The sequence below is a fragment of the Electrona antarctica genome (genome assembly GCF_951216825.1).
Source record: "Electrona antarctica genome assembly, chromosome: 9".
NCBI lineage: Eukaryota > Metazoa > Chordata > Actinopteri > Myctophiformes > Myctophidae > Electrona > Electrona antarctica.
Genome location: NC_136790.1, coordinates 20,369,382 through 20,441,354, shown reverse-complemented (window position 1 = coordinate 20,441,354; position 71,973 = coordinate 20,369,382). Strand labels below are relative to the sequence as shown.

Below are 71,973 nucleotides of genomic sequence, written 5' to 3'. Positions count from 1 at the left end.
ACAACACTGTCCTTTTACTAAATGTAATCAATCAGCCCCTCACCGATAGGACCCCCACGGCCCCACCCCCACATGATGTCATGGTGCTTAACGGCCACGGGGGTCACATGATTCACTCCTACTAATAACGTACTTACAATGCACATGATTTACTGACAACTGACCTTGAAATGGATGAGTGTGTGTGTGTGTGTGTGTGTGTGTGTGTGTACACACACACACACACACACACACTTACTTGAGCTGTAGAGTCAGAATTACGCTTCCTAACACAATGTAAAAACTACACAAACATTAGGGAGGAATTCTTTCCAAAATTCTAAATGAATTGCCCAGAATCCCGAAGTAGGCATATGACAGAAAGGGCCAGTAGGACGCAAACATATACCATGTTTTACTTACCGCAACATCTCTTTTATTTATGTAATTTCATTGATTTTATGTTGTTATGTTGTTTGTCTGTTATGTTATAATTGTAATGTGCCTTGCTTTGGCAAGAGAGAGAGAGAGAGAGAGAGGAGGCGAGAGAGATAGAGAGAGAGAGGGAGAGAGAGATAGAGGGAGAGGAGGAGGGAGAGAGGGGGAGAGAGAGATAGAGGGAGAGGAGGGAGAGAGAGATAGAGGGAGAGGAGGAGGGAGAGAGAGATAGAGGGAGAGAGGGGGAGAGAGAGAGATAGAGGGAGAGGAGGGAGAGAGAGGGAGAGAGAGAGATAGAGGGAGAGATAGAGCGAGGAGGAGAGAGAGATGGAGGGAGGGAGACGAGAGAGAGATAGAGGGAGAGGAGGGAGAGAGGGGGAGAGAGAGAGAGAGATAGATAGAGAGATAGAGCGAGGAGGAGAGAGATGGAGGGAGGGAGACGAGAGAGAGAGGCAGACAAAGGTGACAGGCAGAGTTTTGCTCCCACCATGCGTATCTGCTTACCCATTCATCTCTCCCTCCAGGACCCCTCGGTTTGACTCCATTCTCCTTTAAATGCCTCGGTTGATTTTCAGACGGGCACCGAGAATGCCACCTCCAGCTGTCAGCAGTCGAAGCATGTCAGGAGGAGCCCTAGGGATCGCCCGCAGGTCTGGCCATGCTCATTAATAGCACCAGGGTGCCACCCGCAGCAAACAGAGTGCAATGACTGAAAACAAATTGTCACAAACGTACTCTGATTTGAGGCCACTGTTACACTGTTAGGAATAGGAACAGAGCCATGACGTCAGTGACCAACAAACTAATCCTCAGATGTGTTCACTTCACGTGGAAGTGGTGCCTTCAAAGCTGTGTTCGCACGCACGCACGCACACGCACACGCGCACGCGCACACGCACACACACACACACACACACACACACACACACACACACACACACACACACACACACGAGCACTTTCGACTGATTTACAGTACAATGACAATTAATTCCCTATAGCCTCTAACCCTAGCCTTTAACCATCACCACTATACATGCCTTCAATTGGCTCATCTTCTTAACCTTAAAGGATGACTTCAGCCATTTTCAACCCATCTCCGTAGAATTGGCCCTACTAATGCTCATTATAATATGGTGCCATTTTTGTCTCACTCACAGGGCCCTATTTTATGACTTTGATCCTAAGCTAATAGACACTGACGCACACTTTATATTCCTGGAAAGTTAGCATGCTATAATGGAAGCCATTGTTCTTGCATTGATAAAAATGAGAAATGTAGTTTCATTATGAAGCCATGATGATTAGTATTAAACACACACACACACACACACACACACACACACACACACACACACACACACACACACACACACACACACACACACACACACACACACACACACACACACACACACACACACACACACACACACACACACACACACACACACACACACACACACACACACCTGTCTCTCTTCATCAATCCTGTGGTGGAATAATTTGTTTGAGCACACACTGCATGTTTGTTTGAATGATAGTGTGCACGTGAAAACATAACACACACACACACACACACACACACACACACACACACACACACACACACCACCTCATCTCATCCTCGCGGGGTCTGTCTTGCTCTTGCTTTCGCGCCACTGCCTGCCCGCCTCAGCTAATCAAGCGCTGGCACACGTATATGTAGTGGCATAACCATTCACAAGGCTAGCATGTGGTAATAGCGCTGGTGATACGTCCAGCTGGCACACACTGAGACTGAGAGCTGAGCAGATGCCACTCATTTTCGGCCGGCCCAAAGTGACCCCGGAATTCAGCTGGCCAACAATCACCCGAATATCTCAGCAAGCTCGGACCGACTAAAGCTAAACTAATGTTCTACTGGCCAACAACAGCGCAACTGGGAGCCTCGCAACATTCAACAAACATTCCTCTCTCTCTGCATCGTTTGCTCCTCACGAAAATGTCTTGGCTTTTTTCTTATTTTTTTTACCTCCTCTGTTACCCTCCATCCTTCACCTCCTTTTAGTCTTTCTCCCTCAATCTATCGTTCTGGTGTTCTCTTTCTTTATCTAGTATCAATTGCACCATCTCTCATGCAAAACACTCATTCAATATCTGTTCTGGCCCACCAAGCCCTCCCTGCCTGGGATGCGCCCTTGTGTTTGTGGTTTGTGTGTGCGTTTGTGTGTGTGCGTGTGTGCGTGTGTGCATGTGTGTGTGTGTGTGTGCGCACATGTGACTGCGTGTGGTTGCAAGCTGATGCACTGTATGACATATTGAGGTAATAAAAAGGCCCTCCTCAGGGACGAGTGTGGCCCACTAATTAAACACCTCCTATCCGACCTTATTGCAGGCGCCAGTTGCCATAGAATCCAACTACTTCTTCTGGGCCCTCCCCGTCAAAGCACATTTGCCCACTGATTCATAGGAAGGGAGCGCAGAGGAGGAGGGGAGAGGAGTTGCAAGGTCATTACCTTGAAACGCCCAACGAAGCCTAAAATAATGTCCGGCTCTCGCAAAATGTGTGCCGAGTTCCAGATGAAGAAGACGGTCTTGTTTTTTTTCCCCCCACAGTTGTGGTGGGAATGCTAATAAGAAAACGTTTGTGATAATAGCTACATCGCTTGGCTCGACCAAATTTAACAATCTAAAAACCTATTTAGCGTGTGGACTTTACAGTGCCAAGCAATTTGGTACGGACAGTGTTTTAGTAGTAGTAACCCCTAAAATCAATTTCACAGTAGCTGCCGAGACAGATTAACCCGGGTGTACCTATATTTTGGGCACGTCACAGCTGTGCATTTTCAAAAACAAATTTGAAAATAGGGCTTAGGCCTAAGTGTTTTAGTAACCCCTCGAATCAATGTCACAGTAGCATAGCTGCTATGGGACAGTGAATGCAGGACCGTTCCATGTATGAGCGCACTTCTAAACAACACGGTTCTTCTCGTGGTTAGGGTACTGTCTGTCTGTCTGTCTGTCTGTCTGTCTGTCTGTCTGTCTGTCTGTCTTACAAGGAACAAACACTTCTAAACAACACAGTTCTTCACGTGGTTAGGGTACCGTCTGTCTGTCTGTCTGTCTTACAAGGAACAAACACTTCTAAACAACAGGGTTCTTCTCGTGGTTAGGGTACTGTCTGTCTGTCTTACAAGGAACAAACACTTCTAAACAACACAGCTCTTCTCGTGGTTAGGGTACCGTCTGTCTGTCTGTCTGTCTTACAAGGAACAAACACTTCTAAACAACACGGCTCTTCTCGTGGTTAGGGTACTGTCTGTCTGTCTGTCTGTCTTACAAGGAACAAACACTTCTAAACAACACAGCTCTTCTCGTGGTTAGGGTACTGTCTGTCTGTCTGTCTGTCTGTCTGTCTGTCTTACAAGGAACAAACACTTCTAAACAACAGGGTTCTTCTCGTGGTTAGGGTACTGTCTGTCTGTCTTACAAGGAACAAACACTTCTAAACAACACAGCTCTTCTCGTGGTTAGGGTACTGTCTGTCTGTCTGTCTGTCTGTCTTACAAGGAACAAACACTTCTAAACAACAGTTCTTCTCGTGGTTAGGGTACTGTCTGTCTGTCTTACAAGGAACAAACACTTCTAAACAACACAGTTCTTCTCGTGGTTAGGGTACCGTCTGTCTGTCTTACAAGGAACAAAGAAAGAACACAAGACGGAGGATGCTTCATTATTCCTTCAGATCCAACAGTCCCAACAAAGCTGCACCAAGGAAGCAAATTTGTCTTTGTATAAGTCTCGCTCCTCTCGCTCAAATGGAATCAAAAGAAAGAGCCGCAGGCGAGGGAAAGGTTTTGTAGACCTTCCTTCCTGGACAAGTTAAGCCCCCTTCCAGGGAGCAATTTGTAGTTCCTTAGTGTGCCTCCTGTGTATATTGGTGATCAGACAGGACTGTGTCCTCAACTGGCAGTTAAAAACATTACACGCTGTAAGCAAAGACAGCAAAACAAGCTACCGTCGACTACTACTAAAACAAAGTAACTGCGTTTTTAATAGAAATTGTAACTTTTACAAAAATGATTGACCAAATCACACCAATACTTTCAGTGTAACATTTCAAATGTTATAACTTCAGAACTCATGATCTGTTAGAATAGATACACCTTCTGTCTAGCATACACATGCATACATACGGTATAAGACATAATGCATATTGGTGTATTTTGGTATATTCATACAAACTATTTAGAAAAGCTTTCAAAAGTTAGTGTCAGAAAAGGAAAATTATTATTTGCACAACACGGCCTACAGATGTTCCGTGTGTGTGCGTGTGCATGTGTGCGCACAGTGCACACGTATGTGTCTGTGTTTTGATGTGCTATTTGTGTGCGTGCGTGTGTGTGTGCGCACAGTGCACATGTATGTGTTTGTACATGTACATACATACGTATCTGTATCTGAATGTATCGTTGTATCGGGCATGTCTTACATTGCACATCGGATATACCTCTCCTAGTCCACACAATTCCCTTCATGTGTGCGCGTGTGCGTGTGTGTGTGTGTTGTGCGTGCGTGCCTGCCTGCCAGTGCGGGGGTCATGACTGTTGAATGAAGGTGTCCTCTGACGCAGCCCTTAGTGGGGGAGAGGAGGGGTCAACGTGACAGACAACTCAGCACCTGTCAGCGGCCCTGTACCAGTCATCAGTCAACGCCTCCATATGCTGCCCATTAAAGCTGGACATGTGGGCACCTGGCTGGCAACGTCCATACATCTAGTGACCCCCCTCCACATCTGTTGACAAAGCCTTAATCACATACAGCAGCATGGAGACAGAGCGAGAGAGAGAGAGAGAAAGAGAGAGAGATTTGACAGAGAGAGGGAGAGACAGCAAATAGAGCAGAAAATAAAGGACAAATCTCTCTCACACTGCACCAAAGAGATTGCTTTTGCTCGAATGTGATACCCGCGTTTGCATGCGCGTCGTCGTGACAAGCGCCTGTTCCCGGATCATGCTCATGTGTATGCATAAGCATACGTGGGTGCATGTGTGAAGTGTGTGTGTGTGCGTGCGTGCGTGCGTGCAAAGAGCTCCAAAGGGCATTCTCTTCAAACGGACAGGATTCAAAGAGCAGAGCAGGTTTCAAAAGGAGATGCCACTGAGGGCATTCCAGTTTGAACTGTGCTGGGAAGTACATGTACTCAAGTTCCTACTAGTTAGTACTCAAGTACATGTACTCAAGTACAGTACCTAAGTACAATGTAGAGGTGATTCAGTAAAGTAAATATAGCAAATTGGAAATACTGGGTCCAATTGGAAATACCCCAGTATTTCCAATTTGCTATATTTACTTTACTGAATACTCCACTACATCTCAGAGACAAATGTAGTATGCTTTACTCTGGTACAATTATTTGAAAACGTTATTTGAAAACGTTACTAGTTACTAGATTAATATTGTGCATACATTAACTACTTCAGCCCCTATTCCTGAAGTGCATAGCCTGGGTTTGGGTTTTGAGAGAGAGAGAGAGAGAGAGAGAGAGAGAGGGGGGGGGGGGGGGGGGGGGGCAGACAGCTATGAGAAGCTAGCTCAAAGTTGAAGGAAGGAGGGAGATGAGTGGTTCTGGACAGGTACACACATTCTGGGTGAAGGAAGGACAGGACCAAATGAAGTGAGGGTGAAGGGAACGGAACGACAGAAACGTTAGGGCTTGAGAGAGTGAGGGAGGGGGAGAGAGAGAGAGAGAGAGAGAGAGAGAGGGAGAGGGAGGGAGCACATGAGTGGTGCGCTGCTGCAGTACGTGACCGTGCCTCCCATCACCCTCCCTTTCTTCAGGAGACCAGAGAGGTAAAAGAAAGGAAAAGAAAAGAACGAACGAACACACACCTATGGGAGCGTGCGCTAGCCGGCGGTGGCCCACATACTGTACATACACTGGTACCAGTCTGACCCAGGTGCTGCTTGGAGTGATGGCTAGTGAATTAACGTGTCAGTGACCCACTTGCCCCTGCCATCACGGACTTACGCACGCACGCACGCACGCACACACGCACACACACACACACACAACACACACAACACACACTCCATCACCCACCGCAGCCCCGCTCCAAACACCGCCCAAAGAGAGCATATTAATTATAGATGTACGTGAAATTACTTTCATTACCTCCCCTGCTCGGTGGACGGGACAGAAGCAGGAGTGATGGATGGAAAGGGGTTTCGCTCCCTCCCTCCCCCAAAGTAGTCGACGCTCCTTAACTTACTTTTCCTCGCCTCGCCTTCATCGCCAATTTCGCTCTGCTCTCTTAATTTCACAGTTCACACCTCCTCTTCCTCCTCCTCTCTCTCGCTTACACAGTGGTGTAAGTGGTGTAAGTGCATGTACTCAAATACTGTACTTAATTAGTACAACGTTTAAGTATTTTTTTTTACTTTACTGGAGTACTTCCAATTTTAACTTCTACTCCACTACATCTCGGAGTCAAATTTTTTACTTTTTTACTCTTTGAACTTTAGTTACTAGTTACTTTACTTTGCATCCATTCATCCATCCATCTTCAACCGCTTATAGTCGGGTCGCAGGGGCAACAGCTCCACCAGAGAGCTCCAGACTTCCTTCTCCAGAGCAACATTAGTAACTTCCTCCTGGGGATCCCAAGGCGTTCCAAGGCCAGTGTGGAGATGTAATTCCTCCATCTGGTCCTTAGTCTGCCTGGGGGTCTCTTCCCAGTGAGACGTGCATCGAGGACTTCCCTAGTGAGACGCTCGAGAGGCATCCTAACCAGATGCCCGAACCACCTAAGCTGGCTCCTTTCCAGGCAAAGAAGCAGCGACTCTACTCCGAGTCTCTCTTGTGTGACTGAACTTTTCAACCTATCTCTACGGGAGATACCAGCCACCCATTTAGAAAACTCATTTCGGCCGCTTGTATCCGCGACCTTGTTCTTTCGGTCATGACCCACACTTCATGACCATAGGTGAGAGTAGGAACGAAGATTTCTCGGTAGACAGAGAGCTTTGCCTTGTGGCTCAGCTCTCGTTTCGTCACAACAGTGTGGTACAGCAACTGCAATACCGCCCCTGCCGCTCCGATTCTCTGGCGGATCTCCTTCTCCGTCCTCCCCTCACTTGTGAACAAGACCCCGAGATACTTAAACTTCTTCACCTGGGGTAATGTCTCACAATCCATCGGTTTCCTGCTGAGAACCATGGCCTCAGATTTGGAGATGCTGATACTCATCCCAGCCGCTGTATGGCCGTACACTCGACTGCGCACCGGACCGATGGTGCCATCAGGACCACATCATCTGCCGAAAGCAGTGAAGCAACTCTTAGCTCACCAAGCCATATACCCTCTCCGCCACGACTTCGCCTCGAGATCCTGTCCATGAAAATCACAAACAGTGACAATGCCCTGGTGGAGACCAACCCCCACCGGAAACGAATCAGACTTACTCCCGAGTTCATGGACACAGCTCTCGCTTTAGGTGTACAGAGATTGGATGGCACTCAACAAGGTCCCCTTCACAGCCTCACCCCATACTCCCACAGCACCTCCCACAGAACCTCCCGAGGGACCCGGTCATATGCCTTTTCCAAATCCACTAAACACACGTAGACCGGATATACATACTCCCAGGCCTTCTCCAGGATCCCTGCAAGAGTAAAGATCTGGTCACAGTTACTTTGCAGATTTTGATTATTATTATAAAACATTACCCACTTCTTTATATAGCCTACTTTGGCTATTTGAAAATAGCCAATCTACAAGCTTGCAATGTGTTGTGCCCAAACGCGTGGTGTCAGGGCATTCCACATTTTGGTGGCAGAGTAGTAGAATTAATTTTCCCATGCTTGTTCCATATTTGGGTATTACCAGATCGTTGTCGCTCCCTCTAGTATTGTGGTGTGGCTCCCACAGTCCATGCCACGCAAACTGCCGTGCAGCCAGCCTCATGTGAGCATTTTCTACCTATAGGTGCAATATGGATTGAATGAAAAACTGCCCATCTAAAGCCCATGGTGGGTACCACAAGGTTAACTGGTGAAGACTTTGCACAAGACGAAGGTACCAAGGGTGGCATTTCCAAACTGGATGTCTGTCTCCCAGCTGTAGGCTCATGATCCCGTCCGTGTAGGCCTGGACGGCAGCATGGCCAGGCAGGTGTAAGTGAAGCAGCTCTACGAGCTGTAAAGGCAAGGCTGCTCTTCATCCTTCAATCTTCAATTAGATCATGAGACTTATGTGAAAACCAATTTTGTCCCGAGGAAAAGCCACGGAATCTCCACGAAAAGCATAGGTCACTATAGAGATCATCCTCTGTGGAGCAAAACCCCCAAAAATTAATTTCATGTGATTTAATGAAAAAGGTCATACAATACCATAACGCCCCAAAATACAACATGTGACATTATATGTCACAAAGAAATGTCACGGCGGCTTGTGTGGACATGGGACAAACATGGCATGTATGCGTCTGATGATGTTACGGCCCTTTAAAGTAAACTAAACATAGATTCATAAGAAAAAGTTTCAATTTTGACCGTAAGTAACAATATGCTTATGGACTCCATTCTATGCTATGGGGGCTACTGGGGACACGGGCAATTCTGAAAATAGCCCTCGTGGCCAATAATTTGGGATACAAATTAATTAAAGTAAGAAAAGTATTTTTGCAATAAAAACAGCAGCATATTGTACTATAAAGTAAAGAATGATCAACTGGCAGTGTGTTAATTAACCCATTCAAACCGTGAAAGTTTAATATAATAGTTTAATGCTGTGTTTCACCTTTACTAACTGATAAAGGCTAACACACAAAGACACCTTGCAGGGTGAGACTGTCTGAGTGATGGAGTAGAAGTCTAATGATCAGACTCTCGGTACAGAAAATCCATGTTTAAGTCCTGTTCCTCCTACAGTTCAATGCTGGAGTACTGTGACATTTTCAAGGCGAGAATAAAAATAAAAAAAAACTGAAAACACCTTCTGAGGGCCCAAATGTGCCTTGGGATTTGAACTTGGAATCTCTGTGCTGAGAGTCTAGACTACTAATACCATCACTCAGTTTCTCTCAACTCTCATCTCTTAAGACACTCTTGAAGAAGTGTTCACTTGTATGAATAGCATTCAGTTGAAATACTGCAGAATTTAAGAACAACTCAAAAGCACTGAGATAGAAATCCGCGGTAGAACAGGAAATCTACATAATGCAGCTTTAAATGCTGAAGTATTTGTTTGGTCATACAAAGTATTATTAAGGGAACCGTTACTGATTTATACTGTCATACGTCGTAGGAAAAACGGCCGATCTGCAAGCTCACGACTCGTTGCGGACGCTGCGCGCTATGGGCGTGTAGATCTGCAATTTTTTTCCGCCACATGCCGCCGCCATAATACTGAAGACTCTAACTTTGGCATTACTTTGGCAGCTTCTGCTTGCCCCGCCGTGCACGCTCCTCCTGGCCCTATCTAATCTGTTTCTCCTGCAACATCCCGTTCAATCTCTGCTGCTGATAGATGTCGCTGCTCTTTGAGCCCTCCGGGACCGCGCTCGCCCGCCTCCGCTGTCTCCCCGGCGCTTCTCTTGTGTGCAGGACCACTCCGAATTCATCAGACCTCCCCGCTATTGTAAACAACGGAGATGTGAACTACATCTGTGATCCAAAGGTCAGGAGAAAGAGCCATGCTCAACTCATCAGACTGCTGTCCTCCTCGCGTCCTGGTTTTTACTTAACCACTAGTAGTATTACAATGGCAAATCTACAAGCTCACACCGCGGCGTGCTGTGACACGTTGAGGAGCTTGTAGATTGCAGATGACACGCAGAAATGTCATTATAAATGGTTTACTATAACGTGGTATTATTCTTAAGCATTATCAGACAGACTACATAATTATCCCTGGACACAAACACAATAAACACCCCATCTGGTCCGAATTCCTCAATTATCTTCAATCGTGATTTCATAAAGTGATTCTCCTCATCATCCATAAGCCTGATTCAATAACGCACGCACGCACGCACACGGAAATGTGTGTATTATTATAATTTTAAAATTTTGTCATTTGTCCAGTAATTTCTTTACACCAATAAAAACAAATGTAAAGCATTATCAATCATTGAGTGCTTACTCTTATGTTACGCAGATTATAATGCATTACAAGTACAGTATGTTTATAATTTATTATAGACATTGGATTCTTATAAAGTGTTATGATATGATTGTGCTTGGTGTTTGGTCTATCATGTTTGGACAAGGATTGATGTCCAATTACGTTTACGCACTTTCAATTTGTGCCAACTCTTAACAAGAGCTGACAGCAAACTGAGGACTGTCAATTAATGTTGCTAAATTGGTCATGTATTTTAATTACGGTGTTTCACATTAGGTGGAGCCACCTCACTTTATTTCACTGTGACAAGCATGGCTGTAGTTTTGCGTTTTCACCTTAATTGCAGTCGTCACTGAGTAAAATGAATATTTACTGTGGTATAAGAGGGAAACCAGGCCAATGGTAAACTAAACAGTACATCTGTAGTTCTACAACACCAGTGCATATTTATTAACTTGATCTCAAAGTTCTTCTGGAATGATGGCAAATTGTAAAACCACATGTGCAGCTTTTCCATTCAATAATCCCTGGTAAGTAGTTTGTACCCTAGAAGTAGAAAGCAATTACTGCACCTGGTCCCCTTGTGTCAGACCTACACCCCTCAACATACATTTTCTTTCATACGTCTGTCTACCGCTAATGTGCCTCTGACCATATGACATTGCAGCGACAATGAAAATACGACACAGCAAAGAGAAACATACTTCCCAAAGGCATGTTTCTGTCATTTTTCTTGTTCACCTGCACTCTCCAACTAACATTGTCTTGTCACCCAGCCGACCTCCGGACCCCCCAGAGACCTGGAGGTCTTTCTGCCACGGACAATGGAGGACAATGGCCTCAAGGCGGTACACGAGGGGAGGGGGTGGCCACTGGAACTGAAACTGGTTCTGGTGCTATTTTTTGGGTGACTATATTCGAGTGCCCAAAACGTTGCCAGAGTTTAAAAGATGCGTAAAATAACCATCAATGGCATAACAAGGTTTTTAAGATCCGTGAGGAACTTGAAGAACCATATACTAAATAAATTGGCTCTTTGGTGTAGTTGGTGGTTCTTTGTGGAACAATACAATAGCCTTTAAAAGAATCATTTTGGAACCATTATTCTTGCTGTGTAATGAGAGATTCCTGGACACAGCGGCCATCGCCTTGTCTCAAGGGTACTTTACCAGCATGGTACACCAGTAGCAACCAGACCTTGGATAGCACTTGTTTATGGGACATGAAGTGGTGTGTGTTTGTGTGTGTGTGTGTGTGTGTGTGTGTGTGTGTGTGTGTGTGTGTGTGTGTGCGTGCATGCGTGTGTGTGTGTGTGTGTGTGCAGCTGATTTGCTGAGCGCAAAGACTGCATGCAGCTCAGAGCACCATCATGGAAAATCCGATCCTTGCTTCATTAGGTACCCAAGACGCTGACATTTTCAAACTTGTTCACTTTTCTGGGTGCATGGGTGCATGGTAAATCTCGATTTGACACCACCTCTCTTGTCTTCCGAGAGTCACTTACTTGCCCCCGTTTTAATGTGGATGGAGTGTGAAGACATGCTTTTGTCTTAGCTGACTTGAAGATATCAAAGAAATTAAATTAGAGCACCTATAGGCTATTTCTTCACACCAGTGTCCTATCAAGATGAAATTACCGCCCGCATACAGCACAAGATGAATCGTCACTGCCAAGTAGAAAACTTTTATGTCCAAAACGGATTCTTTTCAGAAATGGACAAAAGTGCCAATGGATCCAATGTATTTATTGTCTCGCCCCCCTAGGGACCGGGAGGTCCGCGGCGAGACGTCTGTGCTATACTATGTTAACATTTTTAACCAATCACGTCGCTTAGTTTCCTGTCTGTTTTTGGAAGTTGGCCTTCCTCTGAAAAGTGTGGTGTTCTGCTCCGCCCATGGCGATTGTGAAGAGTTGTTGGTGATTAAACTGCATTTAACACTACAGTACATTTTACTGAAATAATAAAGCACAACAAAACTACGGTTTATGGAAAAGGTTCTTTTTTTATAGACAATCATAAGCACAATTGGTAAGCATGGGCACTTCATAACACATGTGTATCATATACCTTCGAGCCAAAAGCTCATGACAGGGTTCTTTTCTTTCTAAATAAAAACCGAAAATTAATTTAAAAAAATAAAATTAATTAAATGTTTGCGCCGTCTGTGAAGCCTCATTTATTAACCGTGTCCTCGGACTCGGACATGGCGAGGAATGCCGCCAAACAATTATACTAGCCAATCACAGACGTGCAAGTTTGCAGACACATAGGCTGAGTAACACCAAAATAACACCAAAAGTTACTCTGAGTAAGAGTAACACCAAAATATACATTTATAAACATGTACCCCAAAATCACGAGTCTTAATGTCCACTCGCATGCAACTCATAGTATTAGTTTTTAGGACAAATGTTTTTAACCCCTGTAGCACTTTGAGGTTTGTGAAAACGTAAAGTGCGTTATAAATAAAATGTATTACTATTATTATAATTATTATTATCTGAAATGTCTAGGAATCTTTAGACACAACTGCAAGACCACAGCCACCGAGTGGTGCAATTGAGTGACATTACTCAACTTGTAAAAGGCAAGGCAAGGCTTTTAAGCCATTAAGACCGATTCTACAAATGTCTCAAATTGTAACACTCCACCACTCCCATTCCTCCCATAAACCATCATTATATATATTAGGCCACAGAACCCGATCTTAAAAGGTTCTGTGCCAGGGCAAAATATATAGTTTTGCCCTATTTTAGTTACATTTGGTGGATGGTGGGACTTATTTAAAAATGCTAAATGCTAAAAAAAAAAACCTAAAAAAAACAAACAAAAAGAAAACACGATTTCTCGTGCCACGATATGAGCTTGTAGATCTGCTATTTTTGAACAGCCAAAGTATAAAATAATGGTTAAAATGTTTACACAGATGCTTTCCCGATTTTAACGGGTCAATCGAACGGAATCTTTTTTTATTGACATCAATGGCAGGACTAAGCAGAACATGTAGGCAGCTGCATTCTTGAAAATGGATGGGGGATTACCGGTACGTTTCTTTTACACAACATATACGTCATTTCCTTCATTAGGATATCGATGGGGTCAATGTGCTGGGTCATTTTAACACACCGCAATCTGGGTCAAACCAAACATCATGCTGAAATGTTGCTGTAGTGTACAATGCACGCACAGAATGAAAAGAAACAGTGCGTGTACACACAAACAAAAACCTACGGGTATGCCAAAATAAGCGATGTCTTACACCAGGGTTCCCCAATTAATTTTCCTCAAGGGCCATATTTTGACTAGGGTACCAGGCTGGGGGCCGAGTCCGCACGCACAAGGTCGAGGTCTTGCCCTGAAAATGAATTTTCAGGGCAAGACCCCATTTGAAAAGGATGCCCAGTTTGACATGCATAGGCTACTGACCCCCATTTAATGCCATTTATATCTGGGACCCCATGAAAAAAAATATATAAAAAAGAACCTTTTTAAAAAAAAAATCTTCCAGGGGCCACAAGGGGGCGCTCCGCGGGCCGCAAATGGCCCGCGGGCCGCCTATTGGGGAACCCTGTCTTACACAGTATACGTGTGTAACACCTCAAGCCGGCCCCTGAGTGTCGTCTTCCGTTGACAAAAAAGACGAGATTCACAGTGATTCATTCTTTAGCAGCTCACAATCACAGGATAAGACAATCCCAAACACTATATAAATATGCCTTTAGTAGCATAACATAATTGGCAATTACATGATTAGAAATCGTTGGCCCGTGCAAATTAGATCGTTATAAAGCCTGCAATGTACAACTGTAAAGCTAATGCCACCCTACACTGGCTGTACGTCGACATTTAACGTACTGCACATGATACTATTATTATCATTATTAGGGCATGCCTCCTGGTAGAGATGTGGCCTTTATTTATTTTAAGGTGTATTTTTGGTATTTTTTTTATGCCTTTATTGATAGTACATTAGATAGACAGGAAATGGGGAGAGAGATGGAGAGTGACAGGCAGCATAGGCTGTCAACCCTGCGAGGTGCTGTCAGGCTACATTGGAGCCTAGGTGACCAGACTGCTAGGCCAGTGGTCCGGGCCAGATGTGGCCTTTCTAGTTTTGTTTGTGTCAACTGAAGTTGATGCTAAATTAAAACAACTAGCCCTTACCCGTTGTGAGATATTGCCACACACCCCCCCCCCCCCCCCTTGTGGCCCCTGGAGGTACTGCGCCCTGGGTGCGTTTTCGCATTTTTAATTCACTAATAAATTCATTATTAATTTATAATTTGTTAAATTGGAAAAAGGGCTTCGTTAAGACCTCCATATTATTATGGTCAATGCCTGTGTGAAAAGTGGGCGCGATTGGTGCAGGCGGTGAGGAGATAACGCAGTGTTTCTGACAGACATTCAGACAGACATTGACTGAATTATAGTATGATGATGATATGATGATGATGATGATGATGATATTTGAGGTAGAAAGCATGCAAGTAAAAGGCATGGAACAAAAAAACAAAAAAAACTAGATTCCGTACCTACATGCGAATCACGGTTTGCTTGGCATTTCTGTGACCTCCGGCCTCGGGTCAACCTCGCTAGTCAGCGTCCATTCTTCGGGGACGGCGGCCTCTCCTCTGGCGTCGGGCTCCGTCTCGTCCCCGGCTGCCGTCTCCCCAGACTGTCTTTTCTCCTCGAGCTCCGAGTCCGGGGCTCTCTCTTCGACATGGAGATCTTTGGCCAGGTGGTCCTCCTGCCCCTCTTCCTCTTCCACGGTCCTTTGCTTGTCCGTCATGTGGTAGTTGTATGCGTTCATGACAAAGAGAAAGAGCCCACCGCACAGCGTCACCGAGCCACACATGATGTAGATGTATTTGTAGTCATGGAAGATGTCCACCAGCGCCCCTGTGTGGAGAGGGAGTATGGTTAGGATTTGTATAGCACGCACTTTGTCGCCGCTGTCAGGCATGAAACCTCTTATCTCCCTATTCCTCACCTTTTCTTTTGGAGGGGGGGGGGGGGGGGGGGTAAATTAACACCCCTACTTGATCATACTACAGCGTCCAACAAAAGCATCACAGTTAGCTGATATGCAAGCTCGAAACGCCGCACGGAATGAAGCTCGTTTAAAAGATGAAACGAAACACAGATTCTGAGACAGTGAAAGCAAATAGGAATGGGTGATGTTCTGCTTCTGACCATAGAGTATATATATAATAGAGACTGAACTGGCGCGAAGCTCCGCCCCCCCAGCTATTCATGTCAGTGGAAGTTGCTCAGTGGCGTTTTGAAGCACCCGGAAGACTGCCGGAAGTCCCTCCCAGGACCTCAACTTTGAGGTCCTGAGTGACGTAGGGCAACTGAGCGCTCAACGTTAAAGCCCAGCTGCACGGGGTTTCCCGGTCATGAATCCACGGGTCCGCCTGTAGTCCCTCCTCCTACCACTAGGACCCAGAGCTTCAACGTTGGAAAGTCTGCCTGCCCCCTTGCTTCTGACCCTTAGCACCTACTAACTACAAGGATCTACAACACCTACGTCTAGTCTTTGTTCTGCTGTAGAACGTTTTGGCACATTGGGTGAGTAAGCATGAGGACAAAGGACACAACAACATCAAAAGATTAATTTGGAGTTTTCAGCCCGGTCTGGGACACCGCTTAGAACCACTGTGTAGAAAGGCAGGGGAACCACTACACAATATTCCCGGTTAAGACCTTAGGACAGTTCTTTATTTCAAACCCCGACCACAAGACATTTCCAATCTGTATTTCTGTAGTGTCTATGACACGGTCAAAGGTTATACGACATGCCTTTCAAACTCAGATTTAGTCTTTGTGTGTGTGTGTGTGTGTGTATTGGGGGGAGGGGGCCATTCAAGATCCATGTAGGTAATGGCAGAGAGCCATTACACCCAAAAGAGGACCCTCTCCTCCCAGCCTCTGCAGGGAAGGCAATTTGGACAGCTGCTACTGGAACGAATCAGGGTAGACGAGGCCCAATTTCAGAGCGCCATAAATATCCAGCCCAAGTCTGCAGAAAAAGTGACAAATGTGGTTCAGATTTAAACCTCCAGCTTTTCTGAGTATTAACCCCAGCCAGCCAGCCAGCCAGCCAGCCAGCCAGCCAGCCAGCCAGCCAGCCACAGCCCCTTGCTTCCATGCAGCGATCGATTAGCAAGCCTCGCTATCTCTATCTGCACACACTCTACAGCACATGCATGAAGGTCTGCCCATCTCACTGCTGTATTACAATCTCACACAATGATACAACCCTCCGGGTCTTATTGATCCCCGTGCATCTCGTACTGATATCTGAATCATTCTGTGCACAGATTAATATGTGCACGGTACACTGCCTTTTGGTCTCCGAAAATTGCAAACAATCCTTGGTGTCTAGGGTGAGAGAGAGAACTTGTATTCCTGGTGAGACTTATTCACTGCGGAAAGAATGTCAGAAAACTGCAGCACATTTTAACCATTTGCTGCATGAAAAGTTTGAAAACCTTAAACAACAACACAATAAACACGGACTCGGATGAGTTATGCTGCTCAGCAATCTTTGCAGAAAACGTTTTAAATGTTAAGGTTCAACTAGCAGTTCCAGTTAGGACAACGTCGAAAAAGTTTAACCTGCAACACAATTTTATGCACTGTGTAGTGAGGGTCCCTACTTCATCTCTCTCTCCGCTAAAGGGGTCCTTGGCCTGAAAAACGTTGAAGACCCCTGGACTAGAGCAATGTAAAGGGGACAGACGCCCTCAATCCTCATCTGATACCAACAACACACAGCCCCAAGCTTACTTGCTTATTAGCACTTCAAGTATAAATACCCTCCGCCAACCTAGTCCCCATATATGGGGGACATGGGGAGAGCAACGGACTTGAACTCATGCTTCCTTCATGCCTTAGTGTCCAAGTTGCTCCTTTACACCTGACAGGGGGGAGTTTCCCTGGTTGGATGTAGCACGTGGAAGGAACACGTTATTCCAACCAGTTCCTTTCCCCTCCATCAGGCACCCCGGCTGGCCAGGGGGAGGCAGTTTAGAGACCAGGATTACTGCATGTTTTTGTGAGGGTACCTACCTACTCTAGGGGACACGGGGAGAACATGCAAACTCCACACAGAAAGGCCCTTTCGCCAACCCCGCCTCGGGTATGGGCACTGATGATGCGGAGGAGGAAACATGCCGCCAGCACCCACAGCGTCCCCAACGGGAATCGAACCCAGGACCTTCTAGCTGTGAGGTGACAGCACTACAAACCTTTCCACCGTGCCCCATATACTTGCACTTTTTGGTATGACTTGAAGACAAAAGGTGAGAAAACCATCGGGATTAGATAAACCCATTGAAACTTAATGATCAAGTCTTCTTTTGTGTTAATTTGTGTGTAAGCATGCACTACAGCAGGGGTCACTTTCCAAACCACCTCGATGCAGGCAACGTCAACTGATTGATGGCATTCGTCCGGTGGGCGTATATGCCAATGACCGTCACCCTCATTAACGACAGCCCTTGATTGGCCGAGCAGTAATTAAGTCCATCTGGCGGAGTCACCTCTTTTATAATGTATTCACAGCGTAATTAGGGCCCAGGTACAGGACTTTAATGGCTGGAGTGGAGTCCGAACTGAGCATCATTAAACACCCAAAGCAAAAGGCTAATTACGCCCAATTACCTCACTTCCTTCTAATTGGGATGACCCGGAGGTTCTGTGGGGCAGTAACAAGCTCGGCCGGTATAGGGGAAGACGAACAAAATGATTGTGCCCTCTGGAGGAGGGTAGGCGTGGATAGGCCCTTCTTTACCCCCATTAAATGAGGGCCCAGAACGGGGTCGCTGCAGACAAACCAGGGGGCCTATAAATTCCCACCTCATTAAAATGTAGGATGGGAGCAGTGTTGCCATGCTTATTATACGTGACTTTGGCCTTGTTTTGCTGTGAACTTTCTTGTAAATATTGCTAGTTGCAGATTGTTTTTTTAGGGGGGCTTGTTTCTAATGAGTATTTTATTATTTATGTATTTATTTTTATTATTGTTAAACCAGTGGTTCTCAAACATTGTTATGCCAAGAACCCCCATGTTCACAGACTCCCATGTGAATATATTTTTTGCCAGGAACTCCCTGGTGTATTCAGTGAAGGCACTGTGAAGGTAATGTAACCATGTACAGTAGCAGTCCTACACATTTGTTTAGACTTCATTCTTCTTAATTTCTTACTTAATTCAAGAGACATCCAACCACTTACAAATTAATACAGATTATGGTCTTGCATTGCCAGACAACTGGAGATCTCTGTCTACCGATGTCTGGGGATTAAATAAGATAGTTGCTAGAACAGCGGCATGCACAGCCGATAACCAAAAATATCTATATGAGAAGCTATGCTCAAGCAGGTCTTTTTGATTGAAAGGTGATCAGATCAGATTGGGCTACTGAGATGATCAATTGAGATTAAAAATAAAATAGCCATTCATGTTGCTATTGCTCACCGAAAAGAACGAATATTAACACTGTCCAACAAAAACAACCATTCACATTCACACGTTTGATAAAATCACACCCGTGTGAAGTGAGTGGTGCAACTCTGTGTGGGGGTCCCACTCCCTGGGGGGTCCCCGGAAGTCCCAGACCCAAAGGACCACGGCCAGGGTGCCGGCACGGTTCCGGCGAGCCGCCCCACGTCCGAAACTAGAGAGTTACCATGTGGGGGTCTCCGGGGAGTCCCCGGAACATCCAGACCCCCAGGAACACGTCCAGGGGGCCGGGATGATTCCGGGCCTTTCCGGCGAGCCCCTCTACTGTACTGTACTGTACTGTACTGTACTGTACTGTACTGTACTGTACTGTACTGTACTGTACTGTACTGTACTGTACTGTACTGTACTGGCACACTGTACTGGCACACCCAAAATCATCATATATACAGTTAATATGTGCGTGTGTGGTGAAAAACAACCATGCTATTTTCGTGCTCAGACCCAGGCACCCGCCCAGCCACCCAACCACACACATAGCTCCGTAAGGGAGTGGTTGCACCACTCAAAAAACAGACAACAGTATTGAGAATGAGTTCTAAAAGAAACGCAGAGAGACATGCCATTCCAATGCCATGATAATTAATGGAAGAAGAGAATGTTTTTTTTTCCATCACGTTGAATGGAAAATGTATCTCGTCTCATCTGCAACAATTGCTCACGGCTAGCGACGAAGGGGAACTTGATACAACACTGTCTGACAAACCATTCATAATAACTTTTCCAGTGAACTGAACTGAGAAATAAAACAGTAAAGGATGAGAAGGTTCAACTTGCAACACTGTGACAAAGCCGGTTGCTAAAATGCATGTGTTCACTGCAACCTCCAATCGTGTGTCCTGTCCTGTTCTCACGAAACTCAAGAAATCATTTAGGGGGATGGCGGCGAGTTATTCAACGAGGCATTGCTTTATCCTGCCAAGAATGTGTTGTGGACATTTTAAGAACAAGAGTCTGAAATCATGAATATGATCAACAGCCTTTAGCTGTCCAGGAGAACAGTCACACTGAGATGTGAGGGGATTTCAGAGGACTTGGATGCATCAATGAAAAGGGACATCAAATCCTGGGTGCATTTCCAATAGACACTACTCATGTTACCCTAACCCAATTTTCATCTGAATGGTGTTTGATGACCATCTATAATTACATGCATTTGGCCGCCGACCCTTGATTGATTGATTGATTGATTGATTGAAATATTTATTAACAGTTTGCAGAATTACAATACAATTCAAGCACAACTCAATACAAAGACTGTTAACTGTGAGTGGACGACCCAATAAAGCATTACACTTGTTTACAAGAGGGTTCACCTTGTTCAATTCATCAAAAAAACCCATCTATCATTACATGCATTTGGCCGCCGACCCTCATCTCAAACTATTTTGTTCCAGGAATGGACCCCCAGAAGCAAACATTTGAGTTTAAAGTGTTGGCTTTAAAATAATATATAATAATAATAATTGCACACATTTTCACTATTTAAAATAAAGCTAATCTACAAGCTCCCGAAGTGACACACTATGAGATGTATATCTGCTATTATTTATAGCCACAATAAATTGAATAATGTTTTTATATCACCATTGATTACCATGGATAAAGTGCAATACTGAAATGTTTTCTTTTATTTTTATTTTAGCCTTTGCCCCTTTGGTAAATGTTATAACCTTTAACTCTGCAAAAACCTGATGTACCATTCGGGGTGGAAGGTTAAAAGAGAAGGAGGTTATGCTGGGACCTTCGTTATCCTTAACAGCTTCTCAGCTTGTAAAAGTTGTCCCATAATTTGTGTGGAGGACAAATCGTCCACTGAGCGTGCCCCGAAAGCAGAAGTGGTGAGCGAGCGTGGCCCGGCTTATTTACAGCAGTAAATAACTGTGACCAATTACTAGTCTTCTCCGGGACGCTTGTATGCCCTGGGCCGCCCCGGCTCGCCGACGCTAATCCAATTCTGTGGGAATGTCTCCTTACAATAATGACACCCTGGAAAGCGGCAGAGAGGCGGAGAGAGAGAGAGACTTCTCCGTGCTATTATTCTCATCACAACTTTGGAGTAAATGGTGCTTTTCCTGTGCTGAAGCGATAAGAGATCTCCCCAACGTATAAACAACTGTGGGCCGAGCATAGCTGAGTGGGTAGAGAGGCCGTCTGGGAATTGAAAGGTCGTCAGTTCGACCCTCGGCTCACCCACTATTTCCGTGTCGAAGTGTCCCTGAGCAAGGCACTTAACCACTAACAGCTCCCCCCCCGTGCCCTCAATGAGCCATCTGCTGGGTGAAGCAGTGAAAGCAGTTTTCCTTCCCCGAGGAAACAGCCAAAACGGCATTGCGCTTAAGCCAGCTAGGGTCACATTCTGCACCTGGCTTAGCTCATTGATTCTCAAAGTATACTCATCCCATAACTGTGAGTGTACAAATGGGGCCCTTTCGGTCCCATTTGTACACTACAAATGGGGCCCATTTGGTCCCATTTGTACACTCTCAGAGTTACAGGCCTTTAAGAGTCCATTTCAATTTTAAAACCCCTTCAAGGTAACGCTGAGGGTCCACTGGCACAACCCATTCCTTTGAAACATTATTGGCATGACATACCTGGACTCACTCAGCTCTATAACAGCTCATATTAGGTTAGGCTAGGAGTACTGCTGCTGTACCTGTAGGACTCACTCAGCTCTATAACAGCTCATATTAGGTTAGGCTAGGAGTACTGCTGCTGTACCTGTAGGAATAACGACAAATAAACCTTGATTCTTAATAGCCTGATGTCCCACTGGTGGGTTATGACGTCATTTAACATTTGCAAGGGGCTTGCATTAGGAATGTCCCCCCCCCCTAATTCAATAAGAGGTGGATAGCCGTGGATTGCTTTACAATATCTAATCGTGAGCATTGACATTTTGCAAATGTCATCTGAGAATACCTTATGTACTCATTGTACTGTCAGCTCAATTGAATCTATAGATTCAATTGAGCTGACAGTACAATGAGTACATAAGGTATTCTCTGATGAAGGCCCATAGCGGAACGCATAAGCGCTCCTTTTTTGTGTGTGCCAATAAAGCAATGGAAATGTGACACCGTATGAAAAACCCATGCAGAGCAGGTCGCTCGTTAGAGAGAGAGAGAGAGAGATAGGCCTACGAGAGAGCTGCAGGTGACGTCACCCCTCTTTCCTGTGTGAGTCGTAACAAATTATTTGAATGAACAGTATAACACTTACACATACGTGACATGACATACTATGATGGACCGGTTCACTTCACTCGTTTGGGTTGTGTGCGATGCACTGCGGCAGTGTACTCCGCTCGAAATGAATGAATCTCATGTGCTCATTTTAGTTTTGATATAGGCTACTTCAACTTCGTTGTGCGGCGGCGGTACCGCACACCCAAAATAGCCGCTCTACAAGCTCACAACGCATCGCCTGCGATGCGTTGTGAGCTTGTAGATCTGCTATAATTCTGTGTGTACAGCGCACTGTGCACGCCTGCACAGCACCGGGCTACAATTAAGAAAGATTTGGTGCAGATGTGCTCATTGCGCTGATGACGGTCGAGGTTCAGAGCCTCAGAACGTAGAGTCAAAAAGGCAGGGGCTAAGGCGCCCTTTCATAAGCAACACATTGATGAACAACAGAACAACAAGCTGATGGTTTCAGCAGGAGTAGACAGTAGACACAGGAGAGCAGGTACCAATGCTTTTTTTTCTCCTTTTTTGGGTCAACCCGCGGGAACTGTGGGCAACGCCGGCCCGTGCATCACTACTACACAGTAATAGCGGTTGTGTAACGCGTATGCGAGTATGTCTGCGTCGGCAGCTCTTACCTGCAGCAGGGGGTCCCAGCAGCATGGGGCAGCACTCCAGGATGGTGACCATGCCCACCGCTCTGGGAAAGCGCTCGGGTCCCATCAGGTCCATGAGGCACTCGAATATCAGGGCGAACACCATGCCGAATCCGATGCCAAAGAACGCCGCGTATATCACCAGGCCCGCGTAGCTGGTGGCCAGAGGGCACAGCAGGTGACACGTGCCGGTGAAGACCATGGCGAAGCTGAGGAAGTACTGGACCCGGGGGCGGACCCACTTGGAGTTGGCCAGCAGGCCCGAGCCGGGCCGGGCGAACATGTCCACGAAGCCCATGACGGAGAGCAGGTAGGCCGCCTGGTACTCTTCCACGCCGCAGCTGACGGCGAGCGACGACAGGTATATGATGGGGGCGTAGGCCGTGAAGAAGAAGAACATGTTGCCCACGAGGTAGATGACGAAGCCTCGGTGCTTGAAGAGGGAGAAGTCCATGAATTTGTTGACGCAGCCCATGCAGCTTCCTTTCAGCTTGGTGTTGGTGCCGTTCGACGCCGGCGGCTCCTCCGCGGGCGGGTTTCCGCGGGCCGCGATGGGCCGCATGAGGGCCCCGGCCACGCAGCAGTTGAGCAGCACCGCCCCGAGGACGAGGAGGCTGCCCCTCCAGCCGAATTGGTGCAGCAGGAACTGGTTGAGAGGCGCCAGGAAACACAGGAAGACCGGACTTCCCGCCATGGCCAGCCCGTTGGCTAAGGGACGTCTGGCCCGGAAGTACTTGCCGATGATGGTGACGGAAGCATTGAGGTTGAAGGCGAGCCCGAAACCTGGGAGTGAAAAGAATTTAGATGAACCACTTGAAGTCTTGTATACTGTATGCTTGCTTTGTTATACTGTGTATGACAAATAGCCGATCTACAAGGTCACAATGTATCATATTGCTAACTTCTAGATCTCTATTTTTGGTTTTAGTTTTTTGTTAAACAACTTAGAACCATTTAGAAAAATATTAACAATATGCCGAAAATAGGGAGGAATGCCTGAAATAAATGCTTAAACATGTAGCTAGGTGTAATGTTAGAGACCACAGAAGTGAACCTTTCAAGCCTGTTTTCTCAACTCGCTGTTTCTCTGCAAGACATTACTCTATAAGCCATATCTCCAAAACTGGAGGGTCAAACTGAACAACCAATATGTCAATTTGAAGCTATGATTCCCTGCTTTCACATGACAAAAAAATGAAAATTCAAAAAAATCCAATGGCAGTCCCTCAGTCAAATTTAGTCACATATATATATATATATATATAATTAATAAATAAATAAATAAAAACAGGGATAACACTGAGAAGTGTTCCAAAATGATCAAAGCTTGAGTTGGCTATAGTATAGAGCGTCGCAGTCCCGCCCCCTTTCATGACGACGCCAGGCCCAGGAAATAATTCCCAATGCATTTTTCCCATAGACATTTCAAAAAGTATTTATTTGAATACCTTTTAAGCATCGTACAAAGCCAACTCGAGTCGTGGCAAATCATGACCGTAACCTGCTGTTTTCTTGTTCTTTCTAATTATTTGTTCGGCCCGAAAAATTGTGTTTGTTGTCATGATTTCTCACAACTCGAGTTGGCTTTGTACGACGCTTAAAAGGTCTTTAAATGAATACTTTTTGAAATGTCTATGATGAAAATGAACGGGGAATCATTTCCTGGGCCCTGGTAAGGGGCGGGACTGCGACGCTCTATATGATCAGCCTGAGCGCTGGTACCACACTGGACTGGTACACGTCCAATTAAATGTAGGCTCATTCTGCCGTGGTTCCATCTCGTTTCACATTTGCCAACTAAAGTCTCATTATGGGGAAAGCTGGAATGGTTTTAAGAAACGTAATTCTCCATTTAAGTGCTAATAAATTAAGATCGTCTTGGCAATTTGTTCAGTAACATTCCCTTCCACGTAAAAAAGTTCAACGTAATAGGATTTTGCCCAGAAAATGAGCACCTAGCTGCCCAAATGAGTCTCTTATAATAGATGAAGGGCTACAGGTAGCCCTTTAGGCTGCTGTATTCCATCATCCTGAAGCCTCTTAATGTTGTTCCATGACTAACTATCCTCCTCCCAACATTCTTTCTGAGACATGATTTTGGCAAGTTTCAGAGCTTTTTGTTGAAGAAAAAAAAGACCAAACCAAGTACAGAACCAATCGTCAAGTCGTAATTAATGACTAATGTTGTTCCATGACTAACTATGCTCCTCCGAACTTTCTTTCTGATTTTGGCAAGTCAGTTTTCTTTTTGTATAGAACATACTTTGTGAAGACATTTCCAAAAGGAAATCAGGCGTCTTCAACAGGGGGTCCTCAGAGTTATGACAGAGGGCTGCCAAATCTTTGTGTGAAATAGGACTTTATTATATTTTTTTCATTAATAACATGAAACCTACTATCCCTATTGTGGGGGGAACATTCGCCGAATATACATTAAAGACATTAAAGCTCACAACGTGCCTCATGGCGTGTTGTGAGCTTAAATATTGTCTATTTTGTTGAAGAACGAAAGACCAGACCAAGGACAGAGCCAATGGTCAAGCCGTGTGTGTGTGTGTGTGTGTGTGTGTGTGTGTGCGTGCGTGCGTGCGTGCGTGGGGGGTGCATGCAGGTACGTGTGTGTATGCTACTGTAAGTGAAGCAGCACAATGCCTACGTGTCAGTGTGCCAGGGACCAGGGGACCAGAGAGAGAGCAGGGCGCGCGTGCTGTGCGGCCCCGGGCACCACACGTGGCCTGGCCACTCGCCGGCCCTATTAATCCTCGGCGCCACCCTGTGGCAGGGTAATGAGCCTCACAGGGTGTCAGCGAACCCCCATGTGAGGAGGAGGAGTGTTGACGAGATGGGAGCCTACGGGAGAGGACAGAGGAGGGGCCGTGGAAGACCACGCTCTCTGGGATTAGGGACAGCTCTGTCTTAATTACCGTCCTGGCCGCAGCCCCCCTTGCTGCTCCAGAAGCCAGGGCACACGCCCTGGGCCCAGGCAGAGCAGACCAGCTCAGCCAGGGGAACCGGACATATACAGCAGCGGCCCACAGAGAGCCTGACAGAGGGACCCCAGCGGGCCTTCGTCAGGACACAACTAGTATCGTGTCACCAGGCATTCCACCACAGAAAAAAGCCTGGTATTCGTTCCAAACTGGCCCGTGTGATTCGGTTTAGAAAAAAAGAAGAAAAATAATAATCGTGTTCCGTTGGTGTGTTCCGGTTGGCGTCGCATTGTTTTTGTTCCCCACATGGTGCGCTAGTCTCGCTAGTCCCACCACGAGTTAGAATAAAAGATGGACATACCAAACGATTATACCAAACTAATCACATTTTAAACTAGGGGAATCATTTTGGAGGTGCACGGTGCCGGATGTGACGACTCCTCCCCGCTTTCGTTTTGTCTTTTCAGTTGCGCAAATTTGTCCTAATATTTAATCTTTAATCGAATAAAAAAAATAGTAGATATGCCGGCTCCCAAGGTGGCACAAAGTGACGCACTGTCAATTCGGGGTTAAGAGTCTTTCTCAGGGACACACGTCAACACATTGTTGGCCTGGCCTGGAATCCAACCTGGGACAACAGGACACTCAGCTATGACCACCTCTGTTTAGGGTTAATATTAATATATATATATATATCAAAGTCATCAACAACGATAAAGAACATGATGTGTAGTATGTACAGTAGCTTACCTCCAATGACACCGACACTTAGATACAGATGAACGATGGAATTTGCAAAAGAAGCCACTATGAAGGACGCCCCACACATCAATCCACCAAGTATGACCATCGGCCGACTTCCATAGCGGTTGACCAACAAACTGCTGACGGGTCCTGCAAGGATGCGGGCACCACGCACACGCAGCACACGCCACACGCACACACACACACACGGACGGACGGACACACGGACGGACGGACACACACACGGACGGACACGCACACACACACAGTGTGAGATGGGGAGAAAACAAAGTAAATTCACATTTCAGTAATAATGGGACCAGTAATTAAAAGGTTGGGTAAGTGATATTCTTGTGTTACTCCATTTAGACTTGTTATACCTTTCAAGCTGGGAACCTGTCATTTTAGTTGTTGTCAGGCAGAAACCTCTTATCACCATATTCCATTTTGTGCTTTTTCGCAAATGAATGCCGTACTTCATATCATATTACAGCATCACGCAAAGCATCAGAATAGCAGATCAGCAAGCTCGGAACACAGTGCGAAGTGACGCGTTTTGAGCTTGCATTTGCTATTTGAATCCTGAAAAGTAGTTTTGGACATATTCCACCAGACAGAGACGATATATAGGTGTTAATTGCCTCTATATTCTGATACTCTTTGATATAGAATGTTTGTTACAGGAGACTCCTTGTTTTTTCCAGCTCTTTTAGTAAACATAAAAAACATGTCGGGATACCAATTGTATCCAATCAGGAGAGAGAACTTGCACAGGATACAGGATAAACAAGTGAATTTGGAAGTGAGGACACAAAAGAAATAAGCAAACAAAATTAGAACTGTAATACGATAAAATTGTAAGCTGATAAATGGGTACACTGTCCCGATTGGCTGAAAATGTGCAACACACCTGAAAAGGTGTGTTGAGACAGGGAGACTCCTGTTACTGAACAAACAATCTAGTCTAAATCAATAATAATATTGATAACTCTCAGAAAAATAGTGCTTTAACCTTTTAACAAAAAAAACGTATGAATAAATAACAAACAGTTAATCAAACGAATAAGTGTTTAATAAGACTAGATTTAGTTGATTATATTTTTCTTATAAATATATGTGCATAGAGAATTATACTTAAAAACACTTCTAAATTATTCAATTAATCAAAAAAAGTTATCATTAGATCAATATATAGATAATCACAAAGGAAAATATGGATAGTTTCAGCCCTATAATTAACGACATCCTCCTAGTCATCACATGGTTTTGGAGGAAGTCCAGACAGCCACAGCAGAGCAAGTGCTCACTGATCACCCCAATTTATGCTCTGTACTCGCACGTCGCACGACGGTGTGTCACGCGCTGACGTCATAAATAGCCGGCCTACATGCCCACAACTCGCCGAAGATGCTGTGGTGAGTTTTGGGCTTGCAGGCCGGGCTACTTCCAGTGCGTGACACCGCCGTGCGACGAACCTTGAATCGCAGAGGTTATGAACCATGGGCACAAAGTGCACAAGGACGTCACTAACAGTGGGAGTTAAAACACTTCCCCTCGCTTACCTCCGTAGTCAGTGACTCATTACACCCCTCGCCTGATAATGTAAAACACTACACTAAGTGATCAATCAGCAATTAAACAGCCCTTTATATGCTGTCATTCTCTCCCCTTCATTCATAACCCTGCATGCCAGAATGACATTGCAGCAATACAGTCGTTCTGCAGTCAACTCTGAAGCAAACTTCTTCTTGCTACTTGCTAATAACTTGCTAATAACCTTTTTTTGCCTCCATAGATTGATTAATTGTAGGGTAAGATACTAGTCACGAGACTTTGGACATTGTGAGATGGTAACCTCACGTCACCAGGCTTTCCACCATGGAGGAAAGCCTGGTATTCAGTGTAAAACTGAGCTGTGTGATCCGGTTTAGAGAAAAGGGGCACACTACCACTACTACGTTTTGAGCTTGTAGATCAGCTATTTTTGCTACGACAGAAATATGCAATGTGGCCCTCTAGAGTGAGTGTGGAAATATAGTGGCCCTCTAGAGTGAGTGTGGAAATATAGTGGCCCTCTAGAGTGAGTGTGGAAATATAGTGGCCCTCTAGAGCGAGTGTGGAAATATAGTGGCCCTCTAGAGTGAGTGTGGAAATATAGTGGCCCTCTAGAGCGAGTGTGGAAATATAGTGGCCCTCTAGAGTGAGTGTGGAAATATAGTGGCCCTCTAGAGTGAGTGTGGAAATATAGTGGCCCTCTAGAGTGAGTGTGGAAATATAGTGGCCCTCTAGAGTGAGTGTGGAAATATAGTGGCCCTCTAGAGTGAGTGTGGAAATATAGTGGCCCTCTAGAGTGAGTGTGGAAATATAGTGGCCCTCTAGAGTGAGTGTGGAAATATAGTGGCCCTCTAGAGTGAGTGTGGAAATATAGTGGCCCTCTAGAGTGAGTGTGGAAATATAGTGGCCCTCTAGAGTGAGTGTGGAAATATAGTGGCCCTCTAGAGTGAGTGTGGAAATATAGTGGCCCTCTAGAGTGAGTGTGGAAATATAGTGGCCCTCTAGAGTGAGTGTGGAAATATAGTGGCCCTCTAGAGTGAGTGTGGAAATATAGTGGCCCTCTAGAGTGAGTGTGGAAATATAGTGGCCCTCTAGAGTGAGTGTGGAAATATAGTGGCCCTCTAGAGTGAGTGTGGAAATATAGTGGCCCTCTAGAGTGAGTGTGGAAATATAGTGGCCCTCTAGAGTGAGTGTGGAAATATAGTGGCCCTCTAGAGTGAGTGTGGAAATATAGTGGCCCTCTAGAGTGAGTGTGGAAATATAATGGCCCTCGCCAACGTCAAAGTTGCCCACCCTGGAACTAGAGGAATAATTTGGGAGTAGCACAGCGACGGAGGTTCCTGGTCATGGGTTCCGGACGCGGGAAAGTTATTTCTGCTCCAGTAAGACCGGAACATAAAACCGAAAATGGTATTGATCCCAGGCTAGTAAGACGGTGATATGATGCAAGTGTTGCCTTGTCCTGCTGGTAACTGTACTGAAATGCTGCAGCTTTTCAAGGCAGTGGTGATATGGGTCTCTGTGGACACACTCACATGCACGTCGTGCACACGCACGTGCACACGCACACTGATAACTGAAAAGCAGCCCAGTAAACAGTAAGACGATTAGGTCTACACGTTGTGCAAACACCAGCTTCCTTCAAGACCTTGTTTACAAGTGGTTGATTACATTTCACTGCATTAAAGTCACCGCTTGTGAGGAAGAGAAAACAGACGAATGTTTGCACTGTAGCGTGCAGGCAATTCAATTGTCTAGAATGTATTATCTGTGAACAAAAGCGTGAATACAAAATTACTTTATATAGATGCATGAACAATGTGGAAATATGCCACCTGTGTGGATGATACTACTAACAGACACTCCTGGAAGGCAGGCAGTGACATGTGCACTGACTGCAATAAGCCTGTGGAAATAGCCGATCTACAGGATCACAGCGTGCCGTGTGGGCATCGGCTCGTAGCTTGTAGATTGGCTATTTTCACTGGCACGCAACCAAGTACAAATCAGCCAGGGATTACAGTAGATTGGTATTGTGGGTGGCATAGACAAAAAGACATGTGAAAGCACAGATGGCACACTGAGAGCTAAAACGCTGTTGACTGTCAAGGTTGTTTCTTTCTGATTTCACATATGTTCACTCATACATTTTAATGTATTTTGTTTATATACTGCATGAACGTTGCCGCATGTACGCGCTTTCAGCGCATTAGTGATTTCAGCGCTAACCCTAACCACACAGTATCACAGTATCATTAGTGATTTCAGCGCTAACCCTAACCACACAGTATCACAGTATCATTAGTGATTTCAGCGCTAACCCTAACCACACAGTATCACAGTATCATTAGTGATTTCAGCGCTAACCCTAACCAGTAACCACACAGTATCACAGTATCATTAGTGATTTCAGCACTAACCCTAACCACACAGTATCACAGTATCATTAGTGATTTCAGCGCTAACCCTAACCACACAGTATCACAGTATCATTAGTGATTTCAGCGCTAACCCTAACCACACAGTATCACAGTATCAGTGGTGTAAAGTAACTAGGTAAGTACATTTCACTGGAAGTACAACGAAAAATGTGAGTTATTTTTTTACTTTACTTGAGTATTTCTAATACTTCTGCTGCACTACATCTCAAAGGCAAACATTGTACATTTACTCCTCTATAATTACTACTTAATAATTACTAGTTAATTTGAGATTTTCAATAATAAAGATTTTGTAAATATCATTATAAAACATACATTCATTAACCACTTCAACCCCATATAACACTGTACTTTGGCTATTTGAAAATAGCCGGTCTACAAGCTCACAACGCATTGCGATGCAATGCATTGTAGATCTGCTATTTTCAAAAGATTTTTTAATACATATTGAACTTGTGAAACGGGACATTCCGCATACTGAGTAGTACCTTTTACTTTTGGTACTGTAAGTATATTTTGATGCCAATACTTATGTACTTGGCCTGGGCCGTGGCTCAGCGGTCCAGGCACCTTGGCTGGTAATCCAGTCTGGCAGTGTGCCGCGGGTTCGACTCCCGATCCCGATGGCCTTTACTGCATGTCACCCCCCCCATCTCTCTCCCCATTTCCTGTCAGCTTACTGTCTATCCCTCCATAAAAAATATAAAATAAAAGGCAAAAGCCACAAAAAAACATCTAAAAAAAAGTACTTCAGTACTTTTACTCAAGAATACTGGACCTTTACTTGTAACAGAGTATTTCTACATTGTGGCATTGCTACTTCTACTTAAGTAAAGAATGTCAGTATTTCTTGCCACCCCTGCAATATGTGCCTGAAACACAAAAAAAACAGAGTGTTTACACAGTTAAACAGGTCACTGTTGGGGGTCACAGATCGATCATCGCCCTCCCCCCGCCCCCGTTGGCTGTGTCACAATAGGTTGGCCGCGGCGCTTCCTAGACTACGTTTGCCGTTTTCCACCTCCCGTTATAACTTTATCACTCAGGCTCCTTGAGTCAGAGGTTTCCGCTGAAAAAGGCTGTCATGTCCCTCCCGTGGGGACCCGGGCGGGCAGACCCCGATGTGCTGAACCCTTTTCTCTGATATATTCCCCCTGTCTCTCTCTGCTCCTCCAGTGGGGTGACATTGCCCGAGCCTCGTCAAGGACATTATGATAAAGCCCCGTGCCTCAGCCACCGTGGAGGGGAATATTTCACCGGCTATATAGCCTCTCTGTGTTGACTGCAGGAGAGTCAGACACCCTGTTGTCCTGTAACCTTGCAGGCAGCCCACTGATGAATTCACTTAAAAGCCGCTATTGGATCTCGGTGTTGTCATATATTTTGTGCCATCTAATGGGTCTTCCCAAGGTCTCTCAAAAAACACCATTAACTAAAAGAAAAAAAAAACTAAAGGGGTTCGGGCGAGATGAGACAAGCACACGCAGAGGAGAGTCAGCCCTGATTTTCTAGCTCATTTCTATCGTTTTTACTTGCCGTGACAGGGAATGCTTCTAACGATGTTCTACTCTACATACTAATCACGTCCCAGACACCCCAGAAGATCTCTGCTATCGGCCAGAAACAAACTATGTCCAAAACAGTAACTTAAAAACAAAAAAAGAGAGAGAGAAAGCATGTTTTTAAAACAACAAAATACTGCCTCATCAAAGTTGGTATGGTATGTTGACATTATACTGGTCAGATACTTGAAGGTGTGCTTATATTATCATCACTTTACCCAAATACAGCTCAAGTGGAGTTAGGAGGTTTAGGAACATTAATGACTGTGGAGATAGTTGTTTTGTCCATCATTGATTAGAATGACAAAGTCAGATGGGGAGAAAATACCTAACAAGTTGGAGTTGGTGGTTTGACTGACAGTTTGAGGATCCAATGGGGTTATAGGGTTTAGTCAGTAACACTTTTTAATACTGTTCATTGGTTCAGTATTTGTACAACCCACATACAGACGTAAAGGGTGTTCAATAGCAAATTTTATTTTATTTTTTTAAGGTTGAATACGGAGATGGTTAGTTTCTGCCCAACAGCGACGATATATACAAGAGCTATAAGTCCAGACAAAATCCAAGATGAACTTTTTCTGAATAAAATGGAGAAGTTCACTCCAAAATGGGTAGTTTGACTTTCATGGGGAAAAACTAGCAACTCTGCAATACTGATGTTAAAACTCTATCTTCCGATTAAAGTCATTGCTATAGAACAGCGATTCCAAACTTGTGGGCTGGGGACCACTGGTGGGCCATGAGGATATTGCAAGTGTGCCCCCAAATGATATGACAAAACACTAAGATTTTAATGATGATATAACAATATAAAACCAAATTAAAAATATGACAAAACAATTTCATGGCGTTTATTTCTTTAAAACCTTGAAAGGTGAGTTTTCATTGTGATACTGATCAATATAAACTTAAAGTATACTTCCATTGATCTAAGACGGAAAACAATGATTGATCATTAAAATAAACTGCAAAACACAGCGAAAACACTTTCAGGATTTTCAAGTGGGCCTTGATAGAGAAAAGGTCGGGAACCGCTGCTATAGTGTTTGTTCCGTAACGTGTCTCTCCAGCTCTTTAGCAAAGAGAAAATAAATTTCAGCTTGGGGATACCAATTTTATCCAATCAGGAGAGAGAACTACTTTCACACCGGATACTGGACAAACAAGTGAAATTGGAAGTGATGAAACGACTAGGAAAAAAATGTGCAGACAAAATTGGAACTGGAAATTCTGGAATACTATCAAATTGAGGTTTATAAAGGATATTTCGCTGGGTTCTCTATCCTGATTTGTTTTCTTTCTTTCTTTGGTATCCTGTCCTAAATTATATTTATTTTCAATTTACTAAACAGCTGGAGATACAGGGAGACCCTTACTGTATGTTTTTTATATTTATTTTCATTTACAAAAACATACCTTTCACTCCCCTTTAGAATTACAAGTGCTTGGTTAATAACATTAACATCCAGAGCTCAAAATGGTTGAGAAGACCACTGATCTATTCCTATCCCACTGTTACCCTTCTATTCTCTTAATTTGTCCAACCTAAACTTGTTTTAACTGACATAGTAATTACTTATGTATCAGCGAGCAGACACATGCAATTATACAGGCATATTTATGAATGCCTCAACCAGGCAGTAACTCCCTTTTCTGTGGGACTTCTTGACCTCAAGACTTCCCAGTAAATGTGACAGTCACGTGTCATGTTAGGTCACTAGGTCATTTAGTACACTGGTTCTCAACTACTAGTCCACAGACCTATATCTGTCTCGTCTTGGCTATTGGGGTGGATGGGGACTGAGTCTAAAATCATTTTCGGACTCCAACCTAGCCCTGTGCATATTTTCCAGGTATGCCATCGTGGAAATACTATAATAGAATTAGAGAGTTGACATCACAGCAGGGGTCACCCAGATCCTGTTGCTGTCATTAGGATCTAGCCAACAACTGTTCCAAGGTCTATTTCCAGTTTCCACTACTCTGTGCTCTTTCCAGCTGGTTCAACAATGCATTGATGTTGTCTAATGTCTATATGTGTATTGTGTAATATACCTGTAAACATAGAATATTGACCCTGAAGACCTATTGTGTCAAAATGGTGTGTTGAATAAATAAAAAAACCTATTGCATTGTGGCTACGAGCTGAAATAGCCTCTTTAAAACTGTGTTGGTCAGCACCTCCTCACTAGTGGTGTACGCTCCTGTTCCATTGTTTGCCTGCACATAGAATAGGACCATTCAAGGACAGCATCTCTGTTAGAGTGGACACTATAAGAATGGTCTGAGATTGGTGCTTTGGGCCCGGGCGGTTAGCTCAACCATCTGGGCACCTAGGCTGCTGAGCCAGCCTGACGGCATGCCACGGGATCGACTCCCGATCCCGACAGCCTTTCCCGCGTGTCTCCCCCCCCCCCCCCCCCCCATCTCTCTCCCCATTTCCTGTCAGACTACTTTCATCCTATCAATAAAGGCAGAAAAAGCCAAAAATAAAAAATCTAATAAAAAAAAATTGGTGCTTTGAAGGCTTCTGCCCTGATGGGCTGTCGGTCAGGCCAGGAGGCCTGGGGCTGTGCTGTTTAATGCAGTTTTTTGTATGCTCGATTCCGCTTCAATAATTGGTCTACACTTCACCCTGAGTGAAATATTATAATGTTTCCATAATAATACTGCTCTCACAGTGATACGCAGGTATAGGTAGTTACAAAAGGGAAAATACATTAAGCTTGTACTGTAAGAGCTTGTACTTGTACTGTAAGAGAATTCTGTCATCCATAACTTCACAAGGGAGTAAGGGACTGTGGGCTCTATTTTTGTCCATGCTAAACCCCTAATCCCTAAACTTCTTTGCCTTTTTTTTTTACTATTAATAGTTAAAATGTGTCGACTGTAGATCAGCTAGTTGAACTAAGAAGTTTATTGAGGATAAGGGGTTTAGCATCGCCGAAAATAGAGCCCTGTGTCTCTTGACAGTGTCTACTAACTCATCTCATCAGAGTGGAGATAGTTTTGTCCATCATTGCTTAGAATGACGTCAGACGGGAAATAAAAACTATCTCCACATTAATGGTCAAAAACCTAACTCAACTTGAGCTTTATTTGAGTAAAGTGATGATAATATAAGGACACATACAAGTATCTGACTATGTATAGTCACCATACCAACTTGAATGAGGCAGTGTTGTGTTACCCTCGTGTAGTGCATGGATATTAGTCTCGTCCCTCAGTATTTTTTTCTGCAATGTCCCGCCCCATATTTGCATACTGGGCCCTGGTTGGTTATAGCCTGGTTCCAGACGATTCTGGTTGGCTCGTTACCACTTCTGCCGTGAAGTCCTCCCACAATTGAGAGGGGCCAGACTTAATCTACCATGGCCAATATGCATTAAAAGGCAGATGAAGGCTGGCTACGCGAGGCTAGTGTTGTGTTGGGTCTTCTTTTTTCTTTCAGTTTTTTCCTTTCTTGAAAAGTTAATATTTTGGACATAGCTGGTTTCTGCCCGACAGCAGAAATACGGTATCCAAATCGTTGCCGTTGCCTCTCATCTCCATATTTTAATTTTTTGGGGGAAATGAATACCCTACTTCGTCAAACTACCATGGCACACAAAATTAGCGAAATCTAAAAACGTTTTTTTGGACATACAAGGTTTCCACCCGACAGCAACGACTATGCACACATTGCCTCAAGTCAGTGATAAGTAAAGACAGTAAATAAACAGACAAACAAACAGAGTGAGTGTGTAACAGGCCTATAGCTAAATTCAAGTCAGGTGGGAATGCACGAGACAAAGTTCACACATTTTGGCTTCCTAACACTCCCTCTTGGATGTAGGCACTCCTCTTTAAATCATGTTAATCCAATATATCAACTAGCCTATGTATCTTCTTCAGTCAAGACAAATTGAGCCCATACTGCCCTGCAAAATTCAGTTTAGTTAGGCTTTGTAGGGCAGCAGAGGGTCAGGCAATATCAATATTGAACATCGTATCAATAGATACTGTAGGGTTCTCAACATGTGGGTCGGGAGTCGGGTCTCGGGATCCCAACAACAAACACTACAAACATTGGCCGAATTGTCATATAATAAGAATGAGGCATTAAGAAAATTGCGTTGCGGGCTTGTGGATCTCCTATTTTCACTATATTTATCTGTAGAACCGAGTCAAACCAAATGTAATGACTGAATGATTCAACTCCTACAATTCCAAGTGCTTGTCAGGGTGGGCACTGGGGGTCCTCAGTTCAAATGTGATTTTTTTTGGTGGAGTTGTGGCCTGAAAAGGTTTTGAACCATTGATATACTGTGATGTTGGATATCATAATGTTGTGATATGGCAAATGATGTCTTGTCTGGCAACTTAAGCTCTATTTTATGCTTGCACAAATTGTCAAAAATAGTGAAAAGTTGATAATGTTTGAGAAAGGAAAAAAAAAAGAGACATTCAGTGACCAGCTTGAAATGTATACCCTTTCAACCACTTTGTAAACTTACCTCCAGCATACATAGCTGCCAACATGATGGAGGTGATCCATGCTATCTCACTGTAGCTGACATGGAAGGTCTCTTGTATTTCCAGGAATAAGACACTGATGGCCTTGGGCATGGCATAGGAGAAACCAATGGAGATGAACGCAGCACACACCACCATCCAGCCCCATCCTCCGTCAGGCGGGCTAGACACCAACCTGGCTTCTGGTGCGAGGGCCATGTTCCTTCCTGTGCAAGGGGACGGGGGTTACACAAGTTTGATTACCTCACCTCACCAACTCATGATTTATTGTGTCAATTACTTTGTCGATTAACTGAAACGAGAAGCGTATCTGAGGCTATTTTCAAAAGATTTGTATAGACTATATTTTATCAATTTGAAACCTGTCTGTGAAATGGGACATTCTGCACAAATGGGTACTTTTACTTTTGGTACTTTTTTTAAGTATATTTTGATGGCTATCGTTTTATTCCTTTAATTGTAACAGAGAATTTCTACATTGCAGTATTGATACTTTTTCTGAAGTAAACTGTTAATGGGTCAATACATAGCATGTGACAATCAGCCAACAGTCCTTCATTACTACAAACAGCCACAACGGTCAACGGTTCAACTAGGGGTCGATTTGCAAGAATAGTCGCGTGACGTCAATACTATACAATATGAATAAGTCAAAACATCGATGGTGGTCGGGAATCTATTTCTGAACTCATACAATGCTAGGGTTCGTTTTATATGAAAAGAATACAGACTGTGCTGCAGACAGTGATGGGAAAAAGCAATCCTGCACAAAGTTCCCATGGAGATAAGATAAGATGGGGAGGAGGGGGTGCTGCTTCCGGCTTCAAGGCGGCGATATACTACAACACAGTCTTAACAAAGTAATAAAGACCCAAGCACAAACCTGCAAATCCATAGAAACAATCCCACACTAAATAAAAACGACGAGTTTACAGTTTGTGACAATGCAACTATAACAAGCATGCTCTTGTCCACGTTACCAAGGAAACAATGCGCGAGGTAGCGGCTACTGGTCGGCTACTCTGGTTTAGCTTTCTGTAACTTTACTTTAAGTAGCCGGCGTTTAAGAGACTTTCACAGAAACTTCAGGAACTGAACTATAGTGGTTCTATTGCTCCTCTAGTCCTCTTAATTCTGATCCAGAGCTTTAGTAGCCGCTAGCAGTTCTCTGGACCAGAAGAGTACTACTGTATTCTGAACGCGCCTCCATACACGTGTGGAATTCGTGAATCGCGGGGAATGGGATTATTAGGATACAAACGCAAATGTGCCGCAACTAATTTTTTTGTTGTGCTATACTAAACCGGGACAAAAGCTATGACGGGAATCAGCTACAGTACATACATTAAATGTACGGTGTACGCTTACCTTTCAAACGCCTCTGCGACCGGCTTTCTCCTCAAAGTTTAGACACAACTCTCTCACAGTAAAACAGTCACACCAGCCAGCTGTATTGTTTGACGTCTGATCACGTGTCCCCTTAATTTCCCCAGGATGAGGATTGTGTGTGTCTGGAGTATGTGTTCACTTAAACCAAATGTACAGGACTACAGGAAACAAAACAAGCCCCCAGGGCTTTTTTTGTGCATCATTGTACAATCGTACCTCTGTGCTATTTGCAACCTGTTAATAAGTATTCAATCCAATCAATCAATAACCATTGTGCAAATTTTGGGCATGTAATTGTTAGCCAAAACATCCATAAATCAATAACACCGATATGCAAATCTGTCTGTATGTGCAAAAACATTTTTTTAATATGCATGTCTGTGAGTCCATGTAATGTTTTAACTGTTTTAAGTGGGGGGGGAAAAGGCCTACTTAAAAAATAAAGCACATAAAAACAATTATTCTGACAGTTTTATTTTCAATTTATGTGCAATGTGAATTTCACAGTTGAGCTCAACCACTATATCCCAACCCCACTTCCCCCCCCCCCCCTCCCAAAAAGAAAAGAGGTAAAACCAGCAAAGTAATAGTGAAGAAAAATGCAGGAAGAACTCAATGGAATAGCACCCATACAAGAAGCATGACATCAAGAAATAGCTAGGCATCGATTCGCAGCCGAAGGCCCTACTTATAGTCCGTTGTACAATGGTGTCGCTTGCCAAGAAGCAGCTCTCGTCATACTACAGAATATAAATAAGGTTAAGGCTGTCAACTCTTGTACACAGAAAGCATATTGATTGATTCGTAGCTTGTTGTATGAAATGACTGGTGTTTGACAGACCTGATGCCGATACCTGTACTGCTTACGTTTCAATGAGATGCAACTATATAGTATAAAGCAATAATACAAATCTAAATCAAACACTAGTGTGCAGGTAATCATTTTTCCCAACAGGGCAGAATTAGTCTAAGAAAATTAAATCGTTAAGAGAGAGAAAAAAGAAAAAAAGCCATGGAAAAGAAATCACATCTATTTTCAAGTTATAAAAGAAACAAAAAAAAAAAGTTTAAAAAAAAAGAAAACTGTGCAAGTACAGCAAACCTATATAGTACAGTATATTACACATTATGACCAAAACAAAAACCCCAAAACAAACATTTTAAATACAGTACTGTTTCAATAGAAATCCTGAGAGTTGTCCGTTCCTGTTCCCCCAACGGCCGAGTTTTTAGGCATACAGGCGACACGACACCCCCTTCTTCGACCCCCCGTTGAGGTGGGCTTCAAGGAGGCTGTTCTGGACAGTTTATGTGAAAGTCAGCACAGCTGGAGTTCTTCTTTCGTCTATCATGTCCAAAACTCCTTACTGACACTGCCCCATGTTACTCTCATTTAAATGGTGCATATAAAAAATGCACCATTTAAATGCACCATTTACTCTCCATTTAAGCTAAACTTTTCCCCCCTCCAAAACACGACTATGTGATCGCTATGTTGGTTGTCGAACAAAAGACTGTTTGAGAACACCTTTCACTCAAAAACAATAAAAAACAGGAGATAAAAGTAAAAGGGTAAACATGTAGTGCAACGATGACACAGGAACCTGCATGAGGAAATGAAAATCACTGAAAAAGATGTCGCCGTTCAACAGGGAACGTCACGTCACTCGACCAGTTGGAGGCCATTACTTCTATACAAGATTGTCAACAAACGAAAAAACAAAAACAAAAAGCAGCACCAACAGTTCCTGTCCTCCATGTAAAGACTAATAATTCATGGCTGTTATTTTAAGATTTAGCACACGAGTTGGACCACCCTCACTCCTTTTAGGTTACTTTTCCCCAAGGAGGGTGCTTGGTAAAGTTTGCAGTTAAAGGACCGCCGAAGTGGAGAGTGACTCAGTGCAACGTCGAGTGAGACTTTGTCGAGATTATAGTCTTCTTCAACGGGACACAGTACGAGATTCTGATGCCCCATGTCTACCCATATAGGCACAATGACATCCCAAGGGATCTGCACTAAAATTACATAATCACCACTCAAGCCTATACAACCACATGACCACACAACCATTATTGGGACCTGTGTGGTTTTAACTAGCAGAGACAAGCATCCAAATCTAGATAGAAAACAATTAATGCACTTCTACACAGGTAACATACCCTAAACATAGCCTAATCACAGTTCCACAAGTTATTGCTACCAGAAACTTCTCCAATGTCCAGATCAAATAATAAAAGCATGGTATCAAATGCTTAGTGTTTTTGGCATTCAAGAGGAAGGCTCTCTCAACACCTTAAGGGTATAATCAGGTGTGAAACATGCTCTGAAAAAATAACAGAGCTTAAATCTGAAATGAAGCTTTTCACACTTGGCCAAATCAAAAGCATTGGCCTGAAACATGTCCCTTTGCCCCTTCTCAAAATGTCTCTGTAGTTGCTACTGAGTCTGAGGTAAACCTGTTACTTAGTTGGTCTGAACTTCGCACTGAACATTGCCACATATTTGACTGTCTTTATATCTCCAATGTGGAGAGTGAATAGTCTAACTTTTCACGTCAAGTTGTCTTGGCATGTGTGACACAAAATGGATAACAACTGAAAGACTGGGAGGCCACAAGCCCCCATGCAATTGTATCTCAAACACAGCTTGAATTTTCTTATTAAAAACTTAAAAATTGCTTGAAAACCACATGTAGCGCATTGTGACACACAAGACTGTTTTGTGTGGCGACGCTGTCATACCTTATATACAAGCTTCAAGATCACTAAAATCTAAATCACGAGCACCTCAAATTAAAACTTGCTGCGGACAGCTGGGCATAGAATTCAACAAGAAAAAAACAAATCCCCTCAATCTGAGCTTGCAACCGACTAATGAGCTACAGTGCCCATCTTACCCGTATGAATATATAGTATATATAGTTTATATATATATATATAATTTTCACTTTATGCTGACAATGTAGCATCCATTTGTGGAGGGCACTTAAATCTCACCTAAACCCTTGTTTGCATGCTGACCATTTTGTAGAAATCCTCATCTAATATATGCATCTAAAATAAAAATGGAACATGGCTCAACAACAAGCAAACAAGATGATAATTGCACTTATGATTCATTGTACGGTTTTGTAAAACAAGCATCAGTGTAGGTAGCTGGTGCCTTCTGGAAAAAACAAAAATACTGCAATCTTTTAAAAGCACCCCCATTTTTGATCATGTTAAACCGAAGTTTGAACGACTTAAGACTAAACTGATGATGATCCTTGAGGTGCAAAGCCGAGAGAGCACCAGGCGCAAGGCAGGCAGACCGGACCACACTAACTCCCCTCCTAGTCCAAGATTGGGCTCATGAATTGTCACCAACTAGCTACCCGAAAGCACTTTCTGTAGACATTGAGGGTATAATTTGGCCACCACGCACTCAAAATGGCGGCCTAAATCCCAGAGGCGGTCCGGTGTCTCGTAGATCTTTGTCCATACGTCCGCCTCGTCGTCGTACTGATAAAGGGAGTTCTTACGGCTGGTGCGGAACACGTGCTCCTCCACCATGACCTGTGTGGCTCGGACGAACAGGTGCAGCTTGCCCTGCAGAAGCATGGCCTTGATATAAGGGCTGGTGGCCTGGTCAAAGGGCAGGTCTCTCTTGCGGCTCCAGGTGTTCTGCTCGATGTCAAAGACCTCGACGGTGAAGGTGCGCTGGTGGTTCCTGCAGATGCCCGCAATGTAGTAGATGCAGTTTTTATATAAGGCAGCCAGACCCTGGCTCCGGGAGACAGTCATCGGGGCCAGGTGACCCCAGTAGTCCTTACGGGGGTCAAAGCAGAAGAAATGTTCACCTGTGGGGGGAAAAGTAATTGCCATGATTTAGTGTTATGGACAAACAAACACCTCAGACACCACTGTTAACAAACTGGAGTTTGTTAACATTTCTAACCACTTAAGCCCTATTGTATAGTTGGTCATATAAAAACAGTGAAAGTAGCCTCAAATAGAGTTACATGCTTTGTGAGCAGCTATTTTTTTATGCTGCCTACTGTCAACATGCCCATAATAGGGACTCCAGGTTGGAAGCAGATAAAAGAACAGAATTACTGTACAGGTACATTAGTCTGGACATACCTTGGAGGACATAGATGCGGTCACGGTATTCCACTGCACTGTGAAACTCCATGGCCACTGGCATGGGGCTGCTTGCTGTCCAGCAGTTGTCCCTGGCGTCATAGCACTCTACCGACTTTAATGCATTCCTCCCATCGCCCTCATACACACGCCCTCCTAGCGCATAAAGCTTCCCACAACAAAGCACCAGTCTGCACCCAATCCTGGCTCGCAGCATGGGCGCCCGTGGCAGCCATCGGTTCCCAGCATGTTCATATTGCCAAAAATCACTCTCTGCCCGGTGGTCAATAGACACTTCGCTGTTGCTGGGCCTGTAGCCTCCGGCGATAAAGATGTCGTTCTCTGAAGATACCAGGATGCCAACCTCTCGGAGGTCGTTGGGCGGCTTGCAGAGCTTGAACACCTTGCCGGTGGCCGTGTCCAGGCAAGGCACCGTCTGCTTCTTCCCTGAGTGTTTGTGCGCGGCGTCGAAGCAGATGACCATCTCGGAGGCGGTCATGCCGAGCCGCTGGGGGCAACCGTTGGTGCCGTTGAGTCGCGACTTGGCCTCGGTGGGGTCCTTGGACAGGGAGAGGGCGCATGCGAACGGGGGAGGGATGAGATTGAGGAAGGACTCTTCCAGTAAGGGCAGCCGGATGCACTGGGAAAAGACCTCCGGCAGGCAGGCCTCGCGGCTGGGACGGTCGTGCTCCAGCCAGAGGACGATGCTCTCGTACACGTGCTCCTCCTTCTCCACGTTCAGGTCGTCATTGTTCAGAATGCTGACCAGCTGTTCCTTGGTCATCTGGAGGAACTCCTGCTCTAGTGACACACACAAGAACTACAAAGAGCAGTGATGTAAATAGGTTTTCAATGTAATGAGTCCCGGGATGCAGGGATGGTCTTTTAGATGAGTCCCAGGGACATTTTTATGAGTCCCACTTCAACGACGTTAGGAGTCATATTTTGTCATTTTTACAAATTGCAGCATTTGACTCCCATTTCAATTGGTTATAATGTGGTTATATTCATGTAGAAAACAGAAGAAGAAATGATTACTATAACTAAAGCTAGCAAAATAAACTACAACAGTATAGTAGTGCATCCCGTGGATGCAGAGGTCGATGTTTTATTGCGTCCCTTAACTATAAACTGCGTTTTGGGATGCAAAATGCACCCTATTTTAATCTCTGAAAGAGACAATGACAATGACAAGCCCAGTTTATTCTCCGTCGTATAGGCGATCTACAAGCTCTCAACGCCTCGATCAGCAACGCTTTGTGAGCTTGTAGACATGCAACAGTGACACCGTTATGCGTAATAATGAATTATGCATGAATTACGCATAATAAATTATGCGTAATAATGAGATGTGTTGCATGTCTTGAAGAAGCTGGGTTAATAATTTGTATTTGATAAAAGTAGGACATGTCAATTGAGTTCAGCTCCTGATGGTCAGCCCATAGTCATTATTCACAATAATATTAAGTGGAAAACAACTTTTAACAACAGTTAGTTTATTATGCCACCACAGCTCCTTTGGTCCATTGTCATCACAAATGTATGTTTCACAAGGCAGTCTGTCATGGCATATCACTTTCTTAAATAAGGCTTTGATTACATATTCTGATCAATCATCTAATGCCTTAGAAAAGATTGGTCCGAGCCCGAGGCCAAACTTACTGCAGTACACTACTATACGGATCATAATATATTCATAAAACTGATATTTTTCAGACTGCTCAGCATCTCAGGGTTCTCAGCAACCACTCATTGATTGCCCTTTCGAAACCGTTGGACAGCAATTGATTCCATTCTATAGCAGAAGGGTACAAAAAGGTGTTTTTCCCTCACGCATTCTTAAACCAACAGGCGACAAATGGGTTTCACTGGCTGTAGTGTAGTATCCTAAACAAAAATACAATAAATAATATTGTCATGGTCAGTATTTGGAATCACTAATTGTTTCGAGGATAAGACCCAACTTCAACTGCCCTGACTCCGTTTCAGTACACTGACTCAGGTGCCGCAGCCAGGGGTGAAGTACCTGCCCGCCACCGCAGTCCAAGGGTTTCAATCCACCGAGATGTGTCCGGCTTGGCTGAGCTCACATCCAAAGAAACACAGTCGTCATTTTCAAATGATCGGAATCGGATCGGGAGCCAAAAAACATGATCGGGACATCCCTAGTATCAATATTATATCCATATCGTGATATTAGACTGGAAATTGTCTGTGATATTGTACTATTGTGATATGGCATAAACGTGTTGTATAAAATATAAATATCGGATCGAGAAAAATCGGTATCGGCAGATGCTCAAAATCAAATGATCGGAATCGGGAGCAAAAAAACGTGATCGGGACATCCCTGATTACGGTAGTACCCAGTTTTCAGAAGGTGCCATACACGTTTCCACTTAATTTCCCCATAGCTTTGTTTAATTGGCTCAGCAGCAGGATTGAATTGTAAACAAGTTAAACACTTGACACCCTGCTGCTGAGCCAATCAAACGCAGCTTACAAATATTAATTGGAACAGGAAAATGGTTATGCCACCTTCTGAAAACTGGGACTAAGTTAATTTATACACAGAGCCGACTGGCTGTGTCCGGGGGAGGGAGACTGAGATTACACATAAGATAAGAAACAAGAAACAGGCGCCCGCGTGGCACAGTGGTCAAGTCCCTGCCATCACCACCACGGAGGTTGTGGGTTCGAATCCACCGTGGTGCATCCGGTTTTGTTGGGCATCTATGCGAACACAATTGGCCCGTGTTCAGGGGACGGAAGCTGGGTGGGGCGGGTGGGATTGGTTGTTCGTGCTCCTACGGGCTGGGGCGGCACATGTCAGCGGGGAATGTTGGGCGGGAGGAGTGGGACGAAGGCCTCCTCACTGGCAGGTGAGGCAGTGGGATACAACAATTGCCAACAATTGGCTACTCTGAATTTAAAAAAAGATACCGGTAATAACATTAAGAAGACAATATGTTGATAATTTAAAACAGTTGCATACAGGTAATGAACAGGTTATCAAGTAAATTCCAAAAATGGTCAATGATCATGTTACAACTTACAAGAGTTCCAAAGAACCAGGTGAACCAATGCTGAAAGCAGTCTTTCCCGGATCAGATCTGGCACGAGGAACTAGAGCGAGTTAAAATTCAACTACAGTTCTGATGCAACATGGATGTAATGCATGACGGTAAGTTTCCGACCAGGGCTTTGTAAATGGAAAGGTACTAATAATTGCGTCTCTCAGTCAGAGAGGACCAGTCCACATTTGGTTGTTTCAAATCTGATTTCTAAAGATGCGGCTCAGTCTGAACGCAGTAACCTGATCTAACCACCACCCAAGTCACTTTTCAAACTGTCCAAAACGTCACTTGCAGCATGATCCAAGCGCCACTGTTGTCATTATAGAGCGCAAGGGTGTAATGAAAATAGTTCATGTGTGCTACGGCGTAGAGAGCAAGCTGGGATGTCCATTTTCCACCATTATCATGCATGCATGTATTTGTTTTGATTGTTGTCGCGTCTATTGATCCGACTGTCAATAGACCGACAACCTACCTCAAACCATAACCTAATCCTAACCGCGAACACGGGAGCAGCGCATGTTCGACCTCATGTCCGACCGTTGTTTCCGCATGTCAGTCCATTGGTGCGTCTAATCTGCGTGTGTATCCCATCGTAATCAACTAGCGCCTACGTCATGACGCCTACGTCGTTACCAGGGTAATCAAAGCAGATATGTCGACGCAGGGCGATTTTGCGTTGACGTTGTTAAAATCAGTCTGAATACACATATTTGTTACAGATCTGATCTGATCACTTGCAGTGTTTTTCTCAAAATATTTGAGAAATAATTCGATTTGACTGCACTCTAAATGGGACCTAAGAGAGCTCAGCTCGACTGTGAAGGCAGCTGCATGATACATTATATCCCCACTGTCCAATACCTCTTTTCCTACAGAGCAGGGGGGGAAACTAGTTTTACTTCTATCAAGATCATGAAGTTAAGTTTGTCATCAAGCCATATAGCAATATATTTGTATTCTTTTCTATCCACTAGTGGTAGTGATGAGATTTGAGTAAAAAAAAAACAGCATGAATTTTGTTTTGTTAATACAGGAGTCAGAGGTACAATATACAAAATAAAATAAAACATTTTACAACAATTCTACGGATATGTGAAGCAAAAACAAACAGTAGATACAGAGATTCCTGGGATTTACGTATTGTACTTAGAAGCCACCTCTATACACACACAGTACCTTAACATTTTCAACTGACCTTCTTGCGGATGTAGTCCTGCGAGCGCTCCCTCAGCTCCTGGTGCCCGTAGGCATCGGCGAACATGTAGACCCCGATGCAGTTCTGGGGGTCCAGGCGGCTGATCATGAACTGGGCACACTGGTCCTGCAGGGCAGGGATCTGGAAGATGCTGGCCGCCGTGAACAGGGCCTGGACGTTGGACTCCGAGAGCGTGACCCTGGACGTGTACGCGTAGTCCAGGACCAGGTGCATGGACTCGGACTCCACGCCCACGATCCTGACCTCGCGCTGGCTGCTCTCCGTAAGGCCGCTAGTGAACATGGACCTGGCGGTGGTGGGTGTGGGGTTGAGAACAGTACATTTCAATATTTACGTTTTTCCTTCTTTCTTTTTTTTTACCAAATAAAACCGAGAAAGCATGTCATGATTTTACCGTAACCATCCATACAGAACTATCAACAACAATTATTTCTTCGTAATTATTTCATGATAATCAGTTTATATATTGCAAACGGGTTTACAACCATTTTGAAAATGTAGTAATAAGGCGGAGCTTTAATTCATACCTATACCATTTGATACCATGTCATACCGACGCATATAAAGGGGCAATTAATATATATATATATATATATATATATATATATATCCCCTCACATCCACACTTGGCTGAATTAGGTGAAATGTTGACACATGAGTAAAGGAGTTCACTTCAGTTGGTTGCTCAAATCTAATCATAAGTGCAGCAGTTGACAGAGATCATAGCAGCAATCAGACTACAGATATCACAAATAAATGCTGATTATATGAAGCTCAAAAGCCTTAAAAATCAATCTTGCTACAAACAAGGACCTTAAACCAAAGACAAAGGCTAATAAAGTAGTGATTCCCAATCGTTTTTCATTTCAAAAGATCCCCAGTTTGATATGCATTAGGGTAGGCCACTGGTTATCAACCTGTGGGTCAGGACCCCCAGGGGGTCCCCACATGATCTTGGGGATGGGTCTCCAGATGACATTAAAGTGACTTTTAATACTCCCAAAAAAGAAATTAGATGAAGACAATTAGTGCATCATAAGTAATCAACACAGATATGCATACAATATATCAAACATTGGCCAAATTGTCTAATATAAGAAATTGTACAAAAAGTCTACAAGCGATATATTGGCTATTTCCACAATATTTATCTGAGGAACGGAGTCATACTAAATGTAATGGCTCAACTCCTAATCCTACATTCAAGTGTTTGTCAGGTGTAAATGTAATGGCTCAACTCCTAATCCTACATTCAAGTGTTTGTCAGGGTGGGTGGGGGCCAATTTCAACTATTATTTTTTTTGGGGAAATTCACATTTCACATTTCTCACAAACTAGTGCAAAGCCCATGTGTGGTGTGTGGGCTGCCGTTTTGAACGTGTGCCCATCTGGAGCGGGCCAGGCCAGTTCTGGGGAGCATCTGATTGACATCACTCAAACATTGCACTTCATTGGGTCCTCAGCAATACATGCGGCAAGTGTGAAGTCAGTCAACCGGGGGAACAGTCAGCAACCCCTCATCCCATCGCCAACACTGCACTTCCTTGTAAGTACAGCATGGATACACCCGACAAGTGTGGACAGATACATCGTGGTGCATTTGTATGTGGGGACTACAGATGGAAATTAGCTTCTAGCTATAAATCGGCCATTTGTACATGCAATGTGTATTGATTGAAAATAAATGCTCATTAATGTGCTCTATGCTGGAAATAAATATTATAGAGAGAGATTCCAAGAACGTAATAGAAAATATACATTTCTACAAATTCAAAAAGCCAGCATTTCCTACCTAAAATATGGGCTGATTGCGGCGAGGACGTTTCGGTGACAAGAGAAGGTCTTGCCATGGTCCACTTCTACTACGATGTCCGTGAGCTGTGCTTCGTCATACAAGGCTTTGAGCTGCTGAAGGATGTTACAGGCATGAACAGCGTCTACCCCGCTGTAGTTGGTGCTTGGAGGCGTCCCATTCTGTACTTGTAACAGCTTCCCTACCTCTGAAATAAAACGTTTTAAAGAGGGGAAGACGACAAACGTTTATGAGAGAGCATAGGAATGCACGAAATTAATGTTCACCTGTAGAAGACAAATACTAATATATTTGTTGTTGAAATGTATTGTTATATGTTGATGAATTTAATACATAGGACCACAATGGAAAAGAAGTCACCACCAGGCCTGTTTTGTGTTATCCTTTTAGCCTAAATGTCTTGACAGTGGCTGCACCCCCTGCCGTTTAAATTTTTGTCTAATAAAGTATTATTTGATTAGTCAATCAAGATGTTCACAAATGTCAAACTGTTCTTCCTAATGTAGATCATAACCAAAACAGAAGCAATAGATGATCCAACTAAAATAATACACCGTTGGACAATGATTAATAAAACACATTTAAGACAAAAGAAATGCTCTCCCCATTTGTTAATAGTAAAATATAGTTTCATAGTTGTTGACATGCAACTTATTGTCACAGTTAAGATGGACACCCAAGAAAAACAAACGTTAATGGATTTCAACTGCCTCGCACGTCCTGTGTTGTTGTGCAACAATCCAAACTAGTTTTGACGGAACAAAGACTTGACTGGATCAACAACTTGTCTAACCGTTTAACGGTGGTTAACGACGAGGAGAAAACAAAACAACCACAGACCACAAGTGTCCTCTTCTAAGCTGTCAGGTTCATTACTAATGTGGGAAGGGAAAGTCCATTCAGCCATGTCTTCACACGGAGTTGTACCGTTTCATTCAATCAAGCCCAATCTTTGTGTGACAGGGAACATTTTATAGCCGAAAATAGCAGATAAAAGATCACAAGAACGCCTCGCAATTTTCGGACAGTTGGTGTAGAGGGAAAAGGACTTTAACTACCATAACTACAGAACCAACGGTCAAGTTGACTAAATATTGAGTGTTATAAAAAAAAAGGTTAGCCATCTGAAAAGACATTAGCATGATTCAAACTATGTATGAAATCTATGAAAAAAGTTGAATCTGCAATTGTATACAATGTGTAGTGGGGGTCCCCGCGTCATCTCCCTGTCAGCTAAGGGGTCAGTGGGCTGAAAGACCCCTGGTTTCAATACTCACAGACAGACCCAACTAGTGGTCAGTTGGTGTTAGTTAGCCGTGTCGTGTACTTAGCAGCAGTTAGCAGGAGGCTATCTCTACCCCACAGCTAACGACAACGAAGCTTTTCTCTTTGACACACACACACACAATGTCCCGGCAGCACACAAAGTGAATACACAACAAGCACGGCAAAACGAAAAAAAAAACAATGCTGGGGAGGGGGTTAAAGACAAACTAAAACAACCGAAAGCTGAACGTGCCAACCAAAGAATATAGACCGATAATTCCCCGAGTCAAAGAAACATACAACCCCCCATGAAAACAAGGTCCTCCTAAACAAGTGTTTACACAATCAGCTGTGGTTTAGCTACCTAGCTAAGCGTTAGCCACATAGCCAAGAGGCTAACGCTGGCCAAACACTTTTTTAAAGAGGAATATAAACTTGTTTTTTTACACACTAACACGCAGCCCCCGCCGTGACGCCTTCCACTGGACACGCTCGTCTAACAACCTGTCACGCGTGGATTCGCGTACAAAACGGCAAGTTTAAGTCGCGTGCTTTAAGTTTGATTAGCAAACAAAACAATGAAGATTTTGCAAACCTCCACTGGCAGCCATTCTCCCCTGTCTGTCTGTCTGAGAGCCAGGCAGGCAGAACCAGAGGGGGACGTCAGATGTACTACAGAGCCCCGGAAACAAGACACAGCCAATCAGCGCAGAGGCAAAGATCCCGCCAGCCAATCACAACCCCCACTTGTCTGAATTAGGTGAAAATGTTGACACATGGGTAAATGAGTTCACTTCTTTCAGTTGGTTGCTCAAACCCAATTTCATAAGTGCAGCAGTTGTCAGAGATGATAAGAAGAACCTATAGCAGCAATCAGACTGCAGATATCGCAAATAAATGCAGATTATATGAAGCTCAAAAGCCCTATACAAATCCCTATCTCACTACAAACGAGGACCTTAAACCAAAGCAAAGGCTAATAAAGCAGTGATTCTCAACCTTTTTTTTTTTCATTTAAAAGGATCCCCAGTTTGATATGCATTGATTAGGGCACAGAGGCACAGAGCCCTTCTTGGCACTCCAATCTACAGTGGAAAATCCTCAGTGTTTATTTAACTCTCAGAGTTACAGACACATAAGGGTCCATTGGACCTAGCTGTGGCCTGGGCCCAGACCCTATGGCCCACAGGCCAGGCAGGCGTTATTGGCACACATCAAATGGTAACTGGTCCTACCCTGGGCCCTATTATGCGTGTCTTAAGTACCAGGTCTTATTACTTAACTTAAGACCTGGAGGCGTGATCAATGCCATTTGGCTATTCTGAGTGGCCAAACAGCATTGACCACGCCTCCAGGTCTTAAGTTAAGTCATAAGACCTGGTACTTAAGACACGCATAATAGGGCCCCCTGGCTAATAAGCATTATATGCCTTAACACAATATAATTGCCCTTTATAACTAAAATATAAAATTAAAAGCAGCTTATATATATACTAGAGGTTCGGGCCGCCACGCGGCCCTCACCCCTAGCGTCACGTGTCGACAATCAGAAGAAGGAAATTGCGTGATTTTACAACCGTCCACTGTTTCAGCTCAGTTTTAAAACCCTTTATTCTGCCCTTCACATCTAGTAGCAGATGGCCGCACATCGTAGACACACGCACACCCAGGGTAAATAGTATGTGCACTGTACTGTAGTTTATGTAACAGGGTATCTGCATAGTCAAGTCAGATTTAACTTTTTAAATACCTTATATTTAATAGTGTGAGCTTGTAGATCTGTCGAAGCTGCAGGTAGTGTTGGCAAGTGTGGTCATTATGAAGTGTTTGTCAACCACTGCTGTAAAACAACATTGGACAATAAAGTTTGACAGTCCAGTTGACAGCCAAGTTGCTTATGTTAACCTGATGGCTTGTGCTTGCTGTAAGCACAACATCTGGCAACCCAGGCCAAAGTATCTGGTTTCATAGACCTGCTTGCTTGTTTATGTGAAATCTGGCAACCCTGTTTGTTTTGGTTGATCCTAGTCACATGAAGGCAGCAGGCAATAATCCTGCTGCCGTCATGAATAATATTTTGCACAATTAGCTGTGCAATAACATGTGGATATGTGTGTCATTTTAACAAATACTGTACACAGTTTTGAAAAAAACAATTCTTCCTTATGTAATAATAATAACTGATGATCATGTTTTAGGGTGGGAAAACATCACAATAAATCGATTGGCATATATATGCATGCACACAAACAAGATGTGTAAGTTAAACAGGCTATAGTCACTGTGTGAGGATAACTAAATTGGGTCTGTGACTGTGGGGAACAGACATAGGCCTACAATAGGGCAGGATACACATGTGCACGACAATGTCCTTATATCCAGAGTTCTTAAGTTATCATAATTGGATTTGACCAGAAAGATAACACCATAAATCACTCACAGTGAGTGACAGACTTCAACCCTTGTCAGTCACTTGGCATAATAGCAGCACAGAGCATGCATGCATGCAAACAACATCTTCCTCCAGTTGAGTTGTAGTGTCTCCATCAATGGGCCCTTCCCCCAATGTTAACAAACACCAAACTCAGAGGGGGACCCTCTCCCTCTCTCTCTGTGTGTGTGTGTGTGTGTGTGTGTGTGTGTGTGTGTGTGTGTGTGTGTGTGTGTGTGTGTGTGTGTGTGTGTGTGTGTCACCGTCTCCACACCATAGCGCAAAACGGTCTTAAGCTGCGCACTTCTTAAGCTACGCGCAGCTTAAATTCTGAGTTTTTAGACAGCTGGTGGATGGAAAAGAAGCTCCACCTCCGCGGAAGACTTGAGCGGAGGAGAGCGTTTCCGGGAATCTGGCCGTCGCGCAAGAATTCAGCGGAGGTGGAGCTTAATTTCCATCCACCAGCTGTCTAAAAACTCAAGCTTTAAGCTGCGCGCAGCCGAGAACGTGCGCAGCTCTTTTGACCGTGTGGCAGCACCTTCTGTGTGTGTGTGTGTGCGTGCGTGCGTGCGTGCATGCGAGAGAGGTGTCACGTGACAGTAAGCAGCCAATCACAGGGCTCACTGTGTCAACATGTGTTCTCTGGGATAATGTATAGATTTGTGTGAGTTTAGGAAACAATCTGCAGGAATCGTAGCAAAACGTGTGTGAAGAATATACACCAGTAAGACGGTCAGAACAGGTCAGCTCCATATATGGAGATCTAAGAGTTTGAGGTTTGAGGTCAGATGTAGAGTTGCTGGCCGGCTCCAGATGATATAAATGATGATCCAGTCTTCTCCATGTATGGTTATCCAGGGTTAGATGAGGTCAGTGTCATGATCTTCACATATGGAGATGGCCATATATGGTGGCATGACGTGTCACGAGGTGTGATGTCACGAGGCGTGACCATATATGGAGGCATGATGTCACGAGGCGTGACCATATATGGAGACGCGATGTCACAAGGTGTGACCATATATAGAGGCATGATGTCACAAGGCGTGACCATATATGGAGGCGTCAGGCATGAGTAACACACGAACATGCAGGTTTTCATAGTAAATGCGACATATGGTCGTAACTATGGCAGAAACAATGCCTATAAGTTGTGTCATGATCCAAGAAAATGTTGATTGTATGACCTATGTGCAAGACAGAGTCCAACCTAATGGATAAAAACAAGCAGAAGTTAATAGAGACAGGACTGGCCAGCTGCTCTGTGTGAGTGGTCCGTGAAAAAAATCGGGACGGGTGTGTTTCAAACACAAGATCGAGTTCACGCGCCTTTGGCACGCTCATATCTACCTTAAAAAATCACACCCGTGTGAACTGAGTGGTGTAAGGTTTTATATAGCATGATCAGCTGTGGTCTGACGTAATGTCTGACGTAATGAAATAAGGTAAGGTATTATGTAGCCTGATCAGCTCTGATCTGACGTAATGAAATCACACCCGGATGTGATTTCACAACTGGCTTTTTCTGTGCAGAGAAAATGACCATGGTTGCTACGGTCATCCAGTTCACCCGGGTGTGATTTAATTACGTCAGAAATTATTTTGAACATAGCAACCATGCTCATTTTTTTCTGCACACAAAAGCCAGTTGTAGGAGTGGTTTACACCACTCAAAAACAAACAAAAGAAACTCGGATTCCCATCATGCACCTGTAACCCAACATGCCTTGCAGTGCGCAGACGCGCATGTCACGTGATCGGCCATAGCCAATGGGAAGAAGAAAAACAAAGGTTTCTGGACCCTTTTAAAAGGCTGTTTTGTTGGAATGTACAGTAGATGCCATCCACGGTGATTGAATAGCTCAATGCGGATGTGCTGGGATAATTTCTGAAGTTATGCTGTGTCGAGTACCAGTTACTATAGGTTAACATAAACCCTTCTGAAGAGAAATACTGTTTTAAGATTAGAGGGGCAAGGATTAGGAAAATACTGGCATGCAGTGCGCACGCAGTGAGTAATGGTGGATTTGAGACACGGAAGCTGCAAGCGCAGCACGGAAAGTGGAAACTGCAGAAGCTCGGTTGAAAATGCAGAGGTGAAGTGAGTGACGTCAGAGCAGAGGCAGAGCAGAGGCGTAAACGGCACTTGTGTATGACTTGGCCTCAGGATTGTGAACATCACGGAGCGAACGGTGCGAACAGGCGAAAGTTAGGGAATTGTCATGTAGGATGGTCAAAACTCGGCCACCACACATGGCTTTTGTGGTGTGTCCTGGCAATCACCTGGCTGTCTTCCATCCTGCAATTACCTGGGTGGCTACTTATTATAACTTATACCTGGCTGTGACAGCACACAGTGCTCAGTGATATGTTCCAGCTAGTGCACACGCTGGTGCAGCTAGTACTAGGTCAGCTATAGGGCAGTGGTTCCCAAGTGGGATCCAGGGATCCCCAGAGGTCCTTGAGTTCCAGGGGGTCCCTAGCTAAATGATAGTTTGGAACCAAATGGACCCTTATTGGACTGTAACTCTGAGAGTGTATAAATGGAACCAAATGGACCCGAAATTAACGTCCGTAGACTAATGCATGAAACGGGTTGAGAATCACTGCTAGAGCCGTACAAATGTTCTCTTATGGGGGCCCCTGGCATATCTTTTCAAATGGGGGTCCGCAGACTAATTAGTGTCAATTTGGGGGTCCTTGACATGAAAAAGTTTGGGAACCACTGAGCTAGGGTGTTTGCTTGCTAAAGAACCAGACTCATTCTTAATGGTTTTTTTTTAGGCTTTCGCCTTTTATTTTATATTTTTAATGGAGGGACAGACAGTAGGCTGACAAGAAATGGGGAGAGGGATGGGGGGGAAGACATGCAGTAAAGGCCGTCGGGATCGGGAGTCGAACCCGCGGCACACTGCCAGACTGGATTACCAGCCAAGGTGCCTGGACCACTGAGCCATGGCCCAGGCCACCAGACTCATTCTTGACCTCCAGTAACACTAGTTCTCATCCACAGTCAGCCTGGCAGCCTCCCACGCAGCTCCAACCTGGACAGAAAGAAAGCAGAGCTTTCAGGGGAATACTGCCTTTTGTTCCTTGCACCTTTGGACCTCTTTTGGTGAAATCCACATTTGGTATTAATCCGGCTATTACTTTCGGTTATTCGGTTATTACCGTACTTCGGCTTTTACTTCGTCTTTTAGATTACATGCACTAATACTGCCTCCTTTTTTTGAATAAGAATACTTCAGTTTACTTTCTGAATCTATACGTTTCCTTGGTCTGTGTTCTGCATCTGGGAATAAGGTTATATGTTTGGCATAGTTTTACAGAGTTTACGTTTAGGAATAAGGTTAGGTTTAGGCATAGTTTTACTGAGGTTACATTTAGGAATACAGTAAGGTTTAGGCATAGTTTTACTGAGGTTATGTTTAGGAATACCTGGTGGGGACCTTTCCGAGGTCGTCGGATTTGACCCGGGGTGAGCTAAGCTTGTTTTGGGGCGAGTGTTCTTGTATTCATGCTGATAGGTCAACTGCTGTATATTCAATTTATATTCCCGTTGGGGCACGGTAGCACTGAAGCTGTCGCCTCACAGCTAGACGGTCCCGGGTTCGATTCCCGCTGGGGATGCTGGAGGCGATTGAGGCGTGTTCTCTCCTCCATGTCATCAGTGGCCATACCCTAGGTGGGGTTGGCGAAAGGACCTTTCTGTGTGGAGTTTGCATGTTCTTCCCGTGTTCTGTAGGGTAGGTACCCTCACAAAAAACATGCAGTAATCCTGGTCTCTATATTGCCTCCCCCTGGTCAGCCTAATGGAGGGGAAAGGAACTGGTTGGAATAACATGTTCCTTCCACATGGAATTGACACAAAGGCTGTTGTGACGGGTCTCCTGACATTTCCAACATGTGCTGCAACCTGCGATCTAATGCTGCCAAGAGGAATAGGCTAATTGCTGTTTACTGAGCGATATGATTGCAGTGTAATTTCCATGTATTAACATCCTGTCATTTAATATCTCTGTTGCTCTTAATTAGAATGTATATACTAATGCATTTGCTAGATTAATTTGCTTGCTCAATAAGCTATTGTCTATCCATGCAAAATATGTTAATTTAACATCCAATTGATTAAAAGGCGCTGTGAGTGATCTTTTTTTAAACAAAAGAAATCTTTAAAGATTAAAACTCTATATTGTAATGCTAATCATTGCTATACTGTTTGTTCAGTAACATGAGTCTCCCCATTTCCAGCTCTCTAGTAAACATTTCCAAAAACACAAAACTGTTGGTTATATAATTGCTTATTATTTAATTTGAATATTTTATGTTGTTTTGATTGATTGATTGAAAAATGTATTAACAGTTTGCAGAATTACAGTACATTTCAAGCACAAACTCAATACAAAGGCTGTTAACTGTGAGTGGACGACCCAATTAAGCATTACACTTGTTTCCAATAGGGTCCACCATGTTCAAATCATCAAAAACATTTAGAGACGTACAAATAGACACTTCTATATAGACAAAGGACAGAACAGGAATTCATCATAAAGGAGGTAAAAAGGGAAAAGAAACATATACAGTGAGGGAAAAAAAGGGGTGGGCGGTGGGGGGGATTCACGTTCAGCTTCGTTAATTTGTTTGTTTTCCTTGGAGGAGCTGCGTTGGGTCCCCAAGTCGGCTCCGTGGCCGTACCTTGAGTTGGCTGTGTGGCCGTGACCGTCTCTTGTGTTGTCCTTGTGTTGGGTCCCCAAGTCGGCTCCGTGGCCGTACCTTGAGTTGGCTGTGTGGCCGTGACCGTCTCTTGTGTTGTCCTTGTGTTGGGTCCCCAAGTCGGCTCCGTGGCCGTACCTTGAGTTGGCTGTGTGGCCGTGACCGTCTCTTGTGTTGTCCTTGCGTTGGGTCCCCAAGTCGGCTCAGTGGCCATACCTTGAGTTGGCTGTGTGGCCGCGACCGTCTCTTGTGTTGTCCTTGCGTCCGTGTTTGAGGGATTCCGATTTTACAGGGGCCAGTTTCGAATTGCAGCCGTCCGTAGGTGCCCTTTGAGAGCGGTTTTGAAGGAGTCAAGGGATTTGCATGTCTTAATGACTGTTGGTAGGGCGTTCCACATTTTGGTGGCATAGGAGCGAAAAGAATTTAGTCCCTTGTTTGTGCCGAATCTGGGTTGTACATGGTTCGTTGCACTCCCTCTGGTGTTGTGGGTGTGGACTTCGTTAACATTAAGGAAGTATCTAGACAGGTACATGGGTATCTTGGTGGTGTATCGAATCTTGTGGACCAGACCCATTGCAAGATGCTGTACTCTGTCGTCGACCCTAAGCCATTCCAGCCTGTCGAAGTGGGCAGGGGTGAGGTGGGTTCGGGGGGGCGAGGTCAAGTAGGAGCCTGACCAGTTTGTTTTGGGAAGTCTGGAGCCTGGTTTTAAGGGCCTTTGAGGTGCTGTGGTACCAGGAGGTGCATGCATAGTCAAAGAAACCCTGTACAAGGGCTCCTGTTAAGGTCTTTGATTGATTGATTGATTGAAAAATGTATTAACAGTTTGCAGAATTACAGTACATTTCAAGCACAAACTCAATACAAAGGCTGTTAACTGTGAGTGGACGACCCAATTAAGCATTACACTTGTTTCCAATAGGGTCCACAATGTTCAATTCATCAAAAACATTTAGAGACGTACAAATAGACACTTCTATATAGACAAAGGACAGAACAGGAATTCATCATAAAGGAGGTAAAAAGGGAAAAGAAACATATACATATAAACATATATTGTTTTCCTTGGAGGAGCTGCGTTGGGTCCCCAAGTCGGCTCCGTGGCCGTACCTTGAGTTGGCTGTGTGGCCGTGACCATCTTCAAGGTGTTTTTATTGACCAGTGAGGAGATCCTGTAAAGGAATCTTGTTCTATGGTTGACCTTTTTGATTACGTTGGTGGCCATTTTATCACCGGAAAGATTAGCCTCCAGGATGGAACCTAGGTAGGTAATTTCATCTTTACTCTAACCAAGAAGCCATTTGCCTTGCTGAGATTACTATTAGAGCCAAAGAGAATGGATTCAGTTTTTCCCAGGTGTAAAGATAGTTTGTTATCAGCGAGCCAGGTGCAGATTCTACCGAGTTCAGAGCTGAGGGCCTTTTCAACCTGCAGTCTGTTCCTGTCCGAGACTAGCAGTGCAGTTGCAGTCACAAGCTGAAGTCATGTCGTTAACATATATTAGGAACAGTAAAGGCCCTAGTATGCTCCCTTGTGGAACGTCACAGCTCACTGGGAGGGGGGGGGGGCAGTGTTCCATTCACCTCCACCATCTGTTCTCTCCCCTCCAGGTAGGATTGCATCCAGCTCACTGATGTGCTATCGAAACCAATTGCTTTTAGCTTGTTAACCAGTATGGAGTGGTTCACGGTGTCAAAAGCCTTTTGGAGGTCCAGCATGACCATGCCGCAGTATTTGCCAGCATCCACCTCATGTTTGATGTGGTCGCTCAAATAGAGAAGGCATGTGTCAGTGGAGTGGGACGTTCTGAAGCCAGATTGGAACTCGTACATTAATTTATTAGTGGCAAGATACTTTTCAACCTGTTCATAGACTATTTTTTCCATCACTTTCGAGATGGAGCTTAGAATAGAAATAGGGCGGTAGTTGCCGGGGTCTAATTTACTCCCTTTCTTGTGCAAGGGGGTTACTTTGGCCAGTTTGAAATCTTGGGGGACCTGTCCCTGTTTGATGGAGAGGTTTACTATGTGGGTGATGATTGGAGCTATAGAGATGGCTGAGTCTCTGAGAAATTTGGAGGGAATATTGTCATGGCCTGTGGCCTTGTGGGGTTGGAGGGCACTCAGTTTCTTAATTACCTCATCAGTTGTTACCATAACTAGTTTAAAATCGTCTTTACAAACACCTAGGTTTCTGTAGAAGGTTGTAATGTGCTCTACACCAAAGAGCCCAGAGTGGGAGGGCAGTTTGTTAACCAAACTGCCCTCCCACTCTGGGCTCTTTGTAATATCTTCCTTTACAACATACTGTAACATGTATTGTGTTCTAATGTAATGTTAAAGATGAGATGATTCAATATGCAATAATAATTTTACAAAGGGTATCGACAATGATCAAACAACAAAATGATCTGTGGCACAGGTCAGGATAACTCTGTCCGCATGCCCACTTGGATTATTCTCGTATAGCATTTCATACAGGCAGGCAGAAAGTTGTAATCCCAAAGATAGCGGCGTGCGTGACCACGCGTTGTGCTATTATCGGCTCTGTGCAGACCCGAATTGCCCTCTAACACCGCATAATACTGTAAAATGACAGAAAGAAAGTCAAAATAAAAATACAACCACAATCCAAGCAATCGATTTCACTTCTTTTCCAATTTCTTCCCATTCAGCCACAGTGCGGGCTGTGAAATTGGGCCTAGCCTGCAGCAGGATGAGAGAAAAAGGCTTCCTGGCAGCATTGTTATTTGATGATTGCTCTGGTTTACCCCTCTGCAGATGCCCCCCCCCCCCCCCCCCTTTGATACATTGAAACTGATCACCTGATATCCACACTTTGCTGCTTTTTCTCCCACAGCCACTGTGGCACTGAAATGTCTGGTCACAGCACTATGAGAGAGATTTATTATTCCAGTGAACGTTCACAATGTAATACTGTTTCAGCTTGAAAAACTGCAAGAAAGTGCTGCGGCCACCGAAATGAGGAGAAATGTGGCCTGCGAGTGCATGAATAGATGGGATTGTCTTTGCTGCTTATCTGCAGATTGAGATCAGAAATTGCCGTGCTATTTTTTGCCTCACATGAAAATCTGCCCGTTGTTCAGATCAAAGTGTGGTTAATCTGTGTATATACCCTCATGCTTTATTGTTCACAGAAATGCAGACCATTCATAATTCAGGGTATTTTAAAGAGCTGAATATTATAGCTGAATATTTTATAACCCCCGATGGTGCCTAATAACTCAAAAGAATTACAACATTTCATGAAACAAGATGATAAATTGTTCATCGGTATGCACACGGATGTGCATGCGTGCGTGCGTGCGTGCGTGCGTGCGTGAGAACATGATTGTATGTTGTGTGTAGATACCTGCCGACAATATGTACACAGTGGTGTACATAAGGACATTTACTCAAGTACTGTACAACTTTGAGGCATTTGTACTTTACTTGAGTATTTCCAATTTCCTGTACTATTACTTTTTACTCCACTAGTACATCACAGAGGCCAATATTGTACTTTTACTCCACTACAATTACACATAGGTTACATTACCCACTTCAGCCCTATATACATTTTACAGATTTGTATACATTTTGAAAACTTGTGAAATGGGACATTGATTCTACATAATGAGTACTTTCTACTTTTGGTACTTTAAGTACATTTTTTGATACCAATACCTTTCACGTTTACTCAAGTCAATTTTGAATTTCAGATTTTTCCTCGTAACAGACTAGTATTATTCTACATTGCGGTACTAATTTCCCACCACTGTACGCACAGCATACACCCTCAAGAAAGACTTGCATTAATGGTCCCATCATGTCCACTCATTTCCTCTAAAAAGGAGCCCATTCCGTTGTTGTTGTGAGCCAACGATCTCCTGTGGTCTCTCCTCATGGGCACATGAGACAGAGACACTGTAAGGGGGGGTGAGGGGGTGGAGGAGGAGGGAGGAGGGGGTAATTGGAGGAGCCTCAGGTTGGCAGCGATTGAATTGCAGAGCAGATGATGAGAGGAGGAAGATGCTGCGGACGAGATGCGGCGCGCGAGGGAGAGGAGGAGGAGGGTAATTGTGGTTTAAATGTGTGTTTTTGTCAGAGATGGAGGTAATGGGTTATTATATGCCTCCGGGGACCTGTGGAGGAATGCCTGCAGATGTTGTGAAGGGTTTGCTGGATGCTCTTCAGCGCCTCCCGGGAGGAGACAAATAGGAGGAGCACCACGGGGAGGCCGCGGTAAATACAGACCTGACGCTCCCCGCGTCATGTTAAAAAGCCTCTCTCTCTCCATCTCTCTCTCTCTCCAACCTCTCTCTCTCTCTCTCTTGTTCTCTCTCTCCCCCTTCCAAGGAGTATATCAAACAGCCTGACAGCAGATGCTCTGGGTGGGCCGACACAGGAGCACCCGGATTTCCACATGCACAACAAGACCACATACAAACCGCTGACAAGGATCTTTTGTTGATGTCTTGTTGTGTACAAAGCACAATAACTTTGGATGGATTTGGATGCTTTTCCGGCATCGTTGTTGTGTGTGGCTTATTGTCAATAGGGTACGGGAACAGCCTTCCCAAAAACACTTGCCAAGAAAGAAAGCGTCCTTTGAATGCTGCCGCGTTTGTGTCCAATTGATTTATTGTGGTAGCTAACAAAGGGAAAAGTTGGGAAGGAATGAGTTATGCATTGACCTTTACAATGCGATGATCCAGTCTGTCATAGAGGACCACCCAAGACTTTAGTCATTTGAGCAAATATATGAGATATATGAGACATAAACAGCTGTGTTGGATAATGCCCAAATATAATGTGAAGGCTGTTGGACTGGTAGGTGCGGTTTTATTCTGCTATTCATACTTGCAGATATTTCTTTTTTTCTTTTTTTTTTGCGGCTTACGCCTTTTATTGGTTTTGGAAGGGACAGACAGTAGGCTGACAGGAAACGGGAGAGAGATGGGGGAAGACATGCAGTAAAGGCCGTGTCGGGCTCGGGAGTCGAACCCGCGGCACACTGCGACTGGATTACCAGTCGGGTGCCCAGACGGTTACGCCACCGCCTGGGCCATACTTGCAGATATTTGAGTTTTGCACAGTGGTTGGCCAGGAATCGCTGCATTCGGAGGTTGCCTTTAACTTCGGGGACAATTCAGTGGGCCATGCAGGTGCCCGTGCATGCATCGCCATGCCCTTCAAGTTGTAAAAGCAAACAAATAAGGCTGTGCTAACTCCCCACTGTGAGGTCGAGTCATTTGTTCCACTTGTCCGGCTGATGGATTTGGTTTTATAAAAAATTGCCTTTTTTTAGACCCACTCTAATTAGCGAAAGGAGGGGGATAAAAAAAAAAACCAACAACAAATGCACCCAATGCATTTTGTGTTTTGTCCAATTGGACTACGCTCTTCGTGGCCTTGTTTTGTCTCCTTCCACGATTGTCCTCCACTCGTCTTCTTCACAGGCCTGTGGATTTCAGGGCATCACTGAGCTACCCCCCCTCTCTCTCTCTCTCTCTCTCTCTGACTCCAACTCTCTCTCTCTCTGTGTGTGTGTGTCTGGGGCGAGCCGGAGCAGCTGGGAGGGGGGGTGGTACACACCCAGCTGTGAGGTCTGGGACTCTAATAGCAGAATGGGATTAGAGGACTCCCCCTGGTGTGTGCCACCATGCAGCCGTGTGTGAAAGCTTTGCCCGTCATCAATATTGAGGTGGTGGCGCCGGGAGATCCATCAGTGAATCCGATTGCACGCAGAGAACTCTGAGGTCCTGGCAGAAAAGGCCGGCACAGGCGTTTTTTCTCCCCTTTCTCTCTCTCTCCTCCTTCCTTTTTACATTATTCCAGGCCCCAGGAGAGTATTTTCCATCATGTCAATGTAATGTAGCACACAGAGGCAATCATGCGGCCTCTCTCCGGCCGGCGGGCTGCCCGCTCGGAGGAGAAAATGCAACTTTAGCACTTAATCATCTCACCCGTAGCCACCCTAACAGTGCATGGGAAGGTTCTTCCCACAGAATGAGGCTGGGTCCTCATGGCTGGCACGCTGGTGTTAAGCACCTAATAAACGCTATTTTAAAAAATAGCGACTATAGTGAAACGGCATGAAGGGTTGTGAGCTTGTAGATTACGTGATAATAATGAATAGTGCCCAAAATAAGGACATCAGGTTGGTGAACTCTCATCCTGCTTGGCCGCAGGCCTCCTTTGCATTCCCCTTTTCTATTGTCCCCCTTTTCTCCCCAATTTAGTCATTATGCCAAATTGCTTCCTCCTCACACACATTTCTGTGTGTTTTCACTGCCGTTGTATCCTGGCACAACTGCCAGTGAGGAGCCCCCACCGGGAGGACGTAGTAGAGCCTCCGTCCTACTCCTCCAGCCCTACAGGAGAGCACACAGAGACAAATATCACCCTCCCCGCCCGGCCCGGCTTCCCTCCCCCGAACACTAGCTGGCCAATTGTGTTCGAACAAACCCTCGACAAGACCGAATACACCGTGGATTGGAACCCCATGCAGACAGCAGGCAGCTACTTTATTTACCATATAACCCGAAGAAGGCAGTTATCTGCCGAAACATTGGTTCACTTATTCTCTGCATCCTAAAACAAATTGTTGGCACTTCAGTCTGTGCGGCCACTTTCTTGTCTCTTTTCAACCTATTACATCGCCCGAGCGCCCTCCATTTCTCCCTCTTAACACAAAGGCACAAATGCCTCACAGACCTGTCCTTACGTAGGCTACATCAGAGAGCTCTCTGTGCAGAATAAAGCCCACCTCGGCTGGGTGTGATGTTGCCAGGAGACACCGCTGGCTGCAGCATTTGGATTCATGAGTCCCACTGTTGAGCACATGGTAGTCAAAGGCGTTCTAGGGCGGTGATGAATGCCATGCTGGTGAGGAAGAGAGAGTAAGCAATGGAGGGAGGGAGGTTTATTGATATAGGCTTACTTGCTCACCAGACAAAGGTTGGAGTGTGCGTGCGTGACAGAGCAGCGTGAGAAAGACAGTCTGATGAGTGTGTGTGTGTGTGTGTGTGTGTGTGAGAGAGAGACACACACACAAAGACACACAGTGAGACAGAGTAGCATGAGAATAAGAGAAGAAGAGTGTGACTGTGTGTGACTGTGTGTGTGTGACTGTGTGTGACTGTGTGTGTGTGTGTGTACTCGCGTGTGTGCGTGCGAGTGTGTGTATGTGTGTGTATTATGGGGGTGATTGATCTGCTGCGCGCATTGCTGCGAGGGAAGACACGCGGAGAGGTCAAACCAGACTGTTCCAAATAGACCTGTCGCAATCAGCCTGAGGGAGACCTAACCATGCAGTCGGACAACAAGGGCGATATATATACTTTTTTTTACTATTCAAGTGCCCTTGGTTTACTGTGCTCGGACTGGACAAGCCCATGTATTATTCACTGGGCTCACGAGGTGATAAATGGGAGACCTCCTGCTCAGAAGCAGTGGAATATGCACCAGTGCTTATCTCTTTTAATCCCGTGACCAGGGGGCAAGTCGGTAAATTAGCGCGGAGTGGTGTGCGGTGCAAGCGACCTGCAAGGGCAGGGTTGTTTAACCAGATATTTGTATATTTATTCAAAAGCTATTTATTCAACGGGCTCGGCTCGGCATCGCCGGGCTGTCAATGTTTTTTGTTTTTTTTCTCCTCGTATATGCAAACAATTGTGAGAATAAAACGCATAATATTTTCTGGAGTCCCTGGGCCTGGAAGCACGGCTTTCTGGCAGAATATATAGCCCTGAATTAATAATATATACCAGGGGTTTTCAATGTGGGAGAGCAACTCCAGGGACCCTTGAAGGTGTTCCACGGGGTCCCCAGCTAAAAGGAAGATTACTTTAGTTTAACTATAATTAAATTCACGTGGAATTATTTCAATACAAAATGTAACAGTGACTATTTTAACACCATGTTATTATAATATACTTCAATATCTCCACTATATGAATCCATTTCTCACGTAGTACCGTTGTGACATTTAGACAATTACATTTGAAAAAGAACATGCCAAATATCAAATGCCATGAACATATTTCATGTCAAGGACCCAGGCACGGAATAATTATAAGGAATGAAAAGAGTACATGAAAGTCAATTTGGGACTTGAAAAAGTTTGAAAAGCCCTGAGCTATGAATTTTATTGCATGGTTAAAAAAAACGAGAGAACAAAGTAAATTATTTAGGCAGTGCTTGTTTCTCTGAGGGGATGACGGGGTAAATACATTATCACAGCGAATGTCAAGGTAATAATAATTAATTCATGTGTGTCACTGTCTTGCACATCATGTACAAGCCATGCATGCTCCATAAAAAGCTCCAGTCCATGCAACTATACAGATTTAAAAGTATCCTATAATATGACATATAACACAGAGGGTTTCTTAATCATGATGTTTCATAACATTCATGGTTTGACGTAGAGATTTATATTTACATGCAGATAACTTTGTCACGTCGCCGTTTCCTCCCCTGTCACATCACGCAGAGGACATACTTCATGCTGAGCGACCATTACTTTAGCTAAATGCCACGGAGTTGGCTTAATGACAGTACCCAGTGTGCGTGCGTGCGAGCGTGACACACAAGTGTATCTGCTCACGCTCGCTCGCACGCACGAATGAAGCAGCATTCATTAATGTGTGGCACAAATTAATGAATGCTGCTGTAGTAGTATGTGTGTTTCCTTTATACCTCAATGACCGTTTCTGGGCCTGAAGCCTGACAACAGCAGATCTATACAAGCTCAACACTCTGATCTACAAGCCTCAAACCCTAACCCCAACCCAAATCCTAACCCCAACCCAAATCCTAACCCCAACCCCAACACCAAACAATCCAACCCTAAACCGAGGGAACATGCAGGGAACACTGAGCACATGAACACAGTGAGCCACTAAATCTACATGACGAACCATCTTCCAAGATCTATTCATTTTGAGAGGTACGTACTACGCAACACCAAATGCAGTCTCTGTTTCACCACCTGAGACAATTCCCCCATTCTCCACGGTGCTTTGTCTCTCTATCCCCCACCCGCTTCGCAATCATATCACATCAATTTGGCTTGATGCGGATCCTATACGCAGCCAGGCAAGCGGCAGGCGGCCATTGTTTTTCCACACAGAAACTGGATGTCTGCCACGGAGCTTTCTCTGGAATACTAATGAGGGTGCTTAGCGAGTCAAAGTTACTGACCTCGAGGTGCCGAGACAGAGCGCAGAACAAGGCGTGGCGGGGCTGAGAGAGCAGCCAGGCACCGTCTGCCCCGGGAAGACTGCAAATGTCAAGAGTTTATCACCCCTGGGCCTGGCCTCATCAGTCTGAGGCTGATGCTATATAGACTACACACACATCTGTTTGTTCTACGCTGTGCAACAGTGTTGCCATGTCTGCGTATTATACCCCTACCAAGCTTCCCTCTTCTGAATACACAAGGAAAATGGTTTGAAATACTGCAGTTAGGTTTAACTACAAAAAAGATAGCTTAGCTTAGTCTGTACTTTAAACACTTAGTAATACTAATAAAGTTACCTTATTAAGCACTCAGCAGAATATAGCATGGCACACAGCCTACAGACTCAAAACACTAGTAGTAGCTACAAACAGGGTTCAACACATGGAGGTGACGGATGGCAAATGGGCAGAAGTGGTGTTTCTCCCAGGCTTTTATGCTGGCTCTCTGATGAGGAGATGAGGTCCAGGTGTGTCTTCAAACACCAAGCCACTCCTCCAATCTCCACTCGACTCCACCCTCCAATCACTCCAATCACTCCAAGCACTGAAACGCTCAAGAAGGTTAACACACACTATGAGGCCACATAGGGCCGAACAGCAACTTTGGGCTTGTTTTTCTGTGAAGTTGCATGCAAATATTGGTAGTCGTGGGTTGCTTATTTTTGGGCCTGTTTCCTAATGCTGTGGACATTTTCATGTCAAGGACCCCCAAAGATGTTTTTGTCTGGAGGACCCCATTTGAAAATATTTGTTGCCAGGGACCCCCATACAAGATTTGGGTTGTTTAATGTTTCAAAAACGTTCCACATTTTGTTAAAAATTTGTCAAGATTTATTTTGAAATTAGCAATTAGCTTGTTGTGAGCTTGTAGATCCGGTTTAATTTTCAGCAGGTGCGTAGGTCCTACCAGAGCAGAAATGTATGTAGAAGGAGGGAGACAAGCACACCGCCACTTGCTGGTTCAAGAGATTTAGTTATTTAAGAGTCATAGCAACGTTTCGGCCTTTCGGCCTTTTTCAGTCATGGTGTGGCGGTGTGCGGGTCTCCCTCCTTCTCCATAGATCTGCTATTTTAAAATATAAAATACTCATGCGGCCTAGTCGCTTCTTTTGAAATCTAGCAACATTGCTGTGCAATAGTACAGGGGTGTTCAAACCTTTTTCAAAGGGGGCCATATTAGAAAATATTAAAACACCCAAGGGCCAACTACATCTCCTGACATGACACGTGGTACATATGCATCACATTTAAACGATTCTATTAACTATAATCATAAAAATGTATCAATGGTCCTTTGTCAGGTGTGTGCTGTGAACAAAGAGGGTAACGCAGCCTTTTTTCAGCCATATCAGTCACATTACCAAATGTAAAAAGGGTATCTTTGAAAAACAAAGGAAAGGTCCCGCACACTGTCAGACACTTGCCAAAATGTTGCTCTTTATTAGGTTCGACGTTTCGGTCGCTTAGACGAGCAAAGTAAAATAAATAAAAAATAAATACAAGGCCGTTCATAATACAATTCAGGTATGAAGTTGTGGGCCGTATAAAATTCGTCCCAAGGCCGCATTTGGCCCGCGGGCCACACTTTGTACACCCCTGCAATAGTAGGAGCTTTGGGCGGTATATAAAAGCTTAATTTATTATTCTCCGTAGTACGACAAAAGTATAAATGGGGAGTGTTCTGTTACGCTCTCCGGTCACAACAATGATGATATCCAGTTTCCAGTCACCACCGGCACCACGGGATGTGTTGTTTTACATCAAAACCCAACCTTTAGTTGAGGGGAGAGTTTTTCATTACAAGCACACACAAAAACTCCTTGGAAGGTGTGCATATCATGGGACACCGTGCTTGTCATGGTGACACAGACCAGCCATTGTGTGTGTGTGTGTGTGTGTGTGTGTGTGTGTGTGTGTGTGTGTGTGCGTGTGTGTGTGTGTGCGCACGTGGCTAAGTGCAATTTCTATAGCGCCTTTATCTAAAGCACAATGTTTACATTCATCCCTTTACACACCGGCGGCGTAGGCAACCATGCAAGCCACCGACCTGCTCATTGTTCATCGGCAGGGCACTGGCCAAGTAGGCTACATTTGCATAAAGACGTTTGTCCTCTGCATCTATAATCCATCCTAACTATTAGGCAAACTAGAGAGTCAAGGAGTGACAAGACGTGGATCAGTTGAGGTTCGATGTATAGTCTTGCTCAAGGACACTTTGAAATTCAACTAGCTGAGCCAGGAAAAACCGAGGATCAAACGGTATAATTCCGGTACACTCAGTGCTCTCTATCTCTTTGAGTGTCATGATTTCCCATAACCAAATCAAAGGGGCATTGCCCTCAATGAATACCAAAACGCTCGACCAAAACACATGCAGTCGATCGCCCCAAGGCATCCGGTATTCAGCAGTTATTCGGAAACGTAACCCTCAGTAAACTATGCCTGAACCTAACGTTATTCCTAAACGTAACCTCAGTGAAACTATGCCTAACGCTAAACATATTTCTAACCTTGTCCTCAGTAAAACAAATGCGTTTGAAACAAGTGTGTTTTGGGGTGAGTCTTCCAGGTACCGCCTCAATGCCCTCAATACCCTCCTACCTGACTAACTACTTCTCCAAAGGGAGTGACAGCCACAATACTACAGGGAGCGACAACGATTTGGTACCACCCATCTATAGAAAAGCATGGGAAAATTCTCATTCTACTACTCTGCCACCAAAGTGTGGAATGCCCTGACACCACCCTACCAACCACTGGCTTCTTTCAAAACAGGCCTGAAAATCCATCTTTCAGGAGACCACATCGGCTGGTAATAAAGCAATAAGCCACAAGAGGTGTGAGGTTACCGTGTATTTTATAATGGCTGAGAGGCGTGGTTAGGCACGAGACGTAGTCAGCCAGTGCAGTCAGGCTTCGTGTTATACGTTGTCACCTTTGCCAAACAAATACATAGAGAAACAAAACTTAAATGTTAGGTCAATATCATGGTAACTATTCATTCAATTCATAATTTTTGGAATCAAGATTTAGCTGATATATGTCTGTGAACATCACGTCAAAACCGCTATCTTAGCTACTTATCAAAACGATAGACTTGCCAGGACGAACAGCTGACTGTACTGAGTGACGAGGGAATAGGGGGCACTTGTGTATTTACAAGCGCTGCACGGGCCGGAGTCACTCAGTCACCACTCACCATGCTATGTGCACAGGCGGTATAGAAGCCTGCGCAGTCAGGGTTTGTGTAGAAATCAAGCGCTTCCCTTCCCTAGCTCAGCTACAGATATGCTGGGTCACTGTAACGCACCTGGGATTGATATAAACTGATTTAAGGAATAGATTATCGTGAGATTTACTATGTGGCCATTCAGAAACCAGCCAATCAGAATCGAGTATTGGGACTAACCTTTTAGAAACTAATTTTTCCCATTGAAAGGAGGTGGCGTTCACTGATTTATCTCTGTACATATAGTGTTTTATATTTGATGATATTGTATTTGTGTTATTGTCTCCACCAGGCCGAAGGCATGGGGAGAGAGTATGTTTTGCACTCCGTCCGTGTGTGTCCATCCGTGTGTGTGTGTCTGTCTGTCTGTCTGTGTACAGCTAATCTCCGGCACCGTTAACCCGGTCGATGCCAAATTTTGCACACACACTCCCTGAATGCCAACGATGAACCTCTGCCCCAAATTTTCCAGAACGGCCTGTTATAGCGCCACCAGGAGGCCGACTTTTGTAAAACACATTTGTTGATATTACTCCTCCAGATTCTGTCCAAAAATCCCGCAAATCTCTACACACCATCTCTATAGTCATGTGCTCAAGACGGATCTGTCCGATATTCTATATTCCATCCTAATTGGCTAACATTGGCTTTCAAAGTTTGCAGGATTGTCCCGTTTTGAACAAAAAGCCTCAAATCATGAACGCAGCGTGCAATTTACGTGAAATCTTTCATGGACTTTCCTACTAGGCTGAGGAATATATCCCGCCCTTTTCACATTGGCCTGTTATAGCGCCACTAGTCTCGCGTTACCAGACAACTATTCCACAATCTCCGAATGCTATATAGAGTCTGGGACTATAGCCCCCATGAGCTGAGTAACAGAATGCTATATAGAGTCTGGGACTATAGCCCCCATGAGCTGAGTAACAGAATGCTATATAGAGTCTGGGACTATAGCCCCCATGAGCTGAGTAACGGAAGCTGCCATTTCCGTTCACGGAAATATAGTTTTTATTTCCTTTTCTGCTAAGCAACAAGCTATAGCCTTAGATGTTTTCTATTTATATTAGGATAAATATGCGCGACTGTAAAGACGAAACGGAAGTGGCGAGGAGGCTCCACTTCCGCTGTATCCGGATACTCATGAGACCTTTTCCGTTAGCCCAGACTGTATGATGAAGCGTTTGGAAATCGCGGAGGTAACAGTCTGGTAACGCGAGACTATAGCGCCACCAACAGGTGGATTTTTGCAAAACACATTTTTGGAACAAAATGCCTCAAATCATCCAATTGCCATCAAAGGCGTATGAAGAAATGGCATCCTTTTCACATTGGCCTACTATAGCGCCACCAGGAGGCCACAACCTGACCTGCCCTGGTGGAGACCTGTGCTCCTCGGGGCACTTTATCTAGTTCTTTATGCTATGTTGATGAATTAAATACATAATATAGAACCACAATGAAAACAAGTCGCCAAGACTTTTTTTTGTGTTATCCTTGTGCTGTTTGTATTTCTGTCTAACAAAGTATTCAATCAATCAATATTCAATAACATGCCCAGAATAGGGAGGCTATAGAGTTCTTCTTTTGATTTGAACTGCATGGGGAGGGGACCCTGCCCTGCCTTGTCCCTCCACCACCCTCCGTTTGTTTTGCTCTCTCTCCACAGGTGGTGGTGGTGGTGGGGCCCCACAATAAACCCCAGTAAAAGACAAAGAATGACCCCACCCCCATCATCCATGAGTCTGTTCAGAGTCTTCTAGAGGCCTAGAGGGCTTCAGTGGATCTCCAATGTTTTCATTTCAAGGACATCCAATGTATAAGTATGTATTTGTCTGCTCATATACCTGCATCTGACACTATAACCGCCAACACAAGAGTTGTGCTGTTAAAAATGTTTCAAAAAGTTTTTTTGTTTTTTTTGTTTGTTTTTTGAAAATTGCAGATGTGTATGGTATGAGCTCATGACATTTTGTCCCATATGGTCTAGTGGTTAGGATTCCTGGTTTTCACCCAGGCGGCTGGGGTTTGACTCCCGGTATGGGAACACGTGCTTCTTGATGGATTGAATATATTGGACCAAAATGGAAACAAGCCCGTGGGACTTTTTGTGCTATACTTTTAGCATAACTGTATAATTAAACCACTGCACTACTCTGCAAATCGTTAATAAAGTCAGTCAAATGTCATCGTGCGATGCGTGAGCAGCGTGATCGGCTATTTTAGAATAGCATTAAAGTTAAAGTTTAATCATGTGTTAAACTGATTTTGATGCTACATTAAGATTGTGTGTGGGGGGGGGGGGGGGGTGGAACCCCTTCACAGATCCCTGGTGGTTGGGGGCTTGGGGGGGACCCCACTTTGAGAACCGCTGGCCTACATCAACGCACGGCAACAACAACAACAAGTGAAAAAAACATGTTTTCCAGCTGAAAATCTGCTATTTTCGTCAAGCAACACGGCCATGCGACGACGTGTATGAATTGAGCCTGTCAAGCAATTAATGCAGGGCTCCACAGCTATGTGGAGCCCCCTCCGTCATAAACAAAGCCTATTCACAGGCAGCGAGATGAGGCCCACTGCTTCATTTGTATCTGGGGGGGAGAGAATAATTACCCCATGGAATGAATCTATCTCCTCGCCCCTTGATTCATTTGATGTCTGATGATAATGCAGTCTGTTTAAAAAGATGCCTATTTCATCTCCTTTTTTCCCCTTTTTTTGTCATCGTTTAATTCATATTCGTACAGATTTAACACTGTACAATGTTCTCCTGTGAAGAGAGTGGATTGGTATCATCTTCTCAAACC

At 44.4% G+C, this 71,973-nt stretch overlaps 2 protein-coding genes across 2 annotated transcripts; both read right to left on the bottom strand.

Annotated features, from left to right (window-relative positions):
* Positions 1 to 15,070: 15,070 nt before the first annotated feature.
* On the bottom strand, positions 15,071 to 36,851 carry LOC306929870 (monocarboxylate transporter 2-like; the record flags this gene model as incomplete). The annotated part of the gene is made up of 4 exons (XM_079510602.1): positions 15,071 to 15,426; positions 22,887 to 23,687; positions 26,585 to 26,728; positions 36,635 to 36,851. 4 exons carry the CDS (start codon positions 36,849 to 36,851, stop codon positions 15,071 to 15,073), a joined length of 1,518 nt encoding a protein of 505 aa, XP_079366728.1.
* A 1,754-nt stretch (positions 36,852 to 38,605) lies between these two features.
* kbtbd8 (kelch repeat and BTB (POZ) domain containing 8) lies at positions 38,606 to 50,177 on the bottom strand. The gene is made up of 5 exons (XM_079511376.1): positions 50,138 to 50,177; positions 48,256 to 48,463; positions 46,443 to 46,749; positions 42,168 to 42,987; positions 38,606 to 41,884 (listed from the first exon to the last, which is right to left on the bottom strand). The coding sequence occupies exons 1-5, from the start codon at positions 50,151 to 50,153 to the stop codon at positions 41,412 to 41,414; spliced, it is 1,824 nt and encodes a 607-aa protein (XP_079367502.1). The 5' UTR covers positions 50,154 to 50,177; the 3' UTR covers positions 38,606 to 41,411.
* Between the last annotated feature and the right edge of the window lie 21,796 nt (positions 50,178 to 71,973).

What these genes read in the sequence shown, in the direction of transcription:
- kbtbd8 (XM_079511376.1), bottom strand. An exon ending in GCAATCAGCCCATATTTTAG is followed by an intron (nt 46,750 to 48,255) that starts GTAGGAAATGCT and finishes CACCACCGCCAG; the next exon opens with GTCCATGTTCACTAGCGGCC. An exon ending in AGGACTACATCCGCAAGAAG is followed by an intron (nt 42,988 to 46,442) that starts GTCAGTTGAAAA and finishes TGCTCTTTGTAG; the next exon opens with TTCTTGTGTGTGTCACTAGA.